We start from the raw sequence: 68,089 nt of genomic DNA, 5'->3' as shown, positions 1-68,089 counted from the left end.
TTATAACCCAGTTTCCTCATGTGGCTTTCCAATTTTGAAGCATCCACAGAACAGGAATGGTTCTGCATCCCATTTCTGGAGTATTCCTTACTTGCATGCTGTGTTTGTTAAAGCAAGCTGTTGGTGTTATAGCGCTTTCCTTTCAACTGTGATGTTCTTAAAAATGGAGTGGGAAGAAGAAAGATTATGAGCAGCTGAGAAGGAATAGTACGTTTCCTACAGTGGTACTGCAGGCCCCCAGTGCTTGACATGCAGTAGCCTTTGGTGCAAAGACCTTTTTGACAATGCAGAAAAATGTCAGCATTTTTAATAAAGATCATTCTACAGACCAAGGATTGTTTTGAAGAGGAAATAAACTTACCTTCAAGAAGGTTGTTTACTTTTTTGGTGTAAATTACATTTGGGGTAAATTATTCTAACATATATTTTCATTTTTTAAACAAGATTGAAGATTTAAGGGCTAACTATTTATGGGGAACTGTAAATTTAAGATGTTCTTGGGTAAAATGTATCTGTAACATTGACATAATAAAAAACAAATTAGAAAGTAACTTGCATCTTGTATTTCCTAAACATCATTTATTTTTAAATCTGGATAAGGAATACAAATGCAAGCAATGCATTTGGAGGAAGAATAAGTAATTCAGTTGGTATTCTGGAGCACAATTCCACATTTGTATTTTAAACCTAATTGAGAGCCCAATTCTCCATTCCAGAGCACAAGGAATTTGGTATGGGACTGTATAGAATTTCAGTGTGTAAGCTACCTTCAAATAAGCAGGAGAGGAAGTGAGTGAAAGAAAAAAGGAGTGGAATTGTACTAGCTATGATATTCCAGGCCTATTTTATGATTGGATATGATAGTGGAAAGTCAGGAACCAGCAGCAGAACACAGGTCATTCATACTTTAGCATATAGTGTAGGATTGGTATAGAACTGTTCCTTGTGGTGTAATCACCATATATATAACTGATAGGCACTAGTTCTGGGAACTGATTTTTTTCCCCTTAGAAGCAGGAGTATAAGAAGGGAAGGGGATATAGGACACTTCCGTTTCTCTTAGGACAACTCTTCCTCATCAAAGAGGGGACAATGGAACCAGAAGTATTTGGTGTATACTTTACAAGGACATTTTTCTGCCTTTGATGGGAATATCAATGTGGTTGGTGAAATTTACAGAAATTCAAAATGCCCTTTGATCTGAAAGTCTGACCACAGCCTCAAGTGTTTTATTTAAAATTTGTTCATGGTTTTTTTTTTTTTTTTAGTGAGGCAATTGGGGTTAAGTGACTTGCCCAGGAAAATTTGTTCATGTTAATATCACATTATCCTCTATTTTTTTTATTCATTTGGATTTGCTTTATTATGTCTTGGTTTCTCATAAAGTCACTGGTTTCCATTTGTTCAATCCTAATTCTTAGGCAATTATTTTCATCAGAGAGCTTTTGTACCTCCTTTTCCATTTGGCCAATTTGACTTTTCAAGCTGTTGACTTTTTTCTCATGTCTTTCCTGCATCACCCTCATTTCTCTTTCCATTTTTTCCTCTACCTCTCTAACTGTATCTTCAAAGTTCTTTTTGAGCACCTCTATGGCCTGAGACCAATTCATATTTTTCTTGGAAGCTTTAGATATAGGGGCCCTGATGTTGACATCTTCCTCTGAGGGTGCACCTAAGTCTTCCTTGTTACTGAAGAAACTTTCTATGGTCCTCACCTTTCTCTGTCTGCTCATCTTGCCTTCATTTTACTTGACTTTTAGCTCCTTAAAGTGGGGCACTGTTTCCAGGCTGCAGTATCTCAAGCTTAAGAAGTCCCAGGTGGTATGATTTAAGGAGAATCAGGTTCTTCCCTCACCCGGCCTGTTTCCTGGTCCTAGATGGCCCCAGACCAACTTGCCGATCAACCAGCTTTGTGTGTTGTGGTTGGCAGCTCCCACGAGCCTGTGCCCCTCCCCCACCTGGGCCATTGCTACTCAAGCCTACCTCCTGGTTCTCAGCAGGGGTGTAAAATCCAAGTTCTGCCTCAGCATCAGCATAGACCCCTGTAGTCTCCCCCCTGCCCAGGGCTCAGCCCACTCACCAGACTGTGAGCTTAGTTCTAGACAACACTGGCGATTCAGCTGATTCAGAGGCTCTGGGGGTCTGCTTCTCTGGTGAGGACTTCCTGAGACTGGATCTGTGTCAGGGTGACTGTGGGGTTGGGCCTGACTCCTGTATCAGCACAGCAGCTCCCTCCTTCTGACCTTCCAAGCCATTCTTGGTTAGAAGATGATTTCAGCACATTCTTCTGTGAGTTTTGCTGCTCTGGGCATTTTCCTATGGCGTTATTTGGATGTTTTTTGGAGCGATCATCGTGTCACGAGTTTGGGAGCTCACTGTCTTTCCCGTTCATGTTAATATCAAAGGAACAGAAACAGTTGACTTACCACAATTTAAGGGATATAGCGGTTGTTAGGCAACAACACAGCAAAGGTAAGAGTAAAGATATTGCTTTGTTGTACAGGCATGTTCACACTGCCCTCTAGATGTTTATAGACCATATGACTTTTAAATTATCTGTTCTTGTCTAATTATTTGATTTTCCCATTGATAAAATTTAAGAAAGATAAAATATATTTGGGATGCACTATATTGCTGGAATCCCAGATACTGCTGAATCACTTGGATTATGAGTACTTTCTTTTTCTCTTGCCAGTCCAGGCAGAATTTCACAGCTATGGAAAGTAATGTGATGACATCCTCTTTTAAAGGTGAGCATATAAGGCTTTGCTTTATATATTTAGTAATATTTAAACTGGTTCCAAGATACTCCTGTTGCACTAATGGACTTCTATGTTCAAATGTTCTCAACAGAAACTTGATTACCTTGGAGAATCACCATTGTATTTGATAAAATAAATCTTTTTGTCTCTAGCAGTTTTGTTGAAATGAAATTACTTCTATGAGAAAGACATCCTTACCACCAGACCAGCATCTTAAAGGCTTAGTTCTTTAATATTCAAAGTAGGCCATTGAATAAAATGCGTATTCAAGTGTTCTCATCCAGGAATCACAAATATCTGACATTTTGTTATGTATTTAGGTAAAGCTTTATGGTTTAACCATAGATAATGTGTAATTTTGAAAAGTAACTGTTTAGCATCATCATGGAAGAAGGGCTCTTCCATTTAATGACTTTGGACAAGTAACTTCACTTCTCAGCCTCAATTTCTTCATCTTTAAAATAAGGTTTGAATTAATGACATCTAACAGCCCTTCTAAACTCTAAATCTAAGATCCTATGATCTTCCTGTGTAGAGTGAACAACATATATAAGCAAAAATACTACCATTGCAGGTTAATTGTAGTTTCTGCATTAACCAGAGGCAGAAGAGTAGAAAAAAAGGGTGAAAAATGGAGTAAGCTCTAACAATAAGGTATGAAATGAAAACCTTATCTTGAGATGAACCCATCACCCTGTCTAAAACTTAACCCTCTAGGTTTGGATGCATAGACTGACCCAGGAGAGGGGTCATCTTAACTCCTCAAAGCAATTGACAAATCCTCTATTCAGGTGAGAGGCTTTTTTCTGCCTGGGGCTGCTAGAAAGAAATCAATACTGCCTCCAGTGATTCTGAAGGACTAATGATGAAAATTGCTATCTACTTCTGGAGAGAAAACTAATGAACACTGAGTAGAGAAGTATAATATTTTCACCTTTAAAATTTTTTTCTTTCTTTTTTTTTTTGGCCACATGGCAAAAATGCAAAATATGTTATGGATCATTGGACTTTGGCTAGGAAGTTTGGTTACACCCCTGTAGACCTTTCAAAAGTTTAGCCTGTCAAACCCTGGAGAAAATTTGAAATAGAGGGGTTCTTGGCAGGGAACAGCCCTGTGGGGGAGGATGGATTCTCCATCCCTACTGTTTGCTCTCCCATCTCGAGGCAAAGATGCCCAATAGGAAACACCACATCTCGTAAGGGAAAGAAAGACAGTTGAGGGCAGAAAAGAGCTTCAAGGACTGTAGCCTCAGGCATTAGAGAAGGAAGACAACTATACATTCAAGAGAGAACTAACCTGATGGTGAGAAGTGAGCTGTATAGATGCTGCACCCAGTGAGAAGTATAAGGACATGAGGGTTTTATAGTACCAGAGGCACATCTGTGTTCCACTACCCACGACTTTATCCACAGATGTTATGTATGTGTGAGAGGGGGTGCCCCACATTTATAGGGAGACTGTTTTGTAGCTAATTTTGTTACTGTGCCATTTTAGTAAATGCCTTTGAGCTAATTATATCTACTGACTTACTACTAAAGATGAGGTCAGTAGTGAGGGTTCATGAACTGTAATTTTAGAAGTATGCGTCCCTTCATATTCATTTCACACCTGTGCCCTCTGTCTAAGTATATTCCTTTCAGCTTCCCTAATACTGAGAAAGTTCTTATGAGTTGGAAGTATTATTTTCTCATGTAAAAATGTAAATAGTTTATCCTCGTAATGTCCCTCATGATTTCTTTTTCCTGTTTACATGTTTATGCTTCTCTAGGGTCTTGTATTTGAAAGTCAAATTTTCTATTCAGTTCAGGTGTTTTCATCAAGTATACCTGAAAGTCCTTGGAACACAAAGTTTTAAAAAATCAATGTGAAAAAATTTTGGGGTTTTTTTTTTTTGGTACATGTAACTTGGGGAAAATTCTAAATAAATAAATAAATACATTTAAATTTAAATTAAAAAATGATCATGACCAAGTCTTATGGTATCCTACCAGTGTCCCTCCCCTTCCATCTGGTAATAATTACTTCTCCAGAATGAGAGTCTTTGTCATCTTAGACTTTATAATCAGCATTGGAGGAGGAAGAGACCAAATTCCCTAATTACAAAAATGGGTTGTTTTTAGCTTTTCAGATAGATTAGGTTGGAATTGAAGATAACAGGTATTACTTCATCATTTAGTATAGATTTCGAACTTTGTTGTAACCAAAGAACAGCACATTGCTAATATGAAATGACTCTTAATAGTGGTCACCATTTTTTTTTCTGTTGAAGACAGTTAATTTTGATTTTTTTTTCTTTTCTTTTTTTGTGGAGCAATGAGGGTTAAGTGACTTGCCCAGGGTCACACAGCTAGTAAGTGTCAAGTGTCTGAGGCTGGATTTGAACTCAGGTCCTCCTGAATCCAGGGCCAGTGCTTTATCCTCTGTGCCACCTAGCTGCCCCCTCAATTTTTCTGATGTTCAGTGCTTATCACCTCCAGTACCCTGTTACTCTCTGTAGAAAATACTCATGGTAGGAAGGTGTGAGGCTTCTCAATAGTCTACATTTTTTAGTTCTTTAATTTTTCTGATTGTCACACTGTAAAAAAATCAATGTGAAAAAATTTTGGGGTTTTTTTTTTTGGTACATGTAAGCTCCTACAAACTAAAATATGTTTTGCATGATTTCACACGTATGATTGATATCATATTGCTTGCCTTCTCAATGGGTGGGGGAGGGACTGGTGAGAGTGATATAATTCAGCAGTCAGATTTTTAAAAAAATGAATGTTGAAAATAATAAATTATTAATGGAAATAAATACTGCTTCCATTATTGGGTATCATATCTAGAAATCTCACTTTTAGCCCCATGTTCCTTCCTTCTTGTGTCATTTTCAGTTGTGTCCAACTCTTCATGATCCCTTTTGGGATTTTCTTGACAAATATACTTGAGAGATTTGCCACTTCTTTCTCCAGCTCACTTTACAGATGAGGGAAACAGTGTTAAGTGACCTGCCCAGGGTCAAACAATTAGTAAATGTCTGAGACCTGATTTGAACTCATGGAGATGAATCTTCCTGATTCCAAGCCCAGTGCTCTATCCGCTGTGCCATCTAGCTGTTCCTACCTTCTTATAATAAAGTAGGAAACTTTTTTCTTAAAGGGGAATGCATATAAAGGGGACTTAATTGCCCAATTACCAGGTAGGAATGGTCAAATCACCAGAGTCAGTGATTATTCCAGGACACCTGACTCATCCTACATTGTTTTTTAAATCTGTCCCCACCAGCCTGGAGCCTGAAATTTTGTGGTTATAGCTTTGTTGCTTTGGACCATGCTTGGCCTTTTCATTTCTCTCTCTCTCTCTCTCTTTTTTTTTTTTTTGGTGAGGCATTTGGGGTTAAGTAACTTGCCCAGGGTCACACAGCTAGCACATGTCAAGTGTCTGAGGTCGGATTTGAACTCAGGTCCTCCTGAATCCAGGGCAGGTACTTTATCCGCAGCTAGGTGGCATAGTGGATAAAGCACCTGCCCTGGATTCAGGAGGACCTGAGTTCAAATCCGGCCTCAGACACTTGACATGTGCTAGCTGTGTGACCCTGGGCAAGTTACTTAACCCCAAATACCTCACCAAAAACAAACAAACAAACAAAGTGCAAAATTACTCTCCCCTGCTCCCCCAGCCCAAGAATAACAAATGCCTACTTCTTCAGTTATGAGGTAATATTCTACTGGGATAGGAGATACCCATGGTTCCTTTGCATTGAGTTAATAGTGGGAGAAAGAGTTCATCTGGGTCACAGTTCACAATTTCCCCAAGAGGTTGGGCCACCCTCACTACTAGTAACTCAAAGAGAGTATGGGGGAGACTTGTAAGACTCTGAGGTGGTGGGTGGTTATAGGAACAGATACCAGATTTGTTTTTTATTCCTATCTTATTCTAAGATTATATTACTTTATATTACCTTTTAACATGTGCATAGATGACCTTTGGACATTCCGATGTGTGGTTTTTAGCTTTCAATATGATTTTAAAATAGCATTAAATGCTCTAATAGCTCATATTAATGTAGTTGTCACACCATATTACAACAACCAGCTCACTTTAAGCATGGGGCAATAAAATTGCCCCAACAGTCCACGTGGTTTCTCCTCTTTGGACTTGCCAATGACTCTCCTTGCTATCTTCCATCTCTACGGAAACACCAAGCTTGCTCCCACCTCTGGAATCTAGAAGCTCTTTTACCCTGGTCCGAGGGTGTTGGGTGTTTATTTCTCTTCTATGTTGTTTGTCCTCAAGTTTCATTTGCCAGCTGGATACTCATGGGATTTGGCATTTGAACCATGGTGACCTTGAGACCTGGGCTGTAAGTGGGGTGGTACAGCCAGCCTGGCATGGGTGCCTACAACTCAAGTCTAAGGTGGGTGGCTGGGGTGGGGTTGGACTTGGAAGTGGGATTGTGCTCCATAGCAGTTGAGCTAAGTTGTTAACCTATCTCCCCCCGCCACACACACACACTGACACACCCTTCCCCTCCCAGGGACTGGGCTGGTGCCAAGGGGAAAAGGGATTATGCCCTCTCACAAATTGGGGGCAGTAAATTTGTATGTTTGTGATTATACCTTTAGATTGCTTACTGCCTCAGGGAGGGAGGAGGAGAGAGAGGGAAGGAGGGATAGAATTTGGAACTCAAAATTTTAAATAAAAATGTTTATTATCATTTTAAAAAATGAATCAGTTGGCCCCTAATGGAATTGGCCTGCAGGGGATTCTATACCCCCTACTATAAGAAGAACACCATCAGTGGAGGCTGGAGCCATTTGCAGAGAGCCTAGACACCCCCAAATTCAAGTATAGCAGAGAACCCCGGGGTGGGGAGGACTAGAAATGTAACCTACCTGGCCTCCAGGTGGTGAGGGCCAGGCTAGTCAGTATTACACACATATTCATTTTGTCCTCCCTTCCCCCAGGATCTTTCTTCACCACCACAGGAGCTACTGATATTCAGTTGGCAAGAGAGGATCAGTGGTTTGTCAAGAAAGATTTCCTAGGACAAACATCAAAATGGGCTTCTAAGAGTTAAAGCACTAGGGGGGCAGCTAGGTGGCGCAGTGGATAAAGCACTGGCCCTGGATTCAGGAGTACCTGAGTTCAAATCCAGTCTCAGACACTTGACACTTACTAGCTGTGTGACCCTGGCAAGTCACTTAACCCCCATTGCCCCTCAAAAAAAAAAAAAAGAGTTAAAGCACTTTTCTACAAGACTCAGCTCCAGTGCCATCCTTTTGTAGGAATCCTTTCCCAATTCCTTAGCTGCTAGTGCCTATTCACAATTTTCTTCTGTATGTGTATTATCTGTACCTATTAACATTTCCGTTTAGAGGTAGCTAGGTGACATCGAGTTCTAGACCCAAAGTCTAGACCTGAGTTTCAAATCTGAATTCCAATATATATAATTCCAGCTATATAATTCTGGGCAAGTCAACTGCCTCTGTTTCCTCATTCATAAATATCTGTAAGTGGGGGTAATAATAGCACTCAGTGCCCAGGGTTGTTGTAAGGATAAAATGAGATATGATTTGTAAAGTGAGCCTTATATTAATGCTAGCCATCATTATTGGGCAGCTAGATGGCTCTGTGGTTAGAGCATGCTGGGTTTGGAGTCGGGAAGATTCCTTTTCCTGAGTTCAAATCCAGCCTCAGACACTTAGTAGTTGTGTGATCCTGGGCAAGGCTCATAACCCTGTTTGTCTCATCTGTAAAATGAGCTTGAGAAGGAAATGGCAAGCCACTCCAATATCTTTGCCAAGAAAACCCCAAATGGGGTCACAAAGAGTTGGATATGACAAAAAAAAATGACTAAACAACAAATTATGATGTTTCTCCCTTTAAGTTTCTTGAGGACAGGGACTATTTTTGCTTTTTTTTTTTTTTTTTTTAGTGAGGCAATTGGGGTTAAGTGACTTGCCCAGAGTTAAGTGTCTGAGGCCGGATTTGAACTCAGGTACTCCTGACTCCAGGGCTGGTGCTCTATCCACTGTGCCACCTAGCTACCCCCCCCTTTTTTTTTTAAACAGTGTGGAAGCCTAGTGTCTGGCATAAAGTAAACACTTAATAAATACTGCTGGAATTGATTGATTGATTAGTATAGGGAAAGCCTTACTTTTCTTTCTGGAAAGTTATAGTCTTAGATGCTTTCTCCCCACTGAGGAGAAAGATGTTTTTCTAGAGTTATCTTAATAGTCAGATATTCTCAGGCCTTATCTCCCTTTATTGGGGATTAGGATGAATGGGATTACCCCAGTCTTGCATGAATCAACAAGTCATTTATGATGTGGATGAGTCTGCAGGCAACAGATGAAGTCTTTCACTGGTTTTCCCTCACAGCATATTTCATAGATGCAGACAAATATTGGAAACCTAGAAGAGAAAGATATCACAGGTGAAAAACCATAGCATAACTAGGAAGGCAGGACACCTAATATTCATGCTTATCCCCTCTAAAATTAAGAAACTGGGGCAGTTAAGTGGCACAGTGGTTAGAGTGCCGGCCCTGAAGTCAGGAGGACCTCAGACACTTGCTAGCTGTGTGACCTTGGCTAAGTCACTTAACTCTGACTACCTCTAAAAATAAGAGTAAGAAATTGTCAAAGTAGAAGCATGTGCTTGAATTCACTTAGCCTCACTCTAAATCAGGCTCACATACCATCTCTCCCTCTCCCTGTGGAAACTCAAGATAAGTCACTTGCTTTGAGGGTTAAGTGACTTGCCCAGGGTCACACAACTAGTAAGTGTCAAGTATCTGAGGCTGGATTTGAACTCAGATCCTCCTGAATCCAGGGTTGGTGCTTTATACACTGTGCCACCTAGCTACCCCCTTGCTGCTTCTTCATGAAATCTTCCTTGGTCATCATCTCCCCTCTTTGTGTGCTATTTGACCTAGTTTGAATTATTCATATCACATCAGCCATGCTAAGATTTGAATGTCTTATCTCCTCTACCTGGGACTACCCTCATTTATCTTCATTTCCCTAAAGGTTCCCTAAATAGTTAAATTTATTTCCCTTATGTTGCTTAAATCAGTGCTCAGTACATAGCAAATCCTCTATACATGTCTGTTAAAAAAGACCTTTCCCACAAATCTTACTGTTTTGAAAAGAAATTCATAGAGGGGCTGCTAGGTGGCAATAGAGAATAGGGGAGTCAAAAGGACCTGTGTTCAAATATGACCAGATACATATTAGCTGTGTGACCTTAGGCAAGTCACTTAACCCTTATTGCCTCCAAAAAGAAAAGAAATAGATAGGAGTCTATAAGATATGGATTCTGGGTATGTTGGCACCAGTGTACCCAGGGAGCATGGACAAGAGACAAGCAGGTCAATTTTACCTCTACCAAATTTTGTGAAACATACCAACAATCTACTATAAGAATTAAAGAAATGTGCACTGCACTGCAAGAGATTTTTTTGCATACATTAGGAAAACAAGCAAAGTTTGTCACTGGCAGGAATAGAAAACAAAGATCATTTTACTTCTGGCAGGTGTGCATAATAAACAGGGGAGGGGCAGAATTTAGAGCAAAATAGGAAACACTTAATGACTATACTAACTCTTGGTCCAAGACCCCAGATTAATTTGCATGGCAGCCAGGAACAGGGTTGCCAGGAGTGGGGGTGGGGCTTGGTAGGAGGAGGGATGGGGGAGACTTACTTGTCTCCCTAGACCTATATAGATATTTGATGTTTTGCTGGGTGGAGTTCTGTAAGAAAATAATGGGCTTTGCCAATGCCCAAAGCCCCAGCTGTGATTGATTTGGACTGATTGGATTGACTTAGAATTGACTGATTTTGCTGCTTACTTGAAGTTAACTTGATTGAAGCCACACCTGCCTGACTCTGAAGAGGGTGTGTTCTCAAAGACTATAAATGGACTAATCAATGGACTTGAATGCTACCAACCAATTAGCTTGGAGTGGTGCGTAGGCACCACATCTCTTCCAGACCACAGGTAGCTTCTACTCTGACAGGCACAGGAACTTCCTCTTTTTGGCCTGAGACTCGTAGGTGAAGGTGGTTCTTTTTCTCTTCTCTCTCCCGTAGATCCTAGCTAGACTTTCCTATCTTTCTGACCCAGGTGTTCTCTTTTTAATAATACCTGGTATGCTTTAATAAATGCTTAATGCCCCAAACTGGTGCTAAACCTTCTAATTTATAAGTAAACCCTAGCTAATTTTCCCTACACTTGGGAAAGGAGTAAGGCGACCACACATTAGATTTTAAACGTCACAGTCCCCTTTGAGAAACAAAATGACAGTTGGAAATTTGATAGAACTTAAAAGGAATTTTCTTACCACTAGTTTGACAGTTGTCTGTGGTCAGGGACTTTGAGTGAAACTAGCAGAAGGTAGCCAAATAGATAGACACTCCTAGAGTGAGGGCTTCTATAGACTTTTTGCTGGCTGCCTGCCTAAATAAAGCTATCTGGGCCTTATATTAAATGAATTAAGAGAATTTAGCTTCCCCTACAAGGTTTACTAACCACTGGACACCAGCAAATGATAACAGAAAATGGCAGAAGGCTCAAAGAGGTGCTAGCATAGAATTATTCACTAACACCATGGCTAGATGGCTCAGTGCACTGGAATCAGGAAGACCTAAGTTCAAATATGACCTCAGACACTTACTAGCCGTGTGACCCTGGGCAAGTCACTTAACCTTGTTTGTCTCAGTTTCTTCAATTGTAAAGTGAGCTAGAGAAGGAAATGGCAAACCACTCCAGTATCTTTATCAAGAAACCCCAAATAGGGTAAAAAAAAATTGGGCATGACAAATCAACTCATATAGAGAAAATGAGACATTAATATAGTCTTGGTAAAGTTGTAAACTGATTCAAACATTCTATAGAGCAATTTGGAACTATGGCCAAGGGTATATAAAACCATGCATACTCTTAGGTTGGTATCCTAAAAGAAATTTTTTAAAAGTTGAATTCAAAATTGGGGTGATGCCCATCACTTGGGGAAAGGCTGATCAAATTGTGGGATGAGATTAGGATGTAATACTATTGTGCTGTAAGAAAAGATGACCAGGATGCTATCAGAAGGACTTTTTTGTTCTTCTTTCTAAAGTTTTTTGTCTATTTTCTTTCACAACCTGACTAATGTGGAAATGTTTTGCATGACTGCACATGTATAACATATTGAATTGCTTGAGTTCATTTTTTTTTTTTTTTGCTTGAGTTCTTGGGGAGTGTCGGGAGGGAGGAAGAGAATTTGGAACACAAAGTTTTAACAATCAATGTGGAGGGCAGCTAGGTGGTGCAGTGGATAGAGCAGGGGCCCTGGATTCAGGAAGACCTGAGTTCAAATCTGACCTCAGACACTTGACACTTACTAGCTGTGTGACCCTGGGCAAGTCACTTAACTCTCATTGCCCCGCCTCCCCCCCCCCAAACAATGTGAAAATTTCTTTATACAGAAATTAACTCAGACTAGTCTGTGGAAGGTCAAATGCCAAAGCCTTTGGCCACATACTGAGAAGACGGAACTCATTGGAAAAGATCCTGATTTTTGGGAAGGACTGAAGGCAAAAGAAGAAGGGGATGGCAGAAGATGAGATGAATAGATAGTGTCATGGAAGCAACAAACATGAACTTTGGGAGATAGTGGAGGATAGAAGGGCTACTCAAAAAGCTTTTACAAAAACAAACAAACAGACTTTGGGACATAGTGGAGGATAGAAGGGCCTAGTGTGCTGTGGTCTTTGGGGTCATGAAGAGTTGGACACAACTGGAGGACTGAACAATAACAAAGATTGATACTGTTTGTAAAAGTACTTTGCAAACCTAACACACTATATAAATGCTAGCTCTTATTTTAAAAAAAATTTAATTTACAATTTTGCATTTATTTTGTATGTTGTTCTCCCAATTCTGCCTGTATCACTTTGAATCAGCTCAGACAAGTCTTCCTATATCACAATTTTTTTCATATTTGTCATTTATCATTGTAAAATAACATTCCATTTATGCCACAATGTGAACAAACGTTTCCTAGTTAATGGACAACACTACTTTGTTTCCAGATCTTTGCTATCACACATGCACACACACACAAAATGCTTTTTTTGTTTGTTTGTTTGTTTTTAGTGAGGCATTTGGGGTTAAGTGACTTGTCCAGGGTCACACAGCTAGTAAGCTAGTAAGCCACCTAGCTGCCCCACAAAATGCTTTTATTATGAAATTTTTGGTATATATGAAACTTGTCTTTTCTGTCTTTAACCTTCTTGGAGCACACATGCCTAGCTCTGGAATCTCTGGGTGAAAGTGTATAGACATTTTAGTCCCCCTATCATTCCAAATTGTCCAGAATGGTTGGACCACTTCATACCTTCAACAACAGTGTTAGTGTTTTATTGCCCTTAAAACCTATAATATTGACTATTTTGATCTTTAATCATGAGTGCCAGTTTGAGAGATATGATGGGAAACCTAAGAGTTGTTTTCATTTGCATTCTCTTTAGATCTGGAGCAGTCTTTCATAGGAAGGTTTTCAGTTCATCAGATCTATTTGTTCATGTTCAGTGACTACTTTCCAATTGATAGTTCTTCTTTTCTTAAATGCATTGATTTTGTTTTTGTAAAAGCTTTTTGAGTAGTCAGAATTATTTGTTTTCTCTATATGATCCCTTGTCTGGGCTAGTCCTGCTGTCACTTTCTTGGGGGTATCAAATGTTGTGTTATACCAGGATCTCAGAGACCGCTCTGGCTGGAGATCTGTAAGTTTTCAGTGCTTCTAAAGTGGTCTGACCCAGGACCAAGCCTGAGTGCTGCCCTCATGATCTGAGCTCTGAGACTGACCTAGGTTTGAGTCTGAGCAATGACTGTAGAATTGTTCTGGTTGGGGTTCCATTCTCTTGCTGATGAATTCAGTCCCCATCAGCCAGCTGGAAGGCGATGCTGATTTGGAGGAACAGAACCACAGACACCCCTTTTGGTCTGCACTTCCTTCCCTGGTTATTCCCCTGAACGCTTAAGACTGGGTTAGAAACTCAACCCCAGGGGCAGCTAGGTGGCGCAGTGGATAAAGCACTGGCCTTGGATTCAGGAGTACCTGAGTTCAAATCCAGCCTCAGACACTTGACAGTTACTAGCTATGTGACCCTGGGTAAGTCACTTAACCCTCATTGCCCCTCCAACAACAACAACAACAACAACAACAACAAAAGAAACTTAACCCCACTCAGCACTGGATCTGAGTCACACAGCTGCTGCTTCATTCTGAACTTGCTCTGTCCTTGGTACAAAACCTAGCGTCCAAGACCCTTACTCTGAAATGCAACTTTTAGGTACAGATCTCCATCTTTGACCCAGCACTGGGTAGTGAGTGACAGAGCCACCAAGTTGCAACTATTCCTGCTCCCTGGACAAATTTAGGCCTCTTTCTGCTGGGGTTGGGCCCATGTCTTGCCCTGGTACACAGCCTCTCACTGGATGCTCCAAGTGACCCTTTCTAGGTAGATCTAGGTCCGAGTGTCTGCAGACCTCTCTGTCTGACTTCGTACACTGATCTGGGCTATAAAAAATTATTCACGGGGCAGCTAGGTGGCGCAGTGGATAGAGCACTGGCCCTGGATTCAGGAGGACCTGAATTCAAATCCAGCCTCAGACGCTTGATACTTACTGGCTGTGTGACCCTGGGCAAGTCACTTAACCCCAATTGCCTCACCAAAAAAAAAAAAAAAATTCACTGTGATTTTTCTTTTTAGTTTCCAGATGAAGATTCTATTTGGGGTGTCTTCTAGATCTGTTTGGAGAAGTGATGTCCAGAGTGGGGCAGAGCTTGCTGTAACTCTTTTTGCTGCTCTGACATTGTTGCTCTACCTCTAGACTCCCAGATATTTTATATATTTTGCAACTGTTTTAAATGGGATTTCCCTTTCTTTAGTTTTCTCCTCATTTTTGTCATTGTTACATAGAAAGTCTGATATTTTTGTGGATTTATTTTGTATCCTGCTACTTAATGAAAGCTATTAATTGACTTGATTAGGTTTTTTTTGCTGATTCTGTAGTTTCCTAAGTAAATCAATACATCATCTGCAAATAGAGATAATTTTGTTCCCTTTCTGCCTATGTTTATGCTTTTAATTTCTTTCTTTTACCTTATTGCTACAATTAGCAGGTCTAGAACTGACAAGTAGTAAGGGGAAAAGGATTTAGTCACAGATGATCAAGTTTTTTGTTTTGTTTTATCAAGTTTTAATATAACAGTATCAAATAACTGTAAGGTGTCAGGCATGCCAGGTAATGATCCCTTTATGAAGTGTGAACTACTTTCTCTGATGGAATTAAAAGGAGCAAAAGCACATTGGGCAAACAAAAATTAGACCTGTCTCTGCATTTTAAATTGGTAGTCCTTGGAAGTTTTAAGTAGCTAAGCCCTGTAGAGTTCAAACTATAGTCTCGTGAAAGCTCTGTGGAAGAGACCCCTGCAGGACAAAAGAATGAGACTTCTCTTTTTTCCTCCTCTTATTAGCCCTAGTCTCTAGCAGTGACTTGTCCAGAAGGAGCCAAGTCACCTACCAGTTCTAGACTTCATTGTTTTGAAATAGTTCAAGGCACAGTTAAAGAAATACAGAAACACTCCAGACAAACACAAATAAGGAAAGGCAGTCACTGGAGGCAAAAAGAAACTTTAAGGGGCAGGAGTCCTGGCAGCAGAGAAGAGAGCCAGCTATGAATGCCCAGGTAGCTATGGGCTGCATGCATAGAGGAAGGACTTCTTTTTTTTTTTGGTCTTTTTTTTTTTTTTTAGGCAACGGGGGTTAAGTGACTTGCCCACGGTCACACAGCTAGTAAATGTCAAGTGTCTGAGGCCGGATTTGAACTCAGGTACTCCTGAGTCCAGGGCCGGTGCTTTAACCACTGCGCCATCTAGCTGCCCCCAGAGGAAGGACTTCTAGGCTCTGCCCTGAGGGAGTTGGGAGTTGCTTTGGCACATGTACTCCCTTATAAACGTGCCTCATTACCACTGTACTTTAAGTTTGTGCCCACTCTTTCCACAGGCACTGTGGCTATTTGTAGAAGAGTGTATCCCAGGTTTCTGCCAGGGAAATATTTTATAATGACTATTTTTAAGACTACTGCTGTTTTAGTTAATGCCTTTGCTAAGAGATAATTGTGTCTGGGCAGCTAGGTGGCGCAGTGGATAGAGCACCAGCCCTGGATTCAGGAGGACCTGAGTTCAAATCCAAGCTCAGACACTTGACACTTAGTAGCTGTGTGACCCTGGGCAAGTCACTTAACCCCAATTGTCTCACCAAAAAAAAAAAAAAAAAAAGAGAGATAATTGTGTCTATTGGCTCATCATTCATAGAAAGCAGCTTGTGAACTCTAGCATTAGGAGGTTGTAAACCCCATCCCCCTGGGCTGGTGTAAGTTACCCTTTGGGGACCCAAATAACAAATTCGAGTGAAAGTTAGGGGCACTAACCCAGAACGGATGCCATCTTAGCAAAGTCCTTTGCTAAGAGCTAATTGTATTCAGTGGCTGACTGTAAAGAGAGATTTCACTAGAGGGACTTGGGAGCTTTTGGCCCCATAATTGCCTGTCCAGCTGTCACTTCGAAAATCCCTGCCACAGCTGTCTCTCATGGACCCTGTCTCTGATACTGGTTTCTAGGTCTAAAGCTGCTTCTCTAACACTGTTGCTGCCTCAGTCTGCTTTACTGCAGTCCCATAAAACTGTGCACTTCTCTTCTTGCCACTGCTGCTTTGAATGTTATAACCCTTTTAGATTTAGACGACTGCCCCGGCAGCAGTCCTGGATCTTGTGCCTGGGTATTCTTTCCACACTTTGGGGTTGTTGTTTTCTCACCTGCCTCATATCTCTGCCTAGATGATGCTGCAAAGGGCCCCTCAAGGCAGCTGGGAGAACACTCTCTTGTCCCTTCTCACAAAGGATCCCAAGCCCTCACTCCTAGCTGGGTAGGATGAGTCACTTTCTCTTATTCTACACCTGAAGGGAAAGGTGGCACGCTTCCTCATATGGTCTACATTCAACCAGAGATAAACATGCTCATCTCTCTTTGTTGGCCCTTTGCATGCCCATTATGCCTCAATAGCAGCCAGTACACTGCCATGTGAATGATCTAAAAGCTTTGATCAGCCTGAGGAAGGTGGCAAACCATTGGTGGTAAGGGGAGGAGCAGAAGCTGTCGATCTCTGCTGTTATTCCTCTAGCCATGGAAAAGTCCTTGTCCTCTAACGGTGAAAAACAGAACCATCTGTGCAAATATATTCAAAGTGACTTTATTTATAATAGCAAAAAACTAGAAACAACTCATGTGTCCGACAACTGGGGAATGGTTAAATATATTGTGTCCTGTCTATGTAATGGGGAACATTTACACAAAAAAGATGTAAAGAACAGAGAAATATGGAAAGACATAGAATGTGATAAAGGAGGAAGAAAGAAGAATCTTTTTTTTTTTTTTTTTTTTTTTTTTTTTTTTTTTTTTTAGTGAGGCAATTGGGGTTAAGTGACTTGCCCGGGGTCACACAGCTAGTTAGTGTTAAGTGTCTGAGGCCGGATTTGAACTCAGGTACTCCTGACTCCAGGGCTGGTGCTCTGTCCACTGTGCCACCTAGCTGCCCCAAGAAAGAAGAATCTTAATATTGGCTCTAACATGTCTATGTAGAAAAAGAAAAGCAACAAAATCTGATAAGTGCACAAACAAGAAAGAGATTGAGGGGACACAAATTAAGGCTTTATTAAAACTGATAAATATTTCCCTTTTCTAGAATAATATACTGTTTCAAGCTTACAGTTATATAAATAACTTAATTGCCCACTTTGCTTATTTGTTTTCACTGATATTAGGTTTATAATAAAAATGATTCCTAAAAGAAGGATCCACTACCTATTTATTAGTTATCATCAGTCACTTACTTATCATCCACCTTTTTGCTTTTCAGGATCTTGTAGATTTCTTTGACAGTTGGAGGCCCCTGAAGCTTTTGTCCATTAAGTATCTCTTTTTCTAACTCTTCAATGGACTAGAAGGATAAGAGGGAGGTTGAATTAGATGAGCTCTAAGTGATCAGTGCATTAACCAAAAAGGCTTACTAGGGGCAGCTAGGTGGCACAGTGGATAAAGCACCGGCCCTGGATTCAGGAGGACCTGAGTTCAAATCCGGCCTCAGACACTTGAGACTGACTTACTAGCTGTGTGACCCTGGGCAAGTCACTTAACCCTCATTGCCCTGCCAAAAAAAAAAAAAAAAAGCTTACTAAGCTGCAGAGCCATAATTAGCAATCTTAGTGCTTAGGGCAAGCAGCACCAGTGTCCTCAGATCAATTTTGTAATTCATGAAAAAAGTAATTCAAACTCAGTAGACTTTGGGAGGAGGAAGGGGAATCCCAGGACATTAGATCTACAGGGAAAGGGACACCAAGGCAATGCCCCCATGGAGAGAAAGAGATGCTGGGGGCCACTCCATAAGGCAGAGACATAAGAAACTGGACCATGGAAGGGAGAAACGCCAGGATAGCACAAAGTCACTACTTGGAAGACTTGTCAGGGAGAGGTAAGACAGGGTTATTATTTTTTTTTTTTGGTTTTTATTTTTTGTTTTTGTTTTTTGCAGGGCAACGAGGGTCAAGTGACTTGCCCAGGGTCACACAGCTAGCAAGTGTCAAGTGTCTGAGGCTGGATTTGAACTCAGGTCCTCCCGAATCCAGGGCCAGTGCTTTATCCTCTGCACCACCTAGCTGCCCCCAGGGAGGGGTAAGACATGGCAGGAAAGGGCTGTACTAGCCAGAACACATGTACCAAGTGTGTGACAGCTTGGTTCATAGAAAGAACCTTACCTAAGTCTTGAAACAAAAGACCTGGATTTGAATTTAGCTTCAAAGACTTTCTAGCCAGGTGACTATGGATAAATCACTTCATCTATCTCAGCCAGTTTATTCCCTTGTAAAGTGGGGATACTAATATTTCTACCCTCTATCCAACAGGACTGTGATGAAGAAGAGGTTTCATAAACCTACAGATGTGAACAATATATCCTTACTGGCTCTAGGAGGCACTGGGTAGGGGCAATAGACACAGGGAATGTTAAATGAAATTATTCCAACCCAGGAAGTTTCTTATTTGCTGCAAAAGCCAAGTCATGGCCTCAGTTGCAGTGACCTTTTCTGCCTTCTTCAACAGCTGACAAGGGGCTTGGGTCAAGGGAGGGGGGAAGATCACCCAGGGGTGACATCAGGTGGGATGCTGGCTCAGCTAGAGCCAGGAAGCTCTCACCCTTGTCTGCCCCTCGAGGGGAGAGAGAACAGGAACTGATTCTAAGCTGGACTTTCCAGACCAGGAGCAAGAGGGAACTCAACAGGGCTAAAGATTAAAGATTAAAGATTGGTGGTCAAAGACTAGCATGTCAGCTCCACAAGGGACCTTAGAAGTCACTGAAAGTCCAATTTCCTCACACTACAAAGGAAGAAACTGAGGTCTAGAGAGATGAAATTACTTAGGATCGTAGATTTGGAGCTGGGACATTTGCAAATGAGGAAACTGAGGTGAGAGAGGTTAAAGGGATTGTCGAGATCATAGAGTGAGCAAACCAGAGATGTGAAGTCAGGTGAACTGACTCCAAATTCAGAATTCTCTTGCACCATGTGGCTTTCTGGGCAGGCAAAGGAAGAGGAAGGCCAAGACTCCAACCCAGGTGTTGTAACGTCCTGTCCAATGCTGCTTTTATTGGTGCTACACTGGAAGGCCCGGGTTTGAATCCCACTCCTCATAATTATTAGCCCACTGTGTGACCCTGAGCAAATCACTTAAGCACCAACCTGTGCTTCAGTTTCCTTCTCTGAAAAAAGGAGTCTGACTCCTCACACCTATGAGGAATCTCTTGGTAAAAGGGAGAGCCCTGGGCAGCTAGGTGACACAGTGGATAAAGCACCAGCCCTGGATTCAGGAGGACCTGAGTTAAAATGTGGCCTCAGACACTTGAAACTTACTACCTGTGTGATCCTGGGCAAGTCACTTAACCCTCATTGCCCTGAAAAAACATAAAAAATAATAATAATAAAGGGAAAGTCCTGCAGTGCCCTCTCCCTTAGTCCTCACCTTTCCTGTTCGTGCGAAGGCTTCAGCCACTTTCCTACTTCGACCTCCATAACACGTGGTTATGAGGTCAGCAATCCCACAGCTCTCTAGGAAGGTGGTTTCTTGGACAGGCGTTTTGCAGAAGATCTTAGCAAAGTTGATCATTTCCAAGAGTCCCAGGCGGATGACCGCAGCCTTAGTGTTATCCCCATGATCCAAGCCATCAATGAAGCCAGCTCCAAGGGCCACGATATTCTAGAGGGGAAGGTATCAAGAAGAGAGATTTTTAAAACAAAAGAGGATGTTGAAATAAAGATGCTCCTGTCCTGGATTTCTCCAACCCATCAGCTCTGCTCAGAAGGCTGGTAGTGGTAGTGCACCTGTCTTGGTGAGGAAGGACTTCTTCCACTCTGAGCTTCCCCTCTCTGGAGGCCTATCCAGGGAGGGGCCATGGGTGATGTCAGTCAGGGCCCTGACAGTGCACCCTGTCGGCCACCTCTCCCCGCCAGGACTCACCTTTAGTGCTCCACAGAGCTCCACAGTCTCATCGTCTTCCACTACTGTCATTCGGAAGTTGATGGTTTCAAATAATTCTTTAAAGATCTTTCCATGTTTCTTGTTGGTGCATCCTGAGGAAGAAGGGCAGGCAGACACAATGTCAGAGGCTATAGGCCTCCATTACAGAGAATTTACAGCAGGAAGGAATCAACAGTACCGGGATTACCTTTCTTTCCACCCTCTACTTCAGAGAAATGTTTACATCTATAAAAGGTTGCTAATATCTACCCTGCCTGTCTCACAGAGTTTGTCATTAGGATCGAGAGAGATGATGGATGTGAAAACACTTTGTAGACCTCACAGCATTATACAAACGTAAGGTATTATTATTTGGGGTGGGTGGGAAGGTGGGCGGTCTCCCTTCACTGAAATGTCTGAGGGGAAAAACAAACTTGTTGAACACATGTTAGAACATACTGAAAAAATAATAACTCACATTTCCTTGGCACTTTAGAATTTACAAAGTACTTTCCTTACAAGAAAACTGTGAGCTGGGTAGCACAAATGTGCCCATTTTACCAGCAGCTTGATCAAGGCCAAGCAGTTAAGTATCAGACCTGGGACTTGAACCTGTGTCCTTACTCCCTATGTCCAGGGTCTTTTCCACCATGATAGGATGCTGTACTTCACTAAAGGACATGATCCAGGGGCACAGCGGCAATTGTTTTCCTTTATAATATTATGTTCTATACAGAGGAGGAACTTCACAAATGTCCACTGAATCAAATTCAAGTTGTCACCAGCTGCCAGGAGATGTGAGACTCTCCAATGGCCAAATTGAAACTTGGGCTTAAAGTCATTGTCTGCCTGGCAATGCTTTAGATTGGGTACCCTCTGTGCCAACCTATGACCTCTGGCTCCTTTGCTTCTTGTGCTCTTTCCTTGTCTAGGTTTCTTTGTTCTCTTTCCTTACCTAAGTCAGCCTTTATTCCTTAGCTTAGTCTCTTGGGCCTAACCAACCAAATGACTCATTTATGAAGTCGGGAGGTTTGGGGGTTTTGGGGCAAGTGATTTCATCAGTTTAAGAAATTTCCAGGTAAGGAAACTGGTTCTACCAATACAAATGACAACCTCTCTCTCTCTCTCTCTCTCTCTCTCTCTCTCTCTCTCTCTCTCTCTCTCTCTCTCTTTCTCTCTCTCTCTCTCCCCCCCTCCCCCTCTCTCTCCCTCTCTCTCCCCTTTCTCCTTTTCTTTCCCTCATTTTCTCTCTCTCCTCTATCTCTCCCCCTTTTCTCTAACTCTGTCTCTCTCCCTCTGTCTTTGTTTCTGTCTGTCTGTCTCTCCCCACCACCATTCCCAGCCCCACTGTTTTTCTTTCTTCCCTCCCCCCAGGACTAGAAAATTGAGGTGGATGGCAGCACCCTGCCTTTGTATATCAAGGCATAAAAATGGTTCCAGATCGGGGGCAGCTAGGTGGCGCAGTGGATAAAGCACCGGCCCTGGATTCAGGAGGACCCAAGTTCAAATCTGGCCTCAGACACTTGACACTTACTAGCTGTGTGACCCTGGGCAAGTCACTTAACCCCCATTGTCCCACCAAAAAAAAAATAATAATGGTTCCAGATCAAAGCAGTCATTCCCTCCCTGCCTGAAACAACTATAATAACATGTTGTTCAGCCACATCTGACTCTTTGTGACCCATTTGGAGTTTTCTTGGCAGAGATACTAGAATGGTTTGCCATTTCCTTTTCCAGCTCATTTTACAGATGAGGAAACTAGGGCAAACAGGGTTAAGTGACTTGCCCAGGGTCACACAACTAGTGTCTGAGGCTGGATTTGAACTCAGGTTCTCCTGACTTCAGGCTGGCATTCTATCCACTGTGCCACCCTAGTCACCCATTTACATTGCTAAGAATTTTGCAATTCCTTTATCTAATCACAACCTCCTCTTAAACCTACTCTTTTCATCTTCACCATTAACTCCAATTGTTCTAGCACTCAGCACCTTCCCAGACTATCATTCTTACTTTGGCTTCATTTTTCTCCCTTCCCAATCTTGATTCTATTGTTACCCAATTCAATCTTGCACTGTCCTCTATTCTTGAATCCCGTATCCCCTTGTTCCATTTCTACTCATGCATTGCCAGACCCCTACCCTAGATTGCTCCCACCTTTTTTCTTCTCTGCTCCTATTTACATGCCAAATAAAGCTGAAGGAAATCATGCAAGCAGCCTTAGTGGGGGCACCATAAATGTATATGATCTAATCTCAACCAGATAATAAGGCAGTCCTTTTCCTCTTCTGTATTTCCTCTTCTGTACTCTTCTCCCAAGACTCCCATACTTCTGCCTCCAGGCTAAGAATCTTTCTTGCTTTATACTTTTCTGAGATAATTGAGGCCATTCACCATAAGCTTCCTCTACATCTCAAAGCCAAGGATGACATCCTCTATTTTTATCTCCTCAACATATGTCTTTTATAAGTGTAATATACATATATCTCTTCCAGCAGATTGCCCCCTCAATCCTCACCTTCATTCTCTAATCTTCAATCTGTCCCTAATTAGTGAATCCTTTCCTAATACCTACAAACACACCTAACTCTTCTTATTCTTAAAAACAATCACGTTTGACCTATTATACCTTCAAACTATTATCCTATATCTTTCCTCCCTTTCATAGCCAAATTCTTTTTATTTTTAAATTTCTATTCATTTTGGACTTAAATACAAAAGAGATCATTTTCATGTATATGACACAACACAAAAAGAGGGTTCAATATAATACCATGAATTTCCCTTTCACACGGTTTACTTTTTTGGAAAAACTATGTAATAAATACTATACATCATTTTCGAAGCTACCCTAATTTTCTGTGCTTCTTATTCTCCCCCCCCCCTCCCCCTCCTCCTCAAAGGAGTTTACTCTTATAGCTTCCACTTCATGTCTTTTTACTTATTTCTAAACAATTTGCAATCTAGATTCCTGGCTTCTGAATGATCTTATCCACCAGTGAACTGAAATTACTCTCTAAAGTTACCAGTGATTTCCTAATTGCCAAAGCTGATGGCTTTTCTTCAGTTCTCATCCTCCTTCACATAGTCATGAACACCTGAGTTAAAATCTGGCCTCAGATGGTTCATTAACTGTGTGACTCTGAGCAAGTTGCTTAACCCTGTTTGCCTCAGGTGCCTCATCTGTAAAATGAGCTGGAGAAGGAAATGGCAAACCACTCCAGTATCTTTGCCAAGAAAACCCCAAATGGGGTCATGAAGAGTCAGACATGACTGAAATGACTGGACAACAATAAAACCTCCTGAAATTTCCTTTTCTGGGTTTTTATGATGCTGTTCTCTTGGTTCTGATACTACAAATTTGATTTCTCCTTTTCAATCTTCTTTGCTGGCTCATCATCAATATTCCATTCTCTAATTTTATATGTAATTCAAAGCTCTGACCTGGACCGTCCTCTCCCTCTTTCTTCCCACTTGGTGACTATATCATTCTTATTCACACAACTCTCAGCTCTGTATACTTAGTCCCAGTCTTCCTAGCTGTGTGACCCTGGGAAAATCACTTACCCTCTCCACCTCAGTTTCCTTATTTATGAAATAGAGATAAAGATAGCACTTACTTCACAGGGTTATTATGAGGATCAAATGAGATAAAATGTGCTATATAAATGTTAGCTATTCTTATTTTATATATTTATTTCATTTATGATATAGATAATAGTGTGAGGGATGTAAGCTAAATTACTTTTTTCACCATACTGTAGTCCTAAGAGTTTTGTTGAATAGCAATTCCATTCCTTAGTGTTTAGTCCTTAGTTTATCAAATGCCACCCATTTAAAAATAGTTACATTTTGGACTCTATTTCTGGATTATCCATTCTGTTTAATTGATCTGTGTCTCTATTTTTTCCAGTACTAGTTTTTATCATCATTATTGTAAATGTAAACTATAACATTTTATCATTACTTTATAAATATATTTTTGAAATCTGGTAGGATGTTATTCTTCACACCTTTTTGTTTTCGTAGTTTTCAATATCCTGGCCTGAATATCAGCACATCCACATATATTTTATTAACTTTAATTCTTTTCCTTTCTTTTCTTTTTTTTCTGTGAGGCAATTGGGGTTAAGTGACTTGCCCAGGGTCACACAGCCTATTAACTTTAATTCGATCAATCAATAAACATTTATTAAACACCTACTATGTGCCAGGCACTGTGCTAAGTGCTGGAGATACCTTTCCGTGCCTGGAGTACACTTTATCCTCATCTCTGCCTTCTACTTTCTCTTGCTTCTTTCAAGACCTAGCTCAAATACTACCTTCTGCAGAGGGCCTTCCCCAGTACCCACAACTTCCAGTGTCTCCCCCTTTGAAATTACTTTCTCTCTACTCTGTATAAACATAATAGGAGACTGGATAAAGAGACATGCCAGTCTTTAAAGCATTTGCAATATGTCCTCCCTGTTTTCCACACTCATGGGAGATTTGGTGAAGCTGCTCCCTGATACATGTAATAGGAGGATCCATCCTCCTCTTTGCTGTGCTTAGTGCATGGCACTGAGAAACCTTTTAACTCTCTGCTGAGCTGGCACTAACTGTACACACAAAAAGTTTGCCCTACAGCACTCTCTCTTCCTTGGTAATTTTATGGGAATGCTTTAAGACTCCAGGTGATGGAGGAAGGGGCAGTGGCAGGGGGCTGCTGTGGCCCTGGCTGCCTTTATCTCCCTACCTGGCCACCAGGTGACCATGACTGCATGGTGCCTCTGGTTCTTTTGTCTCATACCTATTTTTTCCAGATTGTTGTCCATTTAGTATTTGGAGAGGGAAGAAACCAGGTTTAGAACCTTGCAGGCTTCAAAAAGTTGGAAGAACCATCAGAGGGCCAGCAAATAGAATTGGTAGCGGAGCATTAATAGTAGTAGCCTGAATAGCCAAGACCAATAGGGAGCCAACCCAGAGGAGTGATTGATATGCTTGACCCAGGCTGGCTGAATAAGGATGTGACTTATCTATCAGCTAGTCTATGCCCAGAAGTCAACCTAGTGGGGTCTCTGCAAGGGTAGAAAAGGACAGCTAAGTAGTACAGCAAATAGAGCACTGGATCTGTCAAATCTGGCCTCAGACTCTTACTAGCTGTGGGACCCTTAAACCTCATTGCCGAAAGAAAGAAAGAAAGAAAGAAAGAAAGAAAGAAAGAAAGAAAGAAAGAAAGAAAGAAAGAAAGAAAGAAAGAAAGAAAGAAAGAAAGAAAGAAAGAAAGAAAGAAAGAAAGAGGAAGGGAGGAAGGAAGAAAGGAAGGAAGGAAGGACAGACAGACGGACAAGGACTTTAGGCCCATGGGGTATCCCTTGGTTGTGTGTTCCCTTCATGTCTGTTTCATTGCCTTTGCACCTCAGGTGTGAGCCCACTCTCCCCAAGGACTTCAGGAATATCTAGAAGGAAGAATCTACCCCAAGTTGTATGTGTGGGAGTGAGAACATTGTATACCAAGCACTTCAAGTTTAAGTCCATCATTCCCAGGCACCAAGAGGCAACAGAGGGGAAAAAGCTCTCCTGGTTTGAAGGAATGTTTTTATCCTTTACATTTCAGTCCTTGCTGTACTTTTTTTTTGGGGGGGGGCAGGGCAATGAGGGTTAAGTGACTTGCCCAGGGTCACACAGCTAGTAAGTGTCAAGTGTCTGAGGCCGGATTTGAACTCAGGGCCTCCTGAATCCAAGGCCAGTGCTTTATCCACTGTGCCACCTAGCTACCCCCTTGCTGTACTTTTTCAGTAAACATCCTTTTGTAAAAGCTAGCTGATTTTAATCAATTGATACTGGAGAGCAGTGAACTGGTTAAATTATATTGTGAGTACACTGGTGGGGACTTTAAGCAATGGTATTAGAAGTCACAACCCCTCAGGGTTACTCCTAAAATCCTGAGAAGAGAAGTGGTATCAGTTGGGAGAGTGAGCCTAGAGCCAGACTTAAATGTATATTTTATGTATTCATTATTTTCTTATTTGTCTCTCTTTTTAGAATATAAGCTCCTTGAGGGCAGGTACTTTTTTTGCCTTGCTTTGTATTTCTAGCATTTAGTACAGTGTCTGACACATATTAAATACTTAAGAAATGCTTGTCAGCTAACTTGAACTGCATTAAACCTATAAATTATGTTGGTAAATGCTGACATTTGCATTTTATTCACTCAGTTAAAACATCTATTTGTATTTGTTAAATTCTTCCTGTATTTCTATCAATATCATTTTGAAGTTCTCTCTCTCTTCTCTCCTCTCTTGTCTTGCTCTTTCTCTCTTTCCTTCCCTCTCCCTCTCCCAGCTCTTTCTCTCCTCTCTCTCTCTCCTCTCCTCTCCCCACTTTGTATGTATGGATAAATAGGTGCCCAAATAAATGATATATTCTGTCAAAATTGTAAATTACATTTTTTAGTCTTATCTTTGTTGGTGTTATCCAGAAATGCAGATGATTTTGTGCGTTTATTTGTTTTGTTAAAAGTAATTTATGGCTTAAATTTCTGGTTTGCTATTCTAGATTTTATAATGATATAATCTGCAAAAAATTTTTAATATCCTTGTTGATGTTTATTCCTTTATTTTTTCAGCATCATTATCATCATTATCACTATGCATCTATTACTATGTCAAATAGAACGCTAGGAATGCTTCATTGCATATATAAGCTTGTGGTTTTAAGTATATGCTTTCAATATAGGCAGCTGGGTTGCACAGTGACTAGTGCACTGGATCTAGAGTCAAGAAGACCCGAGTTCTAATCCAGCCTCAAATGCTTACTGGCTGTGTAACCTTGGACAAGTCACTTCACCTTGGTGTGTTTCAGTTTCCTCATCTGTAAAATGAGTATGATAATCCTAGCCCCTACCTCTCCCAGGGTTGTTGTGAGGATCAAATGAGATAATATCTGTAAAGTGCTTAGCACAGTGCCTGACACACAGTAGGTGCTACATAAATGTTGGCTATTGTCCTATAAAGAAAACATCCTTCTCCTTTGAAAAAGATTTTTTAAAAAAATACAGAAATGGAGGCTTTATTTTAACAGAGCATTTCTCTGCAATTAATGATATAATCAAATAGTCTTTTTTTGATGTAATGGCAGTTTTCCTGGGACTAAAACAAGTCTGCATTCTATCAGTCCTGGAAGATCCCATAGCACCCCACAGACTCTCTAGTGAATGACCTGACCTGACCTGGCATCTAGATGGAGTAGATTAATGCCCGAGGCTCACCAGACTCCTTTTTTATTGGTACCTGCTGGCCTTGCTTCATGTGGGAACAGTATGAGGTCATGACAAGGTCATCCCCTGTTGTCCTACTAGAGTGGTACAGAGGACGTTTTCATAGAGAGTGAGCAAAACTTTTAATCGACTGCAAGAAGCAGTGGTTTTATTCAACCTGTGTACCACATTCCACAGGGCACAGGCTACAAAGGAATAAGAGCAGGTTGGTCATTTGTCCCAGGAATGTTTTTATCTGAACTCCATCAGAAAAGATGAGAAGAATGGGATAACAAAGGAACTGGACAGGATTTCTACCTAGGATTTCACTGGCACAGGTTGCTTCAGGTGAGGACAGGTGAGTACCTTCTAGCCTTACAGAGCTGCCTAGATCAGGGTTTCTTAAATTTTTTCCACTCATGACCCCTTTTTGCCCAAGAAATTTTTACACAACCCCAGGTATATAGGTATATTATATATATGTGTGTGTGTGTATGTGTATAAAATAGGTATACATAACATTTTACTGTTGCCAAATTTTTCATGGTCCCCACATTCAGTTACCCACAGTTTGAGAAACTTTGCTTTAGTCTAGACATAAGAACCTTTGCTCTTCCTTCCCTTGAACTTCCCCATCCCCAGGCACTATCTATTCCCAACTTCATTCTCTAAAAAAGAAAAGGCATTAGCTTGAATTAATTGCCTACAACAGTCATTACCAATGGTGGCTTCACAGAATTTTTCATCAGCCACCTCTCTGGCGATGTTAGCCCCCATCAGCACACTTATTTCAATGCCAAGTATCTCTCGGATGATGTCAGAGGTCAGCCTCAAGGTCCCAGGACTCTCATGAACTCCCTGGTCAAAAAGAAGAAGTTGGAGAAAGAAAGAAGGTAAGCTGCACTCCAATCAGAAGAAAGAAATGGTATAGAGGTGAAGCTAGAACCAATGAAGCCCTCAGATAGCATTGTAAAGAGTTATTTTAACACATTTCCTTTTGTTTACTCAACTTGTCCTTGGAAGATGGCAGAGGAAAGGCAGTAAAATCTCGAACTCACAACAAGATTGCTCAAAAAAACCTCCAAATAATGTCATAGGACAATTTCTGGAGCAGCAAAATCCACAAAAGAACAGGCTGAGATAATTTTCCAGCCAAAGACGGCTTAGAAGGTTGGCAGGAGGGGGCTGCTGTGCATTGGCAAGAGTGGAGCCCAAACCCACGGTCATGCTGACACAGATCCAGTCCCAGGCAGGCTGAGCCAGGGAAAGAGACCCGAGAGCTCCTGAATCAGCTGCAGCACCACTGTCATCTGGAACTAAGCTCATGGTCTGGTGAGAGGGCTTTGGGGTTGGCCAGGGGGAAATTACAGGGGTCTCTGCTGGCACTGAGGCAGAACTTGGGTTTTTCACCCCTGCTGGGAATCAACTCCTTGGGTGGGAAAGGACAAGGAGAAGGTTTGTGGGTTGGTCACAGAGCACAAATGTGCTTTCTCTTCCTCAGGGTCCTTGACTAATTCTCCTCTCCAGTTATAGACTTAGCCATGACATCCTGTGCATGTCCTCCGAGGCCCTCTGCTTTTGTCCCTCTACCAAAGTGGTTCCCAAAAGTTTGGATTCTTCATCTACCTCAGCAGAAGAAATGACTTATAGACTATCTCCTCTTCCTATCCACCCCCTGCCTTTCCATGACAAAAAACAACCCCCCCCAAAACCCTTTACCAGCCAGTATCAATGCAAAGAATAATAGCTTTCCTTTCAATGAAGGTCATATAATAAGTTATCAACCCATGAATAAAAGAAAACTAGTGCCATTATAATGATAGAACCATTAAATCTATTTGACAGTCTATTTCCCAGACAACGGTGATCGAGTGTCTGGAAATTATAGCAGTATAGGGACTAGTTGAAGGAATTGGAGGAGAGACGATTCAGTGAGGACATAATATCTGTTTCTAGCCACGTGAAGAGGTCTCCTATATAAAAGGTATAGACTTGTTCTTTCTGGCTTCCTATGGCAGACTGAGAATCAATGAGCAGAAGTTATGTTAAAGCAGCATTCAGTCAGTCAACAATCATTGATTAAGCACCTACCATGTGCCAGGCACTGTGCTAAGTGTATCCCTACTGATTATACCTCACTGTCCTAAAATATTTTCAGAAACTTTGACTTCTTAGTCTGCTACAAATAAAGTTAGATAAGCATCTGGCATTCTTGCATCCCCCCCCCCCCCCCGCCCCTTGAAGATAGTTTTGTTTGGTTTTTTTGATGATGCAATTGGGGTTAAGTGACTTGCCCAGGGTCACACAGATAGTAAGTATAAAGTGTCTAAGGCCAAATTTGAACTCAGGTCCTCCTGAATCCAGGGCTGGTGCACTATCCACTGCACCGCCTAGCTGCCCCTGAGGATAGTTTGTAAGGAACCTTTGCCTTACTAACTTCTCAGACCTGCTACAAAAAGTTCACAGTGAATATCATCTGTGTTTTCCCAGGTCACCATTGTTGTTGTTGTGTTGTTCAGTCATTTTCAGTCATGTCTAACTTTTCATGACCTCATTTGGGGTTTTCTTGGCAAAAATATTGGAGTAAAAATAAAATTTAAAAAATATTGGAGTGGTTTGCTATTTCCTTCTCTAGTTTATTTTAGGGTGTTTTTGTTTTGTTTTTTGTTTTTTTGGCCAGCACAATGAGGGTTAAGTGACTTGCCCAGGGTCACACAGCTAGTAACTGTCAAGTGTCTGAGGCCGGATTTGAACTCAGGTTCTCCTGAATCCAGGGCTGGTGCTTTATCCACCTACCTGCCCCTCTAGTTTATTTTAAAGATGAAGAAATGGAGGCAAACAAGGTTAAGTGACATGCCTATGGTCACATAGCTACTAAGCGTCTGGAATCTTTCTGATGGAGTCAGTGCTCTACACTGTGCCACATGAGTTGTCATTTGAAGAAGCAGTAGAGGAGGGTGGAGCCAAGATGATGGAGGAAAGGCAGTGATTCACCTGAGCTCTCCCCTAAACCCCTCCAAATACCTTTTTTTTTTAACACTTTTTTTTTTTAGTGAGGCAATTGGGGTTAAGTGACTTGCCCAGGGTCACACAGCTAGTAAGTGTTAAGTGTCTGAGGCCGGATTTGAACTCAGGTACTCCTGACTCCAGGGCCAGTGCTCTATCCACTGCGCTACCTAGCCCCCCCCCCTTTTTTTAAAAACAGGGCAATGAGGGGTAAGTGACTTGCCCAGGGTCACACAGCTAGTGTCAAGTGTCTGAGGCTGGATTTGAACTCAGGTACTCCTGAATTCAAGGCCAGTACTTTATCCACTGAGCCACCTAGCTGCCCCCAAATACCTTTAAATAATGCCATAAGACAATTCCTGGAGCAGCAGAACCCACAAAAGTACAGGGTGAAATAATTTTTCAGCCAAAGGCAACTTAGAAGGTCAGCAAGAAAGTTCCATCACACCTGGGTAAGAGTTGAGTGCAGTCCAGAGCAGGCTGTACCAACACAGGCCTGGCCCCAGCAAACCAGAATCAGGCCTTGTGAGCCACTGAATCAGCAGCAGCAGTGGCTGCTTTTGGAGTTCTTAGATCACATACAGTAAAGGGTGGTCACACAACTGGTCAAGAGATTACAGGGGTCTCTTTGCTGGCACTGAGGCAGGACTCTGCTTCTTTGCCCACACAGATCTGGGTCACAGTCCTGGATGGCAATCCTTAGTCAAAGAGGAGCACTAGCACACCAGAGCTTGCAGCTGCAGTGGATCAGGGATTCTTGTTACAGTTCCAAGGCAGAAAAGAGTGTTTCTGGTCACTCATAGACCAGAGCAGAGGCCAGGAAAGTAGTAAACATGCTTCTCCTTGGATCATATCACCTTGGGAAACTGAAAACTTACAGGTTCCTCTAAGTATCTCTGAAAACAGATGTGCAAAACCACTAAAGCTTGGGACAGTGTGCCCTTCACCGTGGAAGCAGAGTCCTACTTTAACAAAGAGTTAGAAGTCAGGAAATAGGGTGGGAAAATGAGCAAATAACAGGAAAAAATTATGGCCATAGAAAGTTACTATGGTGACAACGAAGATCAAAATACATACTCAGAAGAAGATAACAAAGTCAGAGCTCCTACATCCAAAGTCTCCAAGAAAATACAGATTGGTTTCAGACCATGAAAGATCTCAAAAAGGATTTTTTGTTTTGTTTTGGTTTTGTTTTTTAGTGAGGCAATTGGGGTTAAGTGACTTGCCCGGTCACACAGTTAGTAAGTGTTAAGTGTCTGAGGCTGGATTTGAACTCAGGTACTCCTGACTCCAGGGCTGGTGCTCTATCCACTGCACCACCTAGCTGCCCCTCAAAAAGGATTTTGAAAATCAAGTAAGATAGGTAGAGGAAAAATTGGGAAGAGAAATGAGAGTGATACAAGAAAATCATGAAAAAAGAGTGAACAACTTGGTAAAGGAGACACAAAAAATTCTGAAGAAAATAACACCTTAAAAAACAGACTAGGTCAAATGGTAAAAGAAGTACAAAAAACCCAATGAGGAGAAGAAGGCCTTGAATGGCAGAACTGGCCAAATAGAAAAAGAGGTACAAAAATTCACTGAAGAAAAAAAAATCTTTAAAAAGTAAAATTGGCCAATTAGAAAAGGAGACACAAAAGTTCACTAAAGAAAAAGTTCCTTAAAAATTAGAATTGAAGGAGTGGCTAGGTGGTGCAGTGGATAAAGCACCAGCCCTGGATTCAGGAGTACCTGAGTTCAAATCCGGCCTCAGACACTTGACACTTACTAGCTGTGTGACCCTGGGCAAGTCACTTAACAAAAAAAAAAAAATTAAAAAAAAATTAGAATTGAGCAAATGGAAGCTAATGAGAAATTAAGAAACAATAAAGCAAAACCAAAAGAATGAAAAATAGAAAACAAATGTGAAATATCTCACTGGAAAAATCTGTTGATCTGGAATATAGATCCAGGAGAGATAATTTTTAAAAAATAAAGTATTTTATTTTTTTTCCTGTTACATGTAAAGATAGTTCTCAACTTTTGTTTATACAAGCTTTCCAATTTCAGATTTTTCTCCCTCCTCTCCTAGACAGCAGGTAATCTGATATAGGTTTATATATATATATATATATATATATACACACACACATATATACACACACACACACACACACACACACACACAATAACATTGCTCTGATTTTTGTCTTATAACATGACTAATGCAGAAATGTTTAGTGACGAAAAACCTCAAAATAGAAAAACAACAGCACCAAAAACAAAAGAAATAGTATGGTTCATTCAGCATCTATACTCCACAGTTCTTTTTTTTTTTTTTCCTGGATTTGGAGATCCTCTTCTATCATGAGTTCCCTGGAACTCTTCTGTACCATTGCACTGGTGAGAAGAATATAGTCCATCACAGTAGATCAACACACAATGTTGATGATACTGTGTATAGTGTTCTTCTGGTTCTGCTCATCTCACTCATCATCAGCCCACGCAAGACCCTCCAGGTTTCTCTGAACTCCTCCTGCTCATTGTTTCTTACAGCACAAGAGTATTCCATTACATTCATATACCACAACTTGTCCAGCCATTCTCCAATTGATGGGCATCCCCTCAACTTCCAATTCCTTGCCACCACGTACAGAGCAGCTATAAATATTTTTGTACATGTGGGTCCCTCTCTCCTTTCCATGATCTCTTTGGGAAAAAGACCCAAAATTAGTATTGCTGGGTCAAAGAGATTGCACAGTTTCATAGCCCTTTGGGCATAATTCCAAATTGCTCTCCAGAATGGTTGGATCAGTTCACAGTTCCACCAACAATGCATTAGTGTTCCAATTTTTCCACAGCTTCTCCAACATTTATTATTTTCCTTTTTTGTCATTTTAGCCAATCTGATAGGTGTCAGGTGGTACCTCAGAGTTGTTTTAATTTGCATCTCTCTAATCATTAGAGATTTAGAGCATTTTTTCATATGGGAATAGATAGCTTTGGTTTCTTCATCAGAAAACTGCCTGTTCATGTCCTTTGACCATTTCTCAATTGGGGAATGACTTGGATTCTTATAAATTTGATTCAGTTCCCTATATATTTTAGAAATGAGGCCTTTATCAGAAACAATTTTTATGGCCAGTACTTCTGACGAAGGCCTCATTTCTAAAATATAGAGAGAGATAATTTTTAAATTATTGAACTACCTGAAAGCCGTGATCAAAAAAAGAGCCTAGACATCCTTGAAGAAATTATCAAGGAAAACTTCCCTGATATTCTAGAACCAGAGGGTAAAATAGAAATTGAAAGAATCCACCAATCACCTCCTGAAAGGGATCCCAAAATAAAAAATCCCAGGAATATTATAGTCAAACTCCAGAGCTCCCAGGTCACGGAGAAAATATTGCAAGCAGCCAGAAAGAAACAATTCAAGTATGGTGGAGCCACAGTCAGTATAACACAGGATTTAGCAGCTTCCACATTAAAAGATCAAAGGGCTTGGAATATGATATTCCAGAGGGCAAAGGAACTGGGATTACAACAAAGAATCACCTGCCCAGCAAAACTGCGTATAATCCTTCGGGGGGGGAAATGGGCATTCAGTGTAAAAGAGGACTTTCAGGCATTCTTGATGAAAAGATCAGAGCTGAATAGAAAATTTGACTTTCAAATACAAGACTCAAGAGAAGTATAAAAAGGTAAACAGTAAAAGAAAATCATAAGGGATTTATAAGGTTAAACTGTTTACATTCCTGCTTGGGAAGATGATACTTGTAATTCATAAGAGCTTTCTCATTATTAGGGCAGTTGGAAGTGGTATATATAGACAGAAGGCACAGGTGTGAGTTGAATATGAAGGGATGATATCTAAAAAATAACATTAAGGGGTGAGAGGGGAATACAGTATGAGCAATGGTAAGGGAGAAGTGGAATAGGGTAAAATATCTCACATAAAAGAGGCAAGAAAAAGCTTTTACAATAGAGGGGAAGATGGCGGAGGTGAGGGAGAACAAATGAACCTTACTCTCATCAGAAATGGCTCAAAGAGGGGCAGCTAGGTGGCACAGTGGATAGAGCACCGGCCCTGAAGTCAGGAGTACCTGAGTTCAAATCTGCCCTCAGACACTTAACACTTACTAGCTGTGTGACCATGGGCAAGTCACTTAACCCCAATTGCCTCACTAAAAAAAAAAAAAAATTAAAAAAAAAAAAAAGAAATGGCTCAAAGAGAGAATAACATACACATAACATACACACCCAATTGGGTATAGAAATCTATCTTACCCTGCAGGAAAGTAGGAGGGGTAGGGGACAAGAGAAGGATGATAGAAGGGAAGGCAGATGGGGGAGGGGATAAGTCAGAAGCAAAACACATGAAAGGACAGGGCAAAGGGAGAGAGAGAATAGAATAAATGGGGAAGGGATAGAATGGAGGGAAATACAGTTAGCAATATTAACTGAAAAAAATCTGAAGCAAGTTTCTCTAATAAAGGCCTCATTACAGAGCCATTCCCCAATTGATAAATGATCAAAAGATTTGTACAGTCTTCAGAAAAGTAATCAAAACTATCCATAGCCATATGGAACAAATGCTCTAACTCACTATTGGTTGCAGAGGTACAAATCAAAACAATTCTGGGGTACTACCTCATACCTATTAGATTGGCTAGTAGGATAGACAAGGAAACTGACAAATATTTTAGGGGATGGGGTGGGTGGGGGACAATTATGGATTTGAGTCAGATTAAACTCTGAGGATGGAGTATAAAAGATACCTAGCCCCCCTCCCCAGAATAGCTAGCCTCTCGCTTTGCCTAAAAGTTAATTGCTTGTTAAATTCTCACTGTCTCCTTTAAGTTTTATTGTTGAGATAATGGACTTGGGACAGTTCTATAAACTTTGAGGATGGGGTCTGGAAGATATCCAGTCCCCCAGTAAGTTTTATTACTTGTCACAGTTCTACCAATTAGCACTATTTACTTTACTTCTGCTTAGTTCCTACATGCCAGCTACACTTTGGTTTATGGCCTGTAATAAAAAACCCCCCTCTCACATGTCAGAACCCTAGTCCCTGTCATGGATTAATTGCAGTCAGATAAGGGAGTGATTTCTGCCTCCCTCTTTCTTTGACATTCCTCAGACTTGTACCCCTTCCCCTTCTCCCCTTTGTTCTTGGACATGTCTCCATACATGGATCACGAGCTGGGTATGCACCTTGGGCGAGACAGGATTGGATGTTAGATTGTGAGCTCATCCACCCTAGGTGTATGTGGGGACAGTCCTTTTCACGATTATTATAAAAACCTAGAGGATTGGGCCTATCTTTGCAAGACTTCAATGTGTAATTGGGTTTTGCCCATCCTCATGAGGATGTAATAAATCTGTCTCTGCTTGACTTGGTGGTCTCCTCAAGTTATTTGGGTAAACTGAGGCAGTTTGTCCCAAACGGGGGAAATGAGACATTAATGTATTGTTGGTGGAATTGTAAACTGATTTAACTATTCTACAAAGCAGTTTGTTACTATGCCCTAAAGGCTGCAAAACCATGTACATATGGTTTTATGTATATCTTTGATCTAGCAATACCACCACTAGGTCTGTATCCCAGAGATAAAAAACAAAAAGGAAAAGGACCTATATGTACAAAAATATTTATAGCAGCTCTTTTCTAGCAGCAAAGAATTAGAAGTTGAGGAAATGTCCATCAATTGAGGAAATAGCGGAACAAATTGTGGTTATAATGGGTGATTATAATGGGTGATATAAGAAATGACAAGCAGGATGTTTTCAGAAAAACCTGGAAAGACGTACATGAGCTGATGCAAAGTGAAACGTACTGTGTACAAAGTAATAGCAATATTGTAAGATGATCAGCTGTGAATGATTCAGCTATTCTCAGCAAATACAATGATCCAAGAGAACTCTGAGGGACTTAAGATGAAAAATGCTATCCATCCCTAGAGAAAGAACTGATGGTGTCTGAATACAGATTGAAGCATACTTTTTTTTACTTTATTTTTCTTGAGATTTTTTTATGTCTATGTTTTCTTTCACAACATGACTAAAATGGAAATGTTTTACATGACTACATATGTATAATGTATATCTAATTGCTTGCTTTCTCAATGGGGGACAGGCAGGGAAGGAGGGAGAGAATTTGGAACTCAAAGTTTTAAAAATAAATGTTAGGGGCAGTTAGGTGGCGCAGTGGATAGAACACCGGCCTTGGAGTCAGGAGTACCTGAGTTCAAATCTGGCCTCAGACACTTAATATTTACTAACTGTGTGACCCTGGGCAAGTCACTTAACCCCAATTGCATCACCAAAAAAATAATAATAATAAAAATAAATAATAAATGTTTAAAATTATTTTTACACATAATTTGGGAAAAATAAAATGCTAAATATTTTTTTAAAAAGTAATAGAAAAAGAAACAGGCCTGGATAATTGAAAAAGTGGCTCATTTCCCCATAACAGCAATAACAAGCACTTCTGTAGTGCTTTAAAGTTTGAAAAATGCCTTACAGGGGGGCAGCTAGGTGGCACAGTGGATAGAGCACTGGCCTTGGAGTCAGGAGTACCTGAGTTCAAATCTGGCCTCAGACACTTAACACTTGCTAGCTGTGTGACCCTGGGCAAGTCACTCAACCCCAATTGCCTCACTTAAAAAAAAAAACTGAAAAAAAATAGTACACATGAAAAATGCCTTACAACAACTCTAAAAGATAGATGTAACAAGTATTATCCCTATTATTTTAGTGATAAGGGGAAAAAGGCTCAGAGAAATGAAGTGATTATAAAGAAAAACATATTGGATTCTTGATTCAAGTGGCCCATCCATTATAAATCACATCAAAAGAGGATTCTATCACACCACTCCTGGATTGTTTTTGTTCCCCGAGTTCTCAGAGATTCTGATACTCTTAGAGGCAAAGAACTAGCTAGTTCTTTGTTAAGTAATGGAACAGTGACAGATTTGTGGGGATCAGGACAGCTTCCCTAAAAACCCATGGCAATGGGGCAGTTTCATATACCTACCAAGGACTGGAAGAGACCATAAAACTTGTACATTCATACAGCTACTTCAGCTGGTCCCCAGCATCATCTTTTTATAGAAAAAGTAATCTATCTTCATTTCCCCTTGGATTCCCAGTCTCACAGAAAAGTTTAAGAGTTTGTCAACATAAAGCCTGTAGGTTAGAGAATTGATTGAGGATAACTAGTCTGGAGTCTGGAGCCCCAAAGAGAAACATGTTGGATTTTGAAGGTCTAATCTTTGTTACCACCCCCACCAAATAGGGACCTTATCACATTAGGTTAGGATGACTTAGACTATACCTTGATGAGGGAGATTCCAAATGCCCCAGGCTTCAGATGACCTTTTATCTCGGAGCAGGTTTTTGGGGCAAATTCATGGGGTGTGATGAATACAAGGATGTCAGCATTGTCTACTGCTTTCAACAAATCTGGAATAGCCACCTAGAACCAGAAAGCATCCTTTATTTTACCTGATAACAATATCACTATAAATTGTGCTGGCATATAATGGGCACTTAATAAATATTTACTAATTGATTATCAGTGACCTCCTATAAGCAATAGATATAGGCCAAGAAGCAAGAGACCCAAATTCTTATTTTGACTCTGACCTATGTGGAAGCATCTCCGTTGTTGTTATTGTTGATTCACATCCTCATTGGGGGTTTTCTTGGCAAAGATACTGAGTGGTTTACCATTTCCTTCTCCAGCTTATTTTACAGATGAGGAAACTGAGGCAAACAATCCTAAGTAACTTTCCCAGGGTCACAAAGATACTAAGTTTCTGAGGCCAGATTTGAATTCAGGAAGATGAATCTTCCCGACTCCAGACTTGACCCTCTATGCATTCATCCTCCTAGTTGCCCATTAAAGCATCTCCATTAAAGCTTCTTTTTGTTTTAGGAACTATTAAGAAATAATATTTTAATTGTGTTGTAGTGTGAAGTCCTTGGTTTCATTTGAATCAAGGACCCTGTCAGTTTTCAGTAACAGAGGGCTAAAACAAGTTAAGAGAGGAATTACAATTCTAGGAAACTCTGGTTAGATAGAAGGAAGGTCCCGGTTAAGCAATGGAATATCTCTTAGTTTATAGTTAACCAGATCAAGAGAAATGTTCCTTTTGCTCACTGTTAAAGAATGTTAGGGTTTTTGTTTAATTCAGCTAAGAGAAATATCTTTTTGTTAACCCCAAGTTAAAGATGGTAAACTCTAAAGTCCCTTAAATTAGTAGTCTTTTCTCAGTGAAGCAGTGAAATTATTGTGTGGTTTGGATTCAGAAGGGTCATGCCACAGGAAGCTAGGTGGCACAGTGGATAGAGCACCGGCCCTGAAGTAAAGAGGACCTGAGTTCAAATCCAGCCTCAGACACTTGACACTTACTAGCTGTGTGACCCTGGGCAAGTCACTTAACCCCCATTGCCTTAAAAAAAAAAGAATGGTGCAGTGTGAGGGGGCAGCTAGGTGGCACAGTGGATAAAGCACCAGCCCTGGATTCAGGAGTACCTGAGTTCAAATCCAGCCTCAGACACTTGACACTTACTAGCTGTGTGACCCTGGGCAAGTCACTTAACCCCATTGCCCCGCCAAAAAAAAAAAAAAAAAAAAAGAATGGTGCAGTTTATAGAGTGCCAGGCCTGCAGTCAGGAAGACTCATCTCCCTGAGTTAAAATCTGGCCTCAGACCCTTACTAGTGCCATGTGTGATCCTGGGTAAGTCACTTAAACCTGTTTGCCTCTGTTTCCTCATCTGTAAAATAAGCTAGAGAAGAAAATGGCAAACCACACCAGTATTTTTACCAAGAAAATCCCAAATGGGGTCTTGAAGAGTTGGATATGACTGAAAAACAAGTGAACAAAACTCTAAGACTGATAATTGGTTGGAGTCTTTATCTGATTCACTTCAAGAACTAAAATTATTCGGAGAAGTGAATGGAAGGGTAATGATTTTATTCTCTTCCTGTTTCTCTCCTTTTTGTTTTATTGCTTCATACAACAAGATGGCACTGTTTCACTAAGTTTAAAAACTGCTTTTAAAAATTTAGTTAGTGGTTGTTTATTTTTTAATGATGATTTTCTAGGTGAAGATAAAATAATTTTTTATCATATCCTGAATTAGTGTCTTTGTTACTGTGGATAAGGGGAAAAACAGTGGATAATTGGCTATGCCAAATTTAACCTTCTAGGAAACCTCATTTCTTTTCTTTCTTTTTCTTTCTTTCTTTTTTTTTTTTGGAAGAGGGGAAACCTAATTTCTTTCTTTCTTTTTTATTTATGAAATCTCATTTCTCATCTATGATCAAAAAACTGCTTGAGAGCTCAGAGCTTTTATTAATTTATTAATAGTTTATATTTTGATGCTTTCTTAGTTTGAAGAGAAAAGAGCCTGGCTTAGGGTCAGGAAGATCTTAGTTCAAATCCAGACCTCAAATACTAGCTCTGTGACCCTAGGGAAGTCAGTTACCTTTTGTTCCTTTCAGTTTCCTCAACCAGAAAATGAACATAATAATAGCACCTACCTTCCTCTAGAGCTAATCTCTATCTCTTATAAAAGAGCTTGTTTTACTTTTGAGGTGGGATAGGGTAAAAGAAGATAAAAAATAGAGTAAATATCATGGGAAGTGAATAGGATGGAGGGAAACTCAGCAATAGTAACTGGGGAAAAAATTTGAAGTAGAGGTAAGAGCCATGTAAGAGGGTGATGGTACTTACTTTGCTGGGCTATTGTGAAGAGAATTCTTTGTCAGGTATAAGGTGCTATATAAACGTTAGCTATTATTGTTGTTGCAATAATCAACCTTATGGGTGTTTTTTTAAGGAAATATCCCTTTAAAGTACTATATAAATGTAATTTACTATTAAAAAATATGAGCAGGAAAAACCTGGAAAGACTTACATGAGCTGATGGCAAAGTGAAATGTACTTATTCAACATAACAGCAATATTGTAAGATGATCTGCTGTGAATTACTTAGTTATTTTCAGCAATGCAATGATCCAAGATAACTCTGAAGAACTTATGAAAAATGTAATCCAGCTACAGAGAAAGAACTGATGGTATCTGAATACAGATGGAAGTATATTTTATTGTTGTTAGTTCCTTTTTCTAAAGTTTTTTTGTCTGATGTGTTTTGCATGATTGCACATGTATAATTTATATTGAATTGCTTGAGTTCTGAAGTGGGGAGAGGGAGGAAGAGAATTTGGAACACAAAAATCATAGTTACAATTTGTTTTTACATGTAAGGTGGGGAAAAATTCCAAATAAATAAATAAATAAAAAGGGCTTGTTTTGCAAAAGGGAAACTTTGGGCTTTCTCCATCTCCTTGGAAGAGAAGAGAGGAGAGGCTAGGACCTCAAGCGAAGGTCACTTGCCCTGAGTTAGACCCAGTGATTGCAGATAGGCATGGTTAGAAAGAAAAATTTCCACCCACTCCCATGATGGAAGAGGTGAAAATGTGTCTTCCAAACCCCCCTCCAGGATGACCACTTGTTGGCCACATCCAGAACTGAACAGAATTAGAGTGTGACCAAGACAGAGTAGAGCAGAATCGTCTCCTTTGGTCCTTGAAGTCAAGCCTTTCTTGATTTAACCTTAAATGCCATTAGTTTTTTTTTAGGTTGCCTTTATTTCATCATAATGTTGACCCATATTGACTTTGTAGTCTCTCAAAACCCCTAATTTTTTTTAGTCAACCTATTGTGCAATTGCTATTGTTAGGTTGTTTCAGTTGACCCCATTTGGAGTTTTCTTGGCAAAGATACTGGAGTGGTTTGCCATTTCCTTCCCTAACTCATTTGGGAAGGGAGGGGCAATGAGGGGTAAGTGACTTGCCCAAGGTCACACAGCTAGTAAGTATCAAGTATCTGAGGCCAGGTTTGAACACAAGTCCTCCTGAATCCAGGGCCAGTGCTTTATCTACTGTACCACCTAGCTGCTCACCCCCCTCGGCCTTTTTAAGGTAAGATCTTTTCCAGATCTCAGTTTGTCTGAAAAAACACCCATTCAGAGATTTGTTTAGGTAAGAATTGAAGCAAAAAATGGCCTAGTTTGCCTACTCAAAAGAATCAATCTGAGGTAGACATTGATAAGTATTAGAAACAAAGTAGAAGCCAATTGACTAAGGAACGACTAAACAAATTGCAGTCCTTGAATATAATGGAATATCACTGCAACACTGAATATAACTAATCCAGAGAAGCATGGAAAAAGTAAAGCAATTAGGTAGAAACACAGTTACCAAATTTTTTAAAAGTTCATAGACCTTGGGGCAGCTAGGTGGTGCAGTGGATAAAGCACCAGCCCTGGATTCAGGAGGACTTGCGTTCAAATTCGGCCTCAGCCACTTGACACTTACTAGCTGTATGACCCTGGGCAAGTCATTTAACCCTCATTGCCCCACAAAAACAAATAAATAAACAAACAAACGAACGAATGAATGAATGAAGAAATAAACAAATAAATGAATGAATGAATGGATAGATAGATGGTAGATAGATAGATAAAAATAAAGTTCATAGACCTCAGATTAAAAACCTGCTCTGAATGAAGAGCAGGACCTCCACGGGCACTTGGACCTATGGTAATAACATTCAGGTGATTCACTGGATAGAGATCTGGGCCCAGAGTCAGGATGACCTGAGTTGAAATCCAGCCTGAGACATTTACTATTTGGGTGACCTTTGGCAAGTGTCTTAGCATCTCTTTGCATCAATTTCCTCAACTCTAAAATGAGAATAATAATAGTTTCTACCTTCAAGAGTTATTGGAGGAATTAAATATTTATAAAGTGCCTGGCACATAGTAGGTGCCTAATAAACATTTGTTTCCTTCCTTCCTTCTTAAAGTAAACTCAATCAATGGGACAGCTGAGTCTGTCTATAACACATGGATCCCTCAATGAGGTTTCAGGCCATGTCTACTTGAATTGGCGTGGTATAATAGACCCAGTTCTAGCTTCTCTAAGGGCCTGTGGGGATATGCGGACCCTGCCTCTAGTGGGTTATTTTGCTCACCACATTGGGGGTTAACTTGTATCCTGGCAGGTACTTCTTGTTTTCATGTTCCTCATTGATGATTTCTGACAGTTTCTTTCCTTCAACCATCTCTTCAAATACCCAAAGTTTCACTTCTTCGTCAAATGTTTGGGAATTCATGACATTGCTGCCAATGATTTTTGCAATGGTAGTACCCCTTCACAAGAAAGAGAAGAAAAGGGAGTGAGGGAGTGAGTCTCACAGAATTAAAGGCTCTCCTAGAGGTGACAGAACAAGCTCAGTCAATGGCTAACTTATGGTAGCTTAGCTGTCCAGTCAAGAATATAAGAAATCACCAAAGTCCCACCACCAGAAATACCTACCATACCAAAAATAAGATAGCATGGCTCTATGGTATGTATATTTCTTGGGAAGGACTTCTGTCGGCACCCAAAGGCATTTATTAATTGGGGGATGTTTGCACACAGCCACTACTTTAGTTCAGGCCCTCATTACTTCTTACCTAGACTAGTGAAATGGCCTAATAATTAATCTCCCTGCCTCCAGTCTCTCCTAACTCCAACCCTGCTGGGGCAGTTAGATGGTACAAATGGATAGAGTGTTGGGCCTGGAATCAGGAAGACCCGAGTTCAGATGTGGCCTGACACTTTACTTTGTTGTGTGACCTTAGGCAAGTCACTTAATCTCTGTTTCATCATCTGTAAAAAGGGGGTTATAATACCTATCTCCAAGGATTGTTATGAAGATCAAATGAGATAACAATTGTAAAGCATTTAGAAGAGTGTTTGGCACATAGTAAACACCATATGCTGTTTAGTCCTTTCAGTTGTGTCTGACTTTTTGTGACACCATTTAAGGTTTTCTTGGCAAAAACATTGGGGCAATTTGCCATTTTCTTCTCCAAAAAAACACACTATGTAAATGTTAGCTATTATTATCATTATTTATTATCTGTCTTCTATGTAGCTGCCCAAGTGATTTTCCTTAACTGTAGGTCTGACCATATCACTTCCCTATTCATAGTCTAGTGTCTCCCTATTTTTACCCTTCCCAGCTATACAGTAATATCAAAATGACCCCTCTCTGTTCCTCACACATGTCATTCCATCTTTGGACTCAATGCCTTTGAAGTGGCCATTCCTTATTTCAGGAACTTTGTCACTCCTCATCTGTTTCAAAGAATCCCTTTCTTCCTTCAAGAGACAACTACCACCTTCTACATAAAACTATTCATGATATCTACCCCCCCCCATTGTCTTCCCTCCCTATCTTGTATCTAGCTACCTTGCGTTTATTTTTTAAACTTATTCTGCATTTACCTATACATGCATATGTATGCCTATATGTGTGTAATGTATGCATGTGTCAATATACATATACATAGATACATCTGTGCATATATGTGTAGGGTAGTTAATTGGTGCAGTGTGACAGTTCTGGAATCAGGAAGACTCATCTTCCTGAGTTCAAATCTTGACTCAGATACTTCCTAGCTATGAGATCCTAGGCAAGTCACTTCATCCTGTTTGCCTCAGTTTCCTCATCTGTAAAATGAGCTGGAGAAGGAAACAGGAAAACTAGCATCTTTGCCAAGAAAACTCCAAATGGGGTCATGAAGAGTCAGACATGACTGAAAATGACTGAACAACAACAATATATACATATGTGTATGTAACTATATACACATAAACCATAAATTATTTCACCCATTAGAATGTAAGCTCCCTTGGAATAGAAATTATTCACTCTTGTATCCCTAGAACTTAGTATAATAGTCAGCCACATAATAAATATATATATTTTAGTGCTGGAAAGGACCTTAGAAGCCATCTTCAAGTTCAATTCCCTTTAACGTCAGGTAGGATAGCATGGGATGAGGTAGAGAGAAAAACTTTGTGTCAGGTACTAACTGCTTGGAGGTTTTGGCAGATGACCACAAAGTCTCTACATAGGATGCTATATAGAATTAGAATAAACCTCAAAGGTAGGCTGTTGAGTTGATGGGGGTCGTCTAGAATGAAGAAGGAAGAGATATCAGAGTATGCCTTCTCTTCCTCTGAGCCCAGTGGAGTTAACTTTCTTGAAGAATTTTAGACTCTCTGAACACAGATTGAAGCATACTATTTTCACTTGTTGCTTTTTTGTTTCTTCTTTCTTGTGGTTTTCCCTTTTTGTTCTGATTCTTCATTCACAACATGACTAATACAGAAATATGTTTTATGATTGCACATACATAACCTATATCAGAAAACTATCTTTATATGTAATTGGAAAAAATAAAATAAAAGACTAATTTAAAAAAAAGAATTTTAGACTATGGGATCCTCCCCATCCTCTCTCTGAAATGTGCTGTCCCAAAATCCATAGGGTATATAAGACTCTAATATTATTTTCCTTTTTGGGCGGGGGGCAGGGCAATGAAGGTTAAGTGACTTGCCCAGGGTCACACAGCTAGTACATGTCAAGTGTCTGAGGCTGGATTTGAACTCAGGTCCTCCTGAATCCAGGACCGGTGCTCTATCCACTGTGCCACCTAGTTGCCCCCCCCCTTATTTTCCTTTTTAACACAAGATTTCATTTTTCAATTCTTTTCCAAATTTATTATTTATTTATTTTGGCATTCTTTTTCCTTTTTTTTTTTTTAATTTTGAGTTCCAAATTCTTTCTCTTCCTCTAGTCCTTTCCCCACCCATTTGGAAGGCAAGCAATATGACATCAGTTATACATGTGAAATCATGTAAAGCACATTTCCATATTACCTATTTTACACAAAAAGCAAGAAAAATAAAGACAATGAAAGTTTGCACTCAGAATTCATCAGTTTTCTCTCTGGAGGTGGATAGTATGTCTCATTATGAATCCTTAAGAATTGACTTGAATCATTGTATTAATCAGAGTAGCCAAGTCTTTCACAGTTATTGATCAAAGATTTTAAGAAGGAGCAATTGCTTTTTTTCAAAATTTCTATTATTAGGCAGAATTAGGTCAAGAAAAGTAGTTGTCTGTCTCCTGGCTGGCATTCCATCTCCAGTCTCCATGCTTTTACTCTGACAGTATCTCTATGCCCAGAGTGCATGCCATCCTCATTTCCACCTTATAGAACTGAATTGATTTACCCAAGGCCACAATAATACTAGTATGTAGCAGAGCCAGGACTAGGTCTAATTAATCCCAGACCAAATCTTCTACATTCCCCCTTGCTGTCTGCCAGAAATAGACCCTATCTTTTTATCTAGACATGGATTCTTATCCCTTTTTGTATCACAAACCCTTTTGACAGCCTGGTAAAGCCTATAGACCCTTTTCCTCAGACATAAATACATAAAATAAAATACTTAGAATTACAAAGGAAGGCAATTATATTGAAATAAAATGATAAAAATATTTTTTAAAAAATTTTCCCAGACTCTAGATTAAGAATCCCTACTCTAGAAGCTTAGACACCACAGATAAAAATGGACACACAGGATATAGTAATTTCCATGGCCAGATGGGAGACAGAGCAGTTCCTTTAGGGCATCAGCCCTCAGACTGGTTATCTTCCACATTCACAATGAGAAAACAGAAATGTGACAGGCTCTCCTTTTCTGGGGAGACCTTTTTGTCCTTGGTATGTCTCTCTCTGCTCCAGTTTTTCTAATAGCTCTTTTACCATAGTGTATGGGCCATATGAGTAGCCAGCTCTTTTAATATGTAGCTCAAAAGGTATGGATGTGATCTTTTCAATTAATCATAAATTATATTCTGGTCATCTACCTTTCATTCAATTGCCAAAAGTCCTATATTCCTTTCAAACTAATTAAGTATTTGTTCACACATTATGATGAGTTTATAGGGAAATTGCTTATGACATAGGTTAAGGCCGTGACAATATAATAAAAATGGCAATATTAGCAAAGCTAATTTACAGTTCAAATGCTATATCAATCAAACTATAAAAGGGATACATTACAGAACTTGATGCAACAATCACAAAATTCTAAAAAGGGAAATATGACAAAAAGGAAAGATGACAAAAGTTGAAAATAGTAAATATTGAAGAGTTTGTTGGAAGATAGGCACGCTGGGGCATTGTTGGTCAAGTTACACAACTATTTTAAAAAACTATTTGAAATTATGCAAATAAAGTAATGACAATATCCACATTCTTCAACTCTGACATTGTACTATAGGCATATAACCCAAGGAAGCTACTGATAAAAAAGAAAATCCCCATATGCACCACAAGATTTATGGCAGTGCTTTTGTAGGAGCAAAGAACTGGAAACAAATTATATGTCCTTGGATTAGGGAATGGATACTAATCATGGTACATGAATGAATACAATGGAATATTACTGTACTTTAGGAAATGATGACTATAAAGAATATGGAGAAGCTTACAAGAGCTAATAATGATAGAAATAAAACCAAGAAAAAATACACACAATGACTACAACAGTGTAATGGAAGGAATGATAACCACAAAACAATAAAAAGTGAATTTTTCAAAATTTCCAAAAACAAACATGCCCCTGTATATAATGAGACCTGAGAAGGCATCTTCCCCAACTCCTTTGAAGAGGTAGGAGCTCAACAAGTATGAAACATTTTGTAAATTTTCAGATTTTTTTTCCAATGTATTCATAGGTTTTGATAATTTTTTTCTTCTCCCTATTTTTTCTTTTAAAAAAATATTCTTTGTCATATGCAGTAGTCATATAACAGAGGAGGAGGAAAAATAAAAGGGAAATTTAGGTGATATAGAAATAAAAGATATCAATAAAATTTAAAAACAAATGATTTTTCTAAAAAAGACCTAATTTTAATCTATTAATTGGTTGTTTGTTGTTATTCTGTCATTTTTAGTCACGTCTGACTCTCCGTCGCAAAGATACCAGAGTGGCTTGCTGTTTCCATCTCCAGCTCATTTGACAGATGAGGAAACTGAGGCAAACAGGGTTAAAATTTCTTGTCCAAGGTCACATAGCTAGGAAGTGTCTGAGGCAAGATTTGAACTAAGGAAGATGAGTCTTCCTGACTCCAGGCCCAGCGCTCTATCCACTGTGCCACCAATTAAGGTGTCTATGCCTCTTGTGCTTTTTACATTTATTTTGGTAAGAGGCTGAAATTCATGCCTTTACATGTATTTATTCTCTTCATATTTATTATATATGTATACATAATACTATTATTTATAATATTTATTTAATATATTATTATATATTATTTAATATTATGTGTATATATGTATATGTGTGTGTATATATATATATATGTATATATATATGTATTTTTTGTCCCTCCTCATCAGTATGTAAGCTCTTTGAGAGTAGGGTTTGTTTCATTCTTTTTATTTATATCCCTAGTACCTAACACTGTGCAGGTAACAAAGTAGCTACTTATAAATGCTTTTTTTTTTTTTTTTTTTTTTAGTGAGGCAATTAGGGTTAAGTGACTTGACTGGGGTCACACAGCTAGTAAGTGTTAAGTATCTGAGGCCGGATTTGAACTCAGGTACTCCTGAATCCAGGGCCGGTGCTCTATCCACTGCGCCACCTAGCTGCCCCTTAAATGCTTTTTGATTCACTGTTTCCTCTGGCTTTTGAAGAATGAAATTACCATGAAGAAAGATTTTTAAAAAAATTATCAGTTGCTCTGATTTTCTCAGATATCCCTGACAGATGTCCATATAGTTGAGGTCTTCTTTTAATATATAATTCTGGTTTTGATCTGTTTTCCCAGACTCCTTGTCCACTTCCCCATTTTCTCTTGTAGATCCCTATGGTAAACTCCCAGGACAATATTGCTTCTAGTATTCCTGACGTTTATGCTCTCTATCATAGATCTACTGGATTTCCTTATATGAGTGTATAACCCTAATTCTCCTTACCCCCTCAGTGAGTTCAGTATCTGGCTATTCAGTATCTGGCTCATGGTGCTGCTCTCTTCCCATCTCCTCTGCCTTTGTTAATATTGGGGAACACACACACACAGAGAGATATAAAATATCCCTCCAACACCTTAACTTTCCAGTTCCTCAATTTACTCATGTACACATTTTCCACTACCCTTTCATTCACTGTCCTTGACTCTCTAATCTTTTGCCACCTGGTCTCATTGCCAATCGCCCCTTGCCAAACCACAGTCCTGGAATTCTTTGACCCTCCATCTCCCTCCCTGCCTCCCTTCCTTCTCTTTCTTTTACAAGTGTGACTGAATTGAAGTTGGCTGAATTCAGTACAAATTTATTTGATCTCCTCTTAATCTCCTTTTTTAAAAGATTTAAAATATATATTTAAATTTTTTTTCTTGTTCAGTATTTTATTATTTTCCAGCTACATATAAGAATAGTTTTCAACATTTGTTTTCATAGCATTTTCAGTTTCAAATTTTTCTCCCATCCTCCCTTCCCTCCTTCCTCCCCAAGACAGAAAGCAATCAAATATAGGTTATATATGAGCAATCACACCAAACATATTTCTACATTAATCATATTGTGACAGAAGAGTCAGAGCACAAGGGAAAAACCTCAAAAAAGAAGAAAAAAAAAACAGTCCCAAAGTAGAAACAGTATGGTTCAATCTGCATTCATAAACCACAGTTCTTTTTTCTGGATGTTGAGAAAATTTTCTATTATGAAGTTCTTTGAAATTGTTTTGGACCATTGCATTGCTAAAAAGAGCCAAGTCCATCACCATTGTTCATCACACAATGTTCAGCTGTTACTGTATACAATGTTCTCCTGGTTCTGCTCCTCAGTCAGCATCAGTTCATGTAAGTCCTTCCAGGTTTCTCTGAACTCCTCCTGCTCATCATTACTTTTCACATTGATTTTTAAAAACTTTGTGTTCTAAATTTTCTTCTTCCCTCCCTCCTCATCCCTCCCTATGAAATCCATCAATTCAATATAAGTCATACATGTGCAGTTATGCAAAATATCTTCTCATTATTAGTCAGGTTGTGAAAGAAAATAGACATAATACCTTTAGAAAGAGGAGCTAACAGGAGTGGCTAGGTGGCGCAGTGGATAAAGCACCGGCCCTGGATTCAGGAATACCTGAGTTCAAATCCGGCCTCAGACACTTAACACATACTAGCTGTGTGACCCTGGGCAAGTCACTTAACCCCCATTGCCTCACTAAAAAAAAAAAAAAAAGAAAGAGGAGCTAACAAATAAAATTATACTTCAATCTGTATTCAGATACCATCAGTTCTATTTCCTCTTAATCTCCTTTCAACTGGGCCTTTAGTGCAGTGGCAAGGCAAACATTCTATTCCTCCCCAATGGATTTCCTAGCCAGCTCTCTACAGCTCTTGTTCCAAACCTCATCTTTCTTCAGGCCTCCCACAGCAGCTCCTGTACCACTTTATCAGCTGAAGACAGTACCTCATACTTCAGGGAAAAAAATTGAGGCCATTCACTAAGAACTTCCTCTTCTCCAGTCCTCTTTATCTCACATGTTCAGACATCTTCCCCTTTTCCCTTCTTCACTCCAGTCTCAGATGAAGCAGTAGCCCTTTTCCTGACTAAGGCTAACTACTCTATGGATCTCATCTCTTCCCTACTACCATATTCCCAACTCTTGTTCTTCTCTCCAATAGCTCAACTACTTGGCTCCTCTCCTGCTGCCTACAGTTATACCCATGCCTTCTGTATCTTAAAGAACCCTCACTTAATCTAACCATCCCTGCTAGCTATTGTCTCATATCTCTTCTCCCTTTCATGGCTAAATTCCTAGACAAAATTGTCTACTCCTTTCACTCTCTCCTAAGACTTCAGCAATCTGGCTTCCACAATCTCATCATTCAGCTGAAAATAATCTATCCAAAGTAACCAGTGATCTAATGACTTTTTCTCAGTCCTGATCTTTTCCCACTTCTCTGCAGCATGTGGCAACCCTGGGGATTACTCTCTCTTTCTGGATGCTCTCTCTGGGTTTTCCTGACACTGCTTCACTCTTGGTTCTCCATTCTCATTCTTCCTTAATATATATTGAGCCCAATACTCTATACTATTTCACCTGGAGATCTCATCAGGAAGGAAATAGTGATTTAATAAGTATCTTATATGTGCCAAGTACTATACTAAACACTTGAATAATAATGACAACAACTACCATTTATATAGCATCTACTATGGGCCAGGAACTGTGCTAAGTGCTTTATAAATGTTTTTTGATCCTCTCAACAAACCTGGGAGTTAGATACTAATTTTTTTTTTTTTTTAGTGAGGCAATTGGGGTTAAGTGACTTGCCTAGGGTCACACAGCTAGTGAGTGTTGTGTCTGAGGCCAGATTTGAACTCAGGTCCTCCTGACTCCAGGGCCGGTGCTCTATCCACTGCGCCACCTAGCTGCCCCTTAGATACTAATATTATTATTCCCATTTTACAGTTGAAAAGACTGAGACAGACAGAGATTAAGTGACTTGCCCAGGGTCACACAGCTAGTAAGTGTCTGAGGGCTGGATTTGAACTCAGGTCTTTGTGATCTACTCTTTTGTCTAGTTGTGCTCATGAATTCAATCAACCCCATGCATTTGAGTTCCAGATCTTTATTCAGCCCTAATCTCTTTTCTAAGTTCCAGTCCCACACCACCAACTGCCTTAGGTCATCTAGAATTGTCCTGTAGGCATCTTATATTCAACGTGTCCACAATAGAACCCATTATCTTTGTTCCCCATCCCTCATTTCTTCCTAATTTCCCTTTTTACTTTTAAGGGCATCACTGTTCTCCCAGTCACCCAGGCTGGCAACCTAGGAGTTGTCTGTGGGTTGAGAAGTGTGGAAACCACCACTGCTGCCACTCATTCAGTCACTCCCCCCATCCCAAGGCCTACTGCTGATTTGCTGGGGTGCAGCCTGTGTTCCATTTCTCACCCTGGCACAACAGACCTTTCCTTTTGACCTTCAGAAAATGGTTTCACCCCATTGTTGTGTGGGTTCTTTCTCTCCAGAAATTGTCTTGAGGAATTATTTAAAGTTTTTTGGAGCAGTTTTGGGGAGAGTTCAAGTGAGTCCCTGCCTTTTCCCTGTCATCTTGGCTCTACCCAACAGGCAGTTTTTGGATAAAGAAATCAAAGCTATATATAGTCATATAAAAAAATGCTCTAAATCATTATTGATTGGAGAATTCAAATTAAAACAACCATGAGCTATTTCACACCTATCAGATTAGCTAAAATAATAGAAGGGGGAAATGACAAATATTGGAGGGGATATGGAAAAATTGTGTCACCAATATACTGTTGTTGGAACTATGAAGAGAGCCAACTATTTTTGGAGAGCAATCTAGAATTATGCCCAAAGAGTCATAAAATTGTGTATACCTTTTGACCTAGCAACACCACTATTAGGTTTGTTTTCCAAGGGGATCAGGAAAAAAGGAAAAGAACCTATAAGTTCTAAAATATTTAAAGCAGCTCTTTTCTGGTGGCAAAGAACTAGAAATTGAGCAGATGCCCACCAATTGGGGAATGGCTAAACAAGTTATGGTATATGATTGTGATGGAATACTATTGTGCTATAAGAAGTGATGAGCAAGTTGATTTAGAAAAATATGGAAAGAATTGCATGAAATAATAGAGTGAAATGAGCAGAACCAAGAAAATGTATATAATAAACAGCAATATTGTTTGAAAAATAACTGAACAACTAAGTTATTCTGTATATTATAAATATTCAAAATCAACTACAAAGGATCTATGAAGGAAAATGCTATCCACCTCCAGAGAAAGAACTGATAAATAGAAGTATGTATAGTATGGTTTTACATATTTGTGTGTGTGTGTGTGTGTGTGTGTGTGTGAAATGGTGGCCTTCTCTAGTGTGGGATGGCAAGAGGATAGAAACAATTCAGAACTTAAAATGTAGAGGGGCAGTTAGGTGGTGCAGTGGATAAAGCACTGGACCTAGATTCAGGAGGACCTGAGTTCAAATCTGACCTCAGACATTTGACACTAGCTGTGTGACCCTGGGCAAGTCACTAAGCCTTCATTGCAATGCAAAAAGAAAAAAACAAATAACTTAAAATGTAACAAAAAACCCCCAAAACTTTTAAAAAAGGATATTGGTTTAATAAATGTCTGTTTAATAAACTAATGGTTACAGTATACTGGAGATTTAAGATGCCATTAAAAAGGTGGGACATCTCAAAATGAAGCTCTACATGCTATGGAGAAAAGAATATTTTGGCATCAAATGTGTACCTTTCTTTATGTAATATTAAAAAGGGCCATTGGTATAGAAAGGGGCCTACCTTTATCTATACCCAATCCCAGGATTTAGCTTAGCCCAGGGGCTTCCTAAACTTTTCCCACTCGTGACCATTTTTCACCCAAGAAATTTTTATGCCACCCTGGGTATATAGGTATATAAAATAGGTCTACATAACCTTTTACTGTTGCCAAATTTTCCCCGACACCCACATTCAGTTATGTGACCTACAGTTTAAGAAGCTAAGGCTTAGCCTACCCATAACCAGGGGTTGTCCTGGATAGAATCAGAGGCAGCTTCTATCACTCAATGTTCAGTGTGAGCATTTACACCTTGGAAATCAACAAATGCTACAAAATCAGGATTTGATTTATTGTTTTAAGAAAGTGATAGGAAAGATGTTAATAATGCAGATTAAACTTTAAAATACATTTTCCCCCAGAGAGTTGATTGGTAAACATTTACCAACCTTGAGGGGTATAGGCAAAACAAGAACTAGGATTCTTGTGCACACAAGGATCTTGTGAGAAAACAAAAGTCCCCAAACCAGGGATCTGTCAAAGCCCAGGTCAAGTACAATTGCCCCAGCCTCTGCAAAATCAAGGATTTCCAGGACTGGCAGCCCTCTCCTTCCCAACGTTTCCAGCCAGGCTAGTACTTACCAGTTTCCAGAACCCACAATGCACACCTTCAGCCCCCCGGGGGGACACTTAATTGAGCTGTCTGATGAAGGAGCTGATTTTGTAGAAGCACAAACTGGAGGGGGATGCCCATGCTGTACGATTCGTAGGGCTGCAGCAGCTACTCGAAGCTCCGTGATTGAAACTCTAACAGCAGCCAAAGCAGTACTGAAGAGAACTGGAGGGGCAGATACAATAGGGGCTGATTCTCAATGGGCCTTGCACCAATCAGTGAGTGTTGTCTGTTTCTGCCTCTTTTTCCTCCACTGATGTGTTACCCCTCTGGAGATTGAAAGGAAAGAAAGAAACAAAATGAGTTCTTTTGTAGGTGAGGGACATGCTGAGAGAGGGGCAAGGACAATGGTGATGCTATGGCCTAGACACGCTTAGCTTCTACAGTTATCCTTTCCACATGATGGGGGAGTGTTAGGGCACCCCGTGATCTGGAAAATCCAGGTAAAACATTTTGTTCCTCCCTTCGTACCAGAGAAGAAGTCTGACATCTTTCTTTTATGTGATGTTTCTAGTCCTTATTGAAAAATTTGGGTTGATATTATACAATACTATACATATGATGCATTTCTGAATTCCTAAACTTTTTCTGTGTCCTCTGCTGGCCTTCCTTTGTGGCCCACAGCTTCTCCAAAACTCCCCCCCAAAATTTCCATTTGATTTCTTTTATTTTCTTTTTTTTGGTGGGGCAATGAGAGTTAAGTGACTTGCCCAGGGTCACACAGCTAGTAAGTGTCAAGTGTCTGAGGCTAGATTTGAACTCAGGTCCTCCTGAATCCAGGGCCAGTGCTTTATCCACTATACCACCTAGCTGCCCCCTCCATTTGATTTCTTATGTCAGTCTACAATATACTGAAACTGAGATAGGGAAAGTTGTGACATGGAAGGGATAACTGGATATTATTCCTCACTCACTACTGGCTGTCACACATGCCTGGAAGGCAGTCCCGTCACATCTCCACCTCTCAGAATCCCTCTCTTCCCTGGAGTCACAGTTCAATGGCCACCTTCTGCAGTGAGTGCTTCCTGGTGCCCCGTTAGTACTTTCCCATGTCAAGATTGCCTCCTGTTTGCTTTGCCTGTTTCTTGTATATTATCTTGTATAATATATTATTATATTGTGACAACCCAACTTTAACAGATGTGAAAACTGAGTCCCAGGGAGGTTGATTTGCCAGAGATTTGCCTTCCCTCACTGTTGCAAGATAATCCTTTTACACTTCTCTAATTAACTCACAGCGGCTTTTCCAAATTTTTCATTCGTCTTCAAACGTCCCATGGCTTGCCCTCCTCAACCTTGCCTCATATTTTTGTTTTTTGTTTTTTGGAGTTTTTTTGGCGAGGCAATGGGGGTTAAGTGACTTGCCCAGGGTCACACAGCTAGTAATTGTTAAGTGTCTGAGGCTGGATTTGAACTCAGGTACTCCTGAGTCCAGGGCCAGTGCTTTATCCACTGACCCACCTAGCTGCCCCCCTTGCCTCATATTTTACTCAAAAAATTGAGGCCATTCCCTTATACCTACCTTTTTTCCTTTCCTCCTCGTCTCACATAATGAACTAGTCTTGCCAAGGCAAAACCCTTCTACGTACACAAATGACCCCATTCCATTCTGTCTTCTCCAGCACAATTGCATCCCCAATTCTCACTTCATCTTTAATCTCTCCCTGTCTACTAGCTACTTCCCTACAGCTGATAAACGTGCCCAATGTCTCCCCCATCTCCAACCCCCCGCCCCCTTTGATCAATCTATCCCTGCTGACTACTATACTATATCTCTCCTCTATTTTGTGGCCAACCTTCTTCCTAAGGCCTTCTGTAGTAGGTCTCTCCATTTCCTTTTCTTTCACTCTCTATAGTCAAGCTTTTGATCTCATTATTTAACTGAGACTGCTTTTTCCAGTTATCAATGATCTCTTAATTGCCGAATCTAATAGCCTTTTCTCAATCCTTATCATTGTTGACCCTTTGTGGGGGTCAATTATCTTCTTCTCTTCCATATTCTCCTTTCTTTTTTTGTGTATTTATTTAAAAATTAGTATTTTATTTTCTCCAATTACATGTAAAAACAATTTTTAACATTCATTTTTTTGGGGGGGAGGGTGAGGCAATGGGGATTAAGTGACTTGCCCAGGGTCACACAGCCAGTAAATGTCATGTGTCTGAGGCCCGGATTTGAACTCAGGTCCTCCTGAATGCAGGGTGGGTGCTTTATCCACTGCGCCACCTAGCTGCCCCTTTAACATTCATTTTTGTTTTGTTTTTGTTTTTGTTTGTGGGGCAATGGGGGTTAAGTGACTTGCCCAGGGTCACACAGCTAGTAAGTGTCAAGTGTCTGAGGCCAGATTTGAACTCAGGTCCTCCTGAATCCAGGGCTGGTGCTTTATCCACTGTGCCACCTAGCTGCCCCCCTCAATATATTCTTTTTTTTTTTTTTTTAGTGAGGCAATTGGGGTTAAGTGACTTGCCCAGGGTCACACAGCTAGTACCTGTCAAGTGTCTGAGGCCAGATTTGAACTCAGGTCCTCCCGAATCCAGGGCCGGTGCTTTATCCACTGTGCCACCTAGCTGCCCCCGCCACCTCAGACACTTGACACTTACTAGCTGTGTGACCCTGGGCAAGTCACTTAACCCCCATTGCCTCGCCAAAAAAAAAAAAAGTTTGAGCTCCAAATTGTTCCAAATTCTCTCCCTTCCTCCCTTTCCCCCCACATTGGGAAGGCAAGCAATTTGATATAGGTTATGCATGTGTAGTGAGATTGATATTTTTAAGCGTGCAAAATGGAATACATATGACTATAAGGAAAACCAGTTATATTGAGCTAGTTATCAAAATATGTTTTTTAATAAATTTCACTCAGTTCTCCATGTGTTTAAGAAATGAGGCCTTTGTCAGACAAACTTGCTTCAAGATTTTTTCACATAACCATATTTCCCTCCATCCTATTCCCTCCCCATGCCATTTACTCTATTCTCTATCTCCTTTCACCCTGTCCCTCCTCAAAAGTGTTTTGCTTCTGACTGCCCCCCTTCCTCAATCTGCCCTCCCTTTATCACATTCTCCTTTCTTTAGGGTTTCAAGACATCACTCTCTCATGATTTTCCTCCTGCCTATTTGACTGCTCCCTTCTTAGGTTCCTTTGCTGGATCTTCATCCAAGTTATGATTGCAAACCAGGAATAAGGAACTTCTTTGGGCATGACTGATCTATTTGAGGACATGAGTTCCTACAGTATTCTCCAGCTACCTACATTTCTTTTTCTTTTTTTTTTTTTTTGAGGGGCAATGAGGGTTAAGTGACTTGCCCAGGGTCACACAGCTAGTAAGTGTCAAGTGTCTGAGACTGGATTTGAACTCATGTCCTCCTGAATCCAGACCTGATGTTTTATCCACTGTGCCATCTAGCTGCCCCCTACCTACATTTCTGATGCCCCATAACTATAACTAAATTTTTAAAAAATCTTGTATATGGGCATGCTTGACCTTTCATCTCTATCTCTTGCTTGCCATACAGTTTCTACGTAAAGACCTTCAATGATGGGAACCATATTTGGGGTCATCACCCATATAGGAACATTTCTAACCAATATATCTTTACTGTTTCTTAGGAGAGGTCATATTAGATTCTTGTGGCTTAAAGTGGCCTGCTCCTGGAGCTATACTAGAAGATGACCTCTAACTTTCAAACCTGGAGAGGGTGAGCTTTTATACCCTACCAGTTACCCTTAAGATGTCGCTAAGAGGCAAAGTAGGACTAGAGGTTCTCAATGTATTTTTATCCTTAAGCTCCCACCACTATAACTATTAATTACAGGTTATTATTTAGATATTTCTATAAAGGTTTTTTTTGCTTATGAATTTATTTAAACTTATAAATGTACTTTTAACTTACCTAAATAATTCAAATTATGGGTTCATTTATTTTGCTCTTAAGCATCCTCCTTAGTCCTTTTAGATGTGAATAGCAAAGTGTTACAAAATGTCATCCTCAAGCCCCAACTTGAAAAAAGTTTACAAACAAGTATTCTCTCTCTCTCTGTCTCACTCACTGTGTGTGTGTGTGTGTGTGTGTGTGTGTGAAATGGGGGGTTGGTGATTCCCAGAGTGCCTCAGATGATGTCTCCACAAAGAAGTTACTATAGGGAGAAGATGGTATGTATCCAAGTGCAGGATGCTTAAGGAGCTGCTTCCAGGAGAATTGAGATGACATGTAAGAGGCCTTGGAGACACAGGCTATGGAGCACATGTAGTAGACATTCTGTAATTGGTTCCAATTGGCTAAACATCTATTGAAGAAGAGACTTCTGACTGCCTATAGAAGCATTCCAAAAAAGCCCATCAGCGTCAGCAACTCTCTCTTTCCCTGAAGACTTTGGGAGAGCTTGGAAACTTCTGAAGAGAACAGAGTCAATGACTTTGTGAGTTTGAAAGGTCAAGAGGACTAGGCATCTTATTCCAGAGTTCAGGTCTGTGGCCAATGTAATATCAGTGCCCTTAAGTATATGGACAATGGCATCTCCCTCAGTCATTCTAGAATATGAGTTTCACAGCCAGAGAAGAGCTGATGCTCTGAAGAACGAGGAGCAGCTTTTAAGAGTGACCTCCAGCTGCACTCTTCTCACCAATGCAATGGTACAGAAGAGTTCCAGGGAACTCATGGTAGAAGAGGATCTCCAAATCCAAGAAAAAAAAAAAGAACTGTGGAGTATAGATGCTGATTGAACCATATTATTTCTTTTGTTTTGGGTGCTGTTGTTTTTTTTTTTTTCTATTTTGAGGTTTTGCATCACTGCTCTGATTTTTTCTCTTGTAACAGGATTAATGCAGAAATAGGATTAATGTTATTATGTGTATATATATGTGTGTGTATATATATACATATATATACACACACACACATATATATATACATATAGATATATGTATATGTATATAGATATATAGACATAACCTATATCAGATTACCTGCTGTCTAGGGGAGGGGGGAGGGAGGGGAGGGAGGGAGAAAAATCTGAAATTGTAAAGCTTGTATAAACAAAAGTTGAGAACTATCTTTACATGTAACAGAAAAAATAAAATACCTAATATTTAAAAAAAAAAAAAGAGTGACCTCCAGGACCTCAGGCCCAGGGATAGCTAAGCTATAGGCTTATCTGGCAGACATGTCAAATCTGTATGTGAATTTGGTGGGATGAAGTTTTGAGCCTATTTCCCCAGAGGTCAAGATATCATAGAGAAAAATGTGTTTGAGATGTGTTGGGAGAAATGTTAGTACTTTTGTACTTGCTACATCTTTGAAGTAAATGTCCCTTCGTCAAAGCTAATCCAATGTTAAGTGGTTAAATGGAACTGGGGTACTAGTCACTGGTCTCTTAACCAAGTGGGGGCACACAGATGGTGGGAAGCTTGAGATGATAACAATAGAGGAAGAGACACATCCACAATCTTCTCAGAGTATCCTGGACCATAAAGGACAAGGGAGCATAGGAGAGGGTGGGGCTGTAAATTGTCCAAATACATTCATTCAGAGACTAAACAGAAAAGATTAGCTGAATGTTAGAACTGGTGATTATCTTAGCTATAGATATCCTTTAGTCCTGTTTTTCTCATTTTAAAAAGATTCATTTATTTGTTTGTTTGTTTTTATTTATAGGATGATGTCCCTATTTATTTAAAGACTCATCTCTCTATCTTTCCTAGACTGGAAACCAAGATAACTCATGGGCCTGATCCCATCTAAAGAGCTTTGAACTGTTCCATTTTCCAAGTTGGGCTGACTCCTTCCTCCTTAGCAATTTACAGCCCCATTCTCTCGTATGCTCCTTCCTCCCAGCTCACTATATTTACACCAAACCACCATGTAAAAGCCCAATTGGCTTAGCTCACAGCAGCTCAGATCTCAGCTGAGCCCAAAGGATACTCCAGTCTCAGCATCACTTATAGCTAGGATTTACAGGCACGTATCAACACCCTTGGCCCTTCCCCCTTCATTTTACAGATAAAGAAACTGAGAGCAAGTTACCCAGGTTTTAGTGGCAGAACTGGAGTTAAAACCAGTTAGCCACTCCCTTGTGAGAAATTATTATTAGTTATGGAGAATATGCAAGAAAATTTTATAGGGGCAAATTTTGAGTCAGAATTCATGATAGGAAATCTTTAGCTTAGGAGCAACTTGTATAGATAAATAACAGGCAGAGGAAGTCCAGCTTCCTTTGAACTATCCTCTCCTTGCTGTAAACTGTCCTTTGTTCCCCAATTCAGAACAGCTGAGGAGTGAAAGATGTAAATGTAGAAGTGATTTCAGTTAGCAAGTTACTGATGCCCAGAATCTATTTCTGTCTCCTACAAACATCACCCTTTATATTTCGGCTATAAAAGGAACCTTCAGTGATGGAATGGGGAGATAGGATCCTGATAGTTGTAAGAAGGCATTTTCCCTAGAGAAACAAGGTTAGAAAAAAATGTATAGCTGAAGTAGCACTAATTATAATTATCATTATATTTTGGGTACGCTAATTAAGCTTTTGTAGGCTATCCCAGGATTCGAGCTGACATTTATGATACCTCCAACCAAAGGAAAATGTGTTTCAACTTACAAATAAGTTAACAGTTTATAATGACTTATAGATGCTGCCCTAGAGCTTACTAGCAATCATAGTGTGGAACTGAGGGATTGTGGAAAATTCAGGTAGAAAAATGTCAGAAGAGAAGATCTGTGGGAAGCAAAAATATCTGGGCACCTAGACTCTCACACATGGTGTCAAGATGGAAGATGCCAAACTTTGAACCTGCTTTCTCATGCATTCCTTTCTGGCACCTTTCTTTCTTTTTTTTTTTTTTTTTTAGTGAGGCAATTGGGGTTAAGTGACTTGCCCAGGATCACACAGCTAGTAAGTGTTAAGTGTCTGAGGCTGGATTCGAACTCAGGTACTCCTGACTTCAGGGCCAGTGCTCTATCCACTGCGCCACCCAGCTGCCCCGGCACCTTTCTCCCAGTATTCTCCATAAAATAGTCACAGAAGAACAGAGATTCATGACTTTATATATAACCTCCTTTTTGTTCTTTGAATATGGAAATTTCATGTTTCCTGATGCTTGTTAAATTAATAATTTTTAAAAGAGAGTAGGTATGAGACACCATTATTATTCATGAATTAAGACACTGGGTAATTTACTGTGTTTTAGAAGGCGAATTTTGTTACCTATTGATTTGTGTTTGGGGATTAGTCAAAGGGACAAACTGAAATACCTCATTAAGAATGTGGAAAAAGGGGCAGCTAGGTGGCGCAGTGGATAAAGCACCGGCCCTGGATTCAGGAGGATCTGAGTTCAAATCCAACCTCAAACACTTGACACTTACTAGCTGTGTGACCCTGGGCAAGTCACTTAACCCTCATTGCCTACAAAAACTAACTACACTGTGTTCTCTGTGTGATTCCTTTCACATTGTTTTGAAGCAAAGTGAAGCAAATCTCATAAAATCAGTACAGTGAAAGACTATTGAGTACCTTTCCTAAGCTCTGCATAGAAATATGTTAAACTCTGGTGGACTCATTCTTCACCTGAAATGTAACATGTTAGGACAATGGAACCGTAACTAGATGGGACTGTCATGTCTAATTGTCTGCTAGGAAAGACAAGAATTCATGGGGACAGCTGTGTAGCACAGGGGAACAGAGAAGGCAAGAGTTTGAATCAATTAATGGAGGAGGTACAGAACAGGGTAAGCACATCCCAACACAAAGACAGCCACAGAATGAAGAGCGGCTGTGCACTTTGTGGGGGTAATGGAAGGGGCTTCTGCCAAGAGCAGCACTCTCTTGAGGGGGCAACCATGTCTTCCTGCCAAGAGGTGAGAGTAAGCTCTACTCTGAAGCCATAACCCAGGTGTGGTAGTTGCTGAGCCAGTTGCTAAGGCTCAGTTGTTTCCTTTCCTAATTTGCTTCACTGAGGTATATATAATCAACTTGGGCTGAGCAGTTGCTCCAGGCATGGCTGACTCAGAGTAGATTTGAGTAATGTTTGAGAGAGAGAGAGAGAGAATAAATGCAAAAAAACAAATCTAAGCTAAGTAATGAAGTAATGGAGTGTCAGGCAGCTAGGTGATGCAGTGGTTAGAGAACTAGGCCTGCAGTTAAGAAGATTCATCATCTTCCTGAGTTCAAATCCAGCCTCAGACACTTACTAGCTGTGTGACCCTGGGAAAGTCACTTAATCCTGTTTGCCTCAGTTTCCTCATCTGTAAAATAAGCTAGAGAAGGAAATGGCAAACCACTCCAGCATCTTTGCCAAGAAAACCCCAAATGGTGTCACAGAGTCATACATGCCTGAAACAACTACAGTAACATTGGAGTGTGGGGTATAAGAAACAGAAGGTCAGTTAGAGTACAGAAAAAGAAAGAAATATGTTGGAGCTGGATTGTGAAGATCTTAAAAAAAAAAACAACCAGAGAAGTTTTCTATTTAATCCTTTAGACAAAAGGAGCCAATGAAGTGTATTGACTGGGGGAGTAACATGGTCAGATCTGTGCTTAAGGACTTGAGTTGAGAGTGGATTGGAATGTTGCCAGATGTGAGCCAGGGAGACCAACTGCAATTGTAGGCTAGAGGTGATAAGGACCTAAGCTAAGGTGGTGACTGCATGAGTACAAAAAAGGGATCAGATGCAGATATTGTAGTGTTATCAGTGGCCAGAGCAGCAACTGATTACATGGCTGTTGGGGAAGGAAAAATAAAGGAATCAAGAATGATGCAGGGGCAGCTAGGTGGTGCAGTGGATAAAGCACCAGCCCTGGATTCAGGAAGACCTGAGTTCAAATCCGGCCTCGGACACTTGACACTAGCTGTGTGACCCTGGGCAAATCACTTAACCCTCACTGCCCTGCCAAAAAAAAAAAAAAAGAATGATGCAGAGGTTGTGAACTTGGGTGACCAGAAGAATGGGGATACCTTCAACAGAAATAGAGAAATTTGGAAGAAGAAGATGAATCTGTAGCTGATTGTATTTTTAAAAAATCTCAACTGAACCCTTTTGCAGGGGATTTTCAGGCTCCTAACCCCCCCCCCCTGCCCCCCAAATAGAAAACATGGTCTTTATTGGAATCTGGGCTGGGGATAAAGCAAGAAAGGCATATTTCCTTTACTAGGCAGGTAGAACAAAACAATTAATCAGTGAGATAAGCAAAGTGGAAAACCAGAGGCAGGGAACCCAATCACTTTTCCCTGAGGCCCTGAGAGAGGAAAGAGAGGAGGCAACCTTGAGGCCCAGGAGATGGTAGCATCTAATCTACATAGAGTTCTGGAGCTTCAGGACCTTGAGATAACAGATAATAGAGGTAAGACCACAGGGAGCAAACCAGGACCTTGTCCTTTGCTGGTGCTATTTCCAGCTCCTTATCATGCTTCACAGAAGTTTACAACTTTGTTTTGATCAGAATCAAGTACTTTAGGATCAAGACCAGGCTCCATCCATATTCAGTGTTATCAATACTCATCTATCTTCTAAGCTCTATTTCCCCTCCAAACTTCCAACAAGGACAGGTCTAACTCCTTGAGTGATAACTTCAGGGGCTAGTTTAATAACCTAATCTTCTGTAGGAATTTTTTGATCCCCCTTCCATCAAGGGATTCTGTAACATCACTGTCAACTGAGCCTATTGGAAACTGCTGTCTGCAGAGCAGACTACAAGTGGCACAAAACTAAATAAAGGCAGTGCTCAAGACACTCATGGCCTTCCATTGATAGCAGGAGCCAAGATTTTCTGCTAAATTGTAATATCAAGGACATTTGTCTTTGGTGGCCCTCTCATCTCTCTCTGCGCCCTGATACCACCTTCCAATTCCCCTCCTCCTTCTCTAGTCCCCAGAAGCCCAGTGTCATTCTACCCCAAAGTCCCCAACTCATGGCTGTATCCCATCCATGTTTATCTTCACTGACACTGTCTTCCCTTCCTCAATATTTGCTCTAGAATTACCTCTCCTTTCTCATCCCCGAACAAAATTCCTTGTCCCTCTGTGAAACATTTCACCTAGATGTTTGGGAGGAAAGCTATAAAGTATTCAATTAAGTTTACATATCATACCCATCAGTAGAATATAAATTCCTTGAGTTGTTGTTCAACTTCAGCATGTCACACAATGCCTTACTTATTGAACTTGGGGAAAATTTCAAGCACAAGAAAAGGGCATTTAGTTATCTAAAGGACAGGCAGGTGAGTTCAGAACTGAGACTTCATTCTACAGGGGGAAAGGACAAGTGGGTCACAACTATCAATAGCCAAAACAAAACAAAACAAAACAAAACAAAACAAAACAAAAAAACAGTCAGGGCTAAGATCCAGGATTCCTACCCAGCCAAGAGAGAGGCAATTAGCAGAGGTCCAGGCAAGGGGTAAGCACTGAGAAGGTCTAGTTCACAAGAACCCAGTCATGGCAGACACTGAGATTCAAGAGAAGTCGCTCTATTTCCTAGGGAGTTTGGGGTATAAAGCAAGGATTCAGGTACTTGGGAACAGGAATATAGGGTCAGGACTTGATCATATGGGAACAAGGCAGGGACATGGATACTGGGAGACCTTGAATACCAAGGCCAGAAAAGAAGTAGTAACTGTAAGTTACTTAAAGGTTGATTATTCATTTTTTTTGCCTTTTAAATTCCCAGTGTCTAGAGGGTTGCTTTGCACATAACAGTTAATAAAATATTAGTTGAATTGACTACTAAAAAGCAGAGACGTCACTTTGCCAACAAAGGTCTGTATGGTCAAAGTTATGGTTTTCCAGTAATAACATATGGCTGTGAGAGTTGGACTCTAAGGAAAGGTCAGTGCTGCAGAATCAACACTTTTGAATTGTGGTACTGGAGAAGATGCTTGAGAGTCCCTTGGGTAGGGAGCAGCTAGGTGGCGCAATGGATAAATCACCGAGCCTGGATTCAGGAGGACCTGAGTTCAAATTTGACCTCAGACATTTGACACTTACTAGCAGTGTGACCCTGGGTAAGTCACTTAACCCTCATTGCCCCACCCCCCTCCAAAAAGGGAGAGTCCTTTGGGCAGCTGGGAGATCAAATTGGTCAATGCCTCAAGAAATTAATTCAGGCTATTCCCTGGACTGTTTAAATCCTTTGGCCACAGAATGAGAAGACAGGACTCATTGGAAAAGACCCTGATGTTGAGAAAGACTGAAGGCAAAAGGAGAAAGGGGATGGCAAAGGATGAGATGGACAGAGGGTCATGAAAGTAAAGAACGTGAGCATGGACAGACTTTGGGAAATAAGAGAGTCTATTGCATTCTGGTCCATGGGGTCATGAAGAGTCTGTATAACATGACTGACCAACTCAACAGCAAATGTAATTTAACAGGACCAACAATGACTAGTCCTACTTCCAACTGAGCCAGTGAACATCACAGCATTAGATCAACGTTTCCAATTTCAAAATGTTCCCAGAGATCCATTCCCCAAATCCTTGAAGATATTAGGGGAGGGAGGAAGATAAAGCAAGCATGATTCCAGAAGATTCTAATTAATTAATCAGCAAGCATTTATTAAATGCCTATTATGAGCCAGTGATTGTGTTAGGCAATGGGAACACAAAGACAACCTGAAACATTTCCTGTTCCTGAGGAGCTTCCGGTCTAGGTAGTATGCTTACAGGTCTAAAAGGTGGAGGAGAGATCAGTGCTCTCTCCTGCTGAGTCAAACTTGATGTCTGACCCTAAAAAGGAAGCTCTCTCTTCCCATTGCTATACCCCCCACCCTGCAAATCTGCCACTTTGTACAGAACTTTTCAGGCACCAATCCCAAATGCATTTATTAAGTGCCTAACATGTGGGAGGTAATAAGTCTAAACATAACAATGTGCAGAGGGGGAAGTAAACACTAAAAATTAAAATGAGGAAAGATTTCTCATAGAAGATAGCATATGAGTTGAGCCTTGAATGATGAATGAAAAAGCATTTCTGAAGCAGTTAGTTACTATGTGATAGGCACAATGCTAAGCACTGTTTATAGGACATCCAGATAGCCCCTGCCTTCAAAGAGTTTACATTCTAATAAAGGGAGAACAACACATATAGGGGAATGGTGGCTAGGAAATAAAGGTCATAGTTGAAGGAAACTAAAGATTGTAGGAGAAGAGGGTGAAAAAGGAGGACATTCCATGCATATGGGAGAGAGGGGAGGAAGCCCTAAAAGTACAAAGATGGGAAATGCAGTTGTATTTATGGAGCAGCAAGTAGGTCAGTTGAGTTGGAATGGGAAGTACAGAAACATTTGGTGGGGGGGAGAGGGAGGGTGGAAGACAAAAAAAAGGTTCTTTAAGAGACCAGTTTTGGTCATTTATAGTCATGCACACAAACATTTATTGGGGAATATTCATGGGAGATGCTTGGATAGGAGTTTGCTGTCCTGAAAGCAAGTGTAGCTCACATTCATTTCCTCTGTGGATCCTTTTGCTACATTCAATTTCTTCCTGGAGTACAATTCTTTATAACTTGCCAAGAAGATTATATATTAAAGTAAGAAGAGACTTTAGAGAACACCTAGTCTAACCTCTTCATTTTATAGATGAGGGAAATGAGATCCAAAGAAGTTAAATGACTTATCCACATGGTCATGTAGGTAGTCAAGTAATCAGAGATCATGGATTTGAGTTTGAAGGCACTATGGAAACTATTGATTCAAACCCTCTCCATTTTACAGATGAGAAAACCAAGGCAAAGACTGATTAAGTGATTTGCCCAGGGTCAAACAATTACTGATGTGGGATTTGAACACAGATCTTTTTGACTCCAAGTCCTGTACCCCAGAGGTACCAAACTCTAGCATCCTCTTCCATCAGCAAAACTCCTAAATGGACCCAAACCTGATTAAAATGTAATTGGGAGGGGCAGCTAGGTGTCGCAGTGGATAGAGCACCGGCCCTGGAGTCAGGAGTACCTGAGTTCAAGTCCGGCCTCAGACACTTTGACCCTTACTAGCTGTGTGACTCTGGGCAAGTCACTTAACCCCAATTGCCTCACTAAAAAAAAAATGTAATTGGGAAATGTTTAACAAAAATACAGTACAACATATATAATGTTAATTTGTAGTTTTCTAAGTCAATATAACGTCCTCTGTTTCTATTTTGAGTTTGACACCACTGGTATATTTATATTTTTTTTGTTAAATATCTCCCAGTTACATTCAGCCTGCACTTGGGAGTTTTGGTGGCAGATTGCAGTCTGTGGCCCTTGAATGTGACACCTCTGCACTACATCAGGGCTCAGACTTGGGTCTTATGTCTTCAAATATAACATTCCTTCCCCTCTTCCAGTGTCCTCAAGAAGGATCAAGAATAGGCACTTTCTCCATGGAGCCAAAGGTTTTCTCAAAACCCTTCAATAGCTCTCCCTGTTTCCTACCAAATACCATTCAGTGTCTTTAGCTGGTATTTATCTTCACATATTCCATCATCTGGCCAAAAGGCTTCACCTGTTGTCTACCCTATGCATAGCTCATACTTTCCTGCTTGTTTTTGTTCATGTTCTTCCCTATGACTAGAATGCTCATCACTTCTGCTTGTTGAAATCCTGCCCATCTTTTTAAAAATCCAGTTCAAATGCCACCTCTTTCATGAAGCCTTTCCTGATTTCCAGGTAGTAATGAATTCATGGAAAGCGGTCGTGATTACTCACAAGCCAGGCAGGCTAAGAGGAAGCCCAATCACCCCCTGGGCTACGCTGTAGCACTAACAATGTGTCCTGGAAGCAGCAATACACTTTAAGAAGGAGTTAAAAACCAAGAAATAGTAAGCCAGGATGAGTAGGCAGAGAAAGCAGAAGACCATTGAAAACTTCTTTGGGGGAAAGGTAGACCACAATACAACCTCAGAAGAAGATAACAACAGGGTCAAAGCTCCAACATCCAAAGCTTCCAAGAAAAATATGAACTGGTCTCAGACTGTGGAAGCTCTCAAAAGGGACTTCAAAGAGAAAGTAAGAGATAGAAGGAAGATGTAGAAAAAGAGAGGAAAGAATGGAAAGAGAAATGAGAGCAATGCAGGAGAGTCATGAGAAAAAGCCAAATGGAAAAGGAGATTTAAAAACTGTCTGATGAAAATAATTGCCTAAGAATTAGGATTGAACAAATGGAAGCCAGTGACCTTATGAGAAACTAAGACACAGTAAAGCAAATCCAATTGAATGAAAAATAGAGGGCAATGTGAAATATCTCCTTGGAAAAACAGTTGACCTGGAAAATAAATCTAAGAGAGAGAATTTGAAAATCATTAGACTACCTGAAAACCATGACCAAAACAAGAGCTTAGACACCATCCTCCAAGAGATTGTGAGGGAAAATTGCCCTGATATTCTAGAAGCAGAAGTTAAAATAGAAATTGAAATAATCCACCAATTACCTCCTGAAAGAGATCCCAAAAGGAAAACCTCCAGGAATATTATAGCCAAATTCCAGAACTCACAGGTCAAGGAGAAAATATTGCAAGCAGCTAGAAGAAAGGAATTCAAATACTGTGGAGCTCCAATAAGAATAAAATAAGATCTAGAAGCTTCTACATTAAAGGACCAGAAGGCATGGAATATGATA

At 40.3% G+C, this 68,089-nt stretch overlaps 1 protein-coding gene across 1 annotated transcript; it reads right to left on the bottom strand.

The window, feature by feature from the left end:
* Positions 1 to 9,065: 9,065 nt before the first annotated feature.
* On the bottom strand, positions 9,066 to 54,786 carry LOC122747563 (glycerol-3-phosphate dehydrogenase [NAD(+)], cytoplasmic-like). The gene is made up of 9 exons (XM_043993510.1): positions 54,741 to 54,786; positions 53,478 to 53,673; positions 42,638 to 42,815; positions 37,926 to 38,066; positions 28,318 to 28,456; positions 20,365 to 20,477; positions 19,870 to 20,103; positions 17,691 to 17,797; positions 9,066 to 9,162 (listed from the first exon to the last, which is right to left on the bottom strand). The coding sequence occupies exons 1-9, from the start codon at positions 54,784 to 54,786 to the stop codon at positions 9,066 to 9,068; spliced, it is 1,251 nt and encodes a 416-aa protein (XP_043849445.1).
* Between the last annotated feature and the right edge of the window lie 13,303 nt (positions 54,787 to 68,089).

The sequence above is a fragment of the Dromiciops gliroides genome, chromosome 3, assembly GCF_019393635.1.
Source record: "Dromiciops gliroides isolate mDroGli1 chromosome 3, mDroGli1.pri, whole genome shotgun sequence".
In the NCBI taxonomy this organism is placed as follows: Eukaryota; Metazoa; Chordata; class Mammalia; order Microbiotheria; family Microbiotheriidae; genus Dromiciops; species Dromiciops gliroides.
The sequence above is the reverse complement of the archived record's forward strand: the minus strand, read 5'-3'. Positions and strand labels throughout refer to the sequence as shown.

What these genes read in the sequence shown, in the direction of transcription:
- LOC122747563 (XM_043993510.1), bottom strand. Translation starts at nt 54,786, where the DNA reads ATGGGACGTTTGAAGACGAATGAAAAATTTGGAAAAGCCGCTGTGA. An exon ending in ACAAGTTAACCCCCAATGTG is followed by an intron (nt 38,067 to 42,637) that starts GTGAGCAAAATA and finishes TTCTGGTTCTAG; the next exon opens with GTGGCTATTCCAGATTTGTT. An exon ending in AGCAAAAAGGTGGATGATAA is followed by an intron (nt 9,163 to 17,690) that starts GTAAGTGACTGA and finishes TTTCTCTTCTAG; the next exon opens with GTTTCCAATATTTGTCTGCA.